Source organism: Panicum virgatum, chromosome 8K (assembly GCF_016808335.1).
Source record: "Panicum virgatum strain AP13 chromosome 8K, P.virgatum_v5, whole genome shotgun sequence".
Lineage (NCBI taxonomy): Eukaryota > Viridiplantae > Streptophyta > Magnoliopsida > Poales > Poaceae > Panicum > Panicum virgatum.
Genome location: NC_053143.1, coordinates 51,962,565 through 52,034,446, shown reverse-complemented (window position 1 = coordinate 52,034,446; position 71,882 = coordinate 51,962,565). Strand labels below are relative to the sequence as shown.

General features: G+C 49.1%; 2 protein-coding genes and 1 long non-coding RNA gene across 3 annotated transcripts in view; 2 read left to right on the top strand and 1 right to left on the bottom strand.

Moving 5' to 3' along the window:
• The first annotated feature begins 35,470 nt into the window (after positions 1-35,470).
• Positions 35,471-39,294, top strand: LOC120645152 (nicotianamine aminotransferase 1-like). The gene is made up of 8 exons (XM_039921915.1): positions 35,471-35,669; positions 35,789-36,090; positions 37,467-37,809; positions 38,017-38,229; positions 38,313-38,372; positions 38,457-38,612; positions 38,683-38,776; positions 38,982-39,294. Exons 1-8 carry the CDS (start codon positions 35,652-35,654, stop codon positions 39,104-39,106), a joined length of 1,311 nt encoding a protein of 436 aa, XP_039777849.1. The 5' UTR covers positions 35,471-35,651; the 3' UTR covers positions 39,107-39,294.
• Positions 39,295-40,195: 901 nt separating this feature from the next.
• LOC120645150 (uncharacterized abhydrolase domain-containing protein DDB_G0269086-like) lies at positions 40,196-42,142 on the bottom strand. Its single transcript, XM_039921914.1, has one exon. The coding sequence runs from the start codon at positions 41,957-41,959 to the stop codon at positions 40,352-40,354; it is 1,608 nt and encodes a 535-aa protein (XP_039777848.1). The 5' UTR covers positions 41,960-42,142; the 3' UTR covers positions 40,196-40,351.
• A 27,962-nt stretch (positions 42,143-70,104) lies between these two features.
• LOC120645149 overlaps positions 70,105-71,882 on the top strand; it is a 2,333-nt gene continuing 555 nt past the window's right edge. Inside the window, exons 1-3 of the long non-coding RNA XR_005664156.1 lie at positions 70,105-70,523; positions 71,021-71,091; positions 71,175-71,882. The exon at positions 71,175-71,882 is cut by the window's right edge and continues 555 nt beyond it. This is a non-coding gene — a long non-coding RNA (uncharacterized LOC120645149). The remainder of the gene's footprint in view (positions 70,524-71,020; positions 71,092-71,174) is intronic.

Below are 71,882 nucleotides of genomic sequence, written 5' to 3'. Positions count from 1 at the left end.
CATCTCGCATAAATGCACAAAGATGGACGCCAGGAGGAGGGAGTGGGGCGTCAGATGCTGAAGCTGGAGGCCGAAGTCTTCCAGCAGCAGCAGCAAGAATGAAGAAATCGGCAGCCCCACGCCGGCGGAGACGTGCGAGGTAAATAGCACGAACTCCCCGGCGCGGAGGTTGCCAAGGGGAACCGAGCCTGCTCGCACCCCCCAGCCGGTCTCCTGAGCGCTCCACCCAAGCAGGCGGCGCACTGTGTTCAGCTCTCCCTCGGTCTGGAAGCGACGGGGATGAACAAGGGATGCCATCTCCTGACGGGCGAGGAAGGAGCCTGTGGAGGGGGGAGAGAAGGTCAAGGAAGGCTCGGAGGCAAAGGGGCGCAAAGGCTGGAGGAAGAAGACGAATGCGGGAAAGCAACCGTAGGATACGGTATGCCCCGTTATAAAGCCTGTCTCAACCGGCGCGCCCCGGAACCGTCGCCGGAACTCAAGCGACGCTCGCACCAGGAGTTAGCCGCCCAGTCCATGACGTGGGGGGCCCAGGCCCACCTGTCAGGAAGGGTGGGTAATCAACGGGGGTGCGAAAAGGCGGGATCCGAACCGTCGCCCGCGCGCGTGAAGCAAGGCGGAAGCCGAGCTGACGTGCGCGCATTAATCATAGGCGTGGCCGAGCTTTTCGGGAGCTGCGCCGGTGGTAAATGATCCGTTTACTCCGGCCGCAACAATGCCGAACGTCGCGCGTGTGACTAAGTGAACCGCTTATCGTGGGGCCCTTAGTCAGTAATCCGTTGCGACGTGATGAGGCAGCAACCAACCCAATGGGTAGTCAAAGCCGGTCAAGACCTGCAGAAAGGAGCTTCAAGCTATATAGTGCCAAATCGCAGAAGTGGCCCCACCTGTGGGCTCGTACCTCCCCCAAGGTGGGCCCGGGGGCCACTGTCGGTACCCTGCAACAGGGATACCCACTCTTACTGCAGCAAAGCAGGACCCGCGTAGTTATCCGTAGCTGCGCGGGAGAGACGGAGTAGCCAGGCCCCACAGGCCAGGCTTTTCCCTCACCAGGCCAACGGCCCCGGACCGTTCCCCGCCTGAGGATGGGTCCGGTGGCGCCACGTGTCTCCATGGAAGGGAAGCTCCAAGCTGACCGCCGAAGCCTCGGACCCCCAGAGGGGTCCGGGACCTCCTACGCCCGTCCGGACTCCCCTCACCGTGTAGGGGTCCGAAGCCGCCACGTGTCCCGGAGGCGTGGGATCGTGCGCGAGCCTTCCGGAGGAAGACTCGCCCACCTACCGCATTTAATGCGATAGACAAGGCGTGCTCTGCCGCCGTGGTACACAAGACAGCCTTTTGTCAGGCCCCGCTGTGCGCCGCGTATTACCAAGGAGCACAGTGCAGCCGCCTGAGCCGCGCCCGCGCAGAGCCCGCCTGTAGCATTAAACGGATACGACAGCACGGCACTTTTCCATCATGCCGCCTACGCCGCAAGCTACACCGCCCGCTTAAGCAATGTGACGGGCGGTGTCACTAGCTGCGACGGGCCCGACCTGACAAGACGACGCTAGGACATGATGGACGAAGGGCTCCGGGAGCAGGCGAGGGAATCCAAGAGAAAGATCTCCTTTGCCTGCGATGCCATAATGCATGAACAGTGCGTTAGGTTATACTACATCGTTGGACCCACCTGTCGGGGATCCAACGACTGTGTACGCGCCCCCTTGAGATATAAAAGGGAGGCGCTCGCTGTGCACAGGACAGATCCATACAGACTCAAGCTCTCGCACCTCCTCACGCTTGTGGGAAGGCAATACAACACACAGTGGATGTAGGGTATTACGCTCCGGCGGCCCGAACCACTCTAAATCCTGCTGTGTTTCTTGTGTTCTGGAGGGAGATCGATCTAAGACTAGCTACCCCCTGAGTACACACCCTCTGGGCTAGGGCGGGTGCCTTCCGCCACCCGGCCGTGGTTTGCAACACCACGACACACCCTATACAAAAGTGATAGCTGAGGGTACTCTACTTTGGTAAACCTACCACACAACGATCAAAATTTATAGGTGCAGCTATTGGTAAAAGGCATAAAAAAAACTCAACCTTTTCTGAGGGAAGCTATTCTATCATGATTAAAGCATCCACCATATGTAAAAGCATGAAAGAATAGTATGACAGGAAAATAAACATCACATGCATATAATCATATTATATTGTGAATAGTATGGCCTCTTGCATCACAATGGGCTCCATTGCCATGGCTCCAAGGTGACCTCCATTGCCATCCGTCCTGTCTTGTGGTGATCATCATCGCCATCATGATTGAAGCCTCCATGAAAAGATACTAAGCTACTACATCTAATAGCTAGTGAAATAATTACATGAGGATTCAAACATCACAAGTCGACACGCAGGTCGTTATACAATAATGGTGCAACCTCAACCCGGTTGTGTTAACTTGCGACACGCAGGCCGCACAAATCATCACATACATCATCACATGACATTGAGGCCATACCATTCACATCACACCCTGCAAAAACAAGTTAGGCGTACGATGTGTTCTACCAAAGTAGCGCTTAGGAAGCCGCTACAGCGAGAAAGCAACGGCGGTCCTCACGGAATTACACAGATCGCATCTATGGAATACCTATAAAAATCTCATCAGAGTGATCGCATCACCTCAAATCCGAGCCATTCATAATGCCTCAATTTTTACTAGGTCAATCACATTGACCGTGCAAACTTTGCACTTGAGAAGACTGCATCTACATATGACCTCGATCTGTTGGTCCAATCTACTGACTTATGCACACAGTTAGTCCCGATGGTGATTCCAGCTGGTAGGGACATGTCGTATGCATAACAGAGAAAGAACACAAACTAATCTTTTGTCACATGCCGTGCAATCAACTCGCTCCAGTTTTAACCCCTTATGACCAATTGATCTAATCAAACCATGCAAAAGTAATAGATCCAATCTACTACAACAACATATCACCTATATGCAAATGATCCAGACCAAAAACTACGCAAGATGGCTCTGATACCACTGTAGGGAAACAGAGTAGGCTACGCTAGCATCACTACCGCATATACCCAAGATACTTGCGAGTAGAAGATCATAGATCGTTACCACTAGACGCGCAGCGCAGCGGAAGAAGTCGCGCATCGATGTAGAGGAAGTAGTCGATCACGTCCCACGAACCGAGCTCCTCGTACTTGATCCCAACAGCCGATCAGCGCAGCAGTCGCAGCAGTGCCTCTACGGAGTCCACACGTACGGGGATGAAACGCCGGGCGTTGGTGTGCTAGCACCGCACGCACGGCAAGGGCGGCGGCCGAGAGGGAGAGGGATGGGCGGCGGCTAGGAGGTGGCGCGGCTCTCAGGGTTGTCGCCTCCCTAGCCCCTCCCTCGTATATATAGGGCATACTAATGGGCTTCTATCTCATAGGCCCATTAGTAATCCTAATCCCTCTTGGATCAATATCCTCTTGGGCCTTTAAACCGTATTGTGATGATGGGCTCTTGGGCATATCACCAACAATAAGCAGTGCAATTACCCTGTGATAAGTAGTAGATATACTTATATTTCTGGTTTAAACTTGATGTTAGCCCTTAACAATTTTAAAACTTCAGACAAACGCAACAAATATTCAATTGATGATACTAAGCCCTTCCTATGTGCAGCTCAAGAAATTTAAAATATTTGTTAGAGAAGCTCAAGCATACTCTAACTCCTATACACCGTGGATAGGGCGGCTTGGGGAGAAACGGTCGTCCTCGTGCCGACACATGGCTGGTTTGGGGGGTGGGGGCCAGCAGCGGCAGCGGAGAGGGACAGTCGACGCGGGGCGTGGATTCCTCGGCCTCACAGCCCGCGTGTGCACCGCCTTGCCTGCGCAGTGGGCCCTGCCGTCTCTGTGAGTCCGCGTGCCGAACCGCCTCAGGAAACGCCTCGCCTGGCCGTGGGCCCTGGCGATTCCCCGCAACCCGGCCGCTCGAGGTCTCGCTTTGTCCCTTTCCGCTTTTGTCTCCCAGTTGTGGAGGCGGGGTAGGGTTTGGGTAGCGTCCGCCGCCGCCGTCTTTGGAGGGTGGCTTCGTTGGTGCAGCCCGCTGGTGGTTGCCCGGCGTCAGTGGAGATCGGCGCCGCCCTCCTCCAGGTACGCTCCCCACGATACGCAGAAGTTTCCCCTGCATTGCCGCTGTCCTGCCCAACCTTACGCGCTGCCCTTGCCGTCCGGCTTTGTTGGTGTAGGTCACTAGCCGCCAGCCCACCGCCGGTGCGCAGGTTGTCCGTCGCGGCCGGCGGCGCCCTCTTCCACCAACGCTACAAACGATACCCGAATCTTCCACTTCAGTGCTGGCTCTGTTCTCCCAAGCCTCATGGTGAGCTCCAGATCTGTGCGATTCGATGAACTCCGAATCGGGAGGTGGTGTACTTCTTCTACCATCGTGTGCTGATTCTTGCATTCCTATTTCATGTGTTCCCTGTGCGCCTGCTCCCGTTTGTGGGCTGTCTTCCCTGCGGTTCACGAAGCGGGTTAACAATGTCGGTCGCGCTGCCCGTGCTGATCTCCGGCTCCAGTTCTTCAGGTCGTGCTCCCATTCGCCTGGTCCTACTGCAGTTCGTCAGGTGTGTGCTTAGTTTTGCCGCGTGTGGCTTACATCTTAGCATTTAGATGGATGCTCCTCCTTCTCGGCGCCGTTGCAGGGAGGCTGCGCCTTCCACTGAAAGGAACGTGCGCCGTAGGTGTACTATACCTAATTTGGTTGCCTCCCGTCGACGGCGTCGTGAGGAGGCTGCTGCGGCCGCTTTGGCTGCTCGTGTAGGCGCTGCTTGTGGTAGAAATGTACGCCCGCGGCTGCCTATGCGGCCTGTTCCTTTCCCTGCGACGGCGGTTGTTGTTTCAACTTCAACCTCTATCCCTGTTGGCCCAAGACGTTGCGATGTTGCCAGTGAGTTCAGCTCAAACCTTTGCCATTTTTTTAAGCTATGTTCCTGCCTACGTATGATTGACCTAGCCTTTTTTGCCTAGGAGACCATTTCTGCCCCTTGTGCCTGCAAACTGTTATGAATGCTGATGGGATCGAGAGGAGAGAGTGCTGAGGGAAGCGGCGGCACTACAGTACCCCGCGTTGCTATAGTACCATAGGTACTGTTCATGGCGCGGCGGCGGCTAGGGCTGCAGGAGCGCTGGGAACGCCGGCCGCGGGGCTTCGCCCACGGTCGGCAAGAGAGAAGAGATTTCCTTCTAATCTCTTGCTTGATTAGATTGATACATCTCCTCTCCTTATATAGAGAGGTTTACTTGACCCCTAAGCAAGCGACTAATTAACCCTAATGGGCTAAGGCCCAATAGGCCCTTGACTCCTCTAACACTACACCCCATCTGGACATGCAGCTCGTCCTCGAGCTGCAATCTAACGTTGACGCTAACAATCACTCCACTAGACGCAAACCGAAAACCTAAGAACAAGCCTTTTACATCTCGGCTTATTTTAAATAAATTGTAATTCTTTATTTTTGACTCTTGAAGATACGGCGGACACCCTCCTTGTGCTGGACCTGCACGTAAGTAGCCGCCTAGATCCCATGGAGACCATCGGAACGAGAGGGAAGGACAGGTATCGCCACCGGAAATTAGTTGCTACAGCGACCAGCGGAGACATCCTCGTGGCAGCCGGTGATGGAACGTGATGGCGCTAGGCGATGTGCCTCCGCCGATGACAAGGAGGAAAGCGCCTCCCTTATCGCTGTTGTAGAATTGGAGTTCGCTACCTAGCGCGCGCTTGAAGACAACGGCGAGTTGGCGCGAGCGCTGGTGGTATTCCGACGGAACAAGGTCGCGCCCCCATTTGCCAAGGTCGCGCCCCCATTTGCCGAGGTTGATTGCTGTCAAAGCCGCCTCTTGCATCTCCAAGCGCATCTTCTGCAGCCGACGCCGCGCTAGGAGGCCGCGTGCTGTGGCTTGCAGCCGCACAGCTGCAAACACATGGCAGGCGTCCTCCCACGCAAACACCTTCATCTTCCCGAGCTGTGGCAAGGCTATTGCTGTAGGGACGACTGGATGCCAGAAGCGCGCTGCAACCGGCAGCGGCGGCGCCGCTGCCTGGGTGCCATCTACACCCCCGTAGAAGATGCCCTCGCCGTGCTGCTGTGGAGGCACGGGGCTAGGGCGGTGAACGATGGGAAGGCGGCCGCGAACCTTGACTCCAACAAGGTCAGGCAGGCCTCCATGTCGCCCATGCTACTCAGCAGCTTGGTCATCAGGGCGGCCAGACCCTCCATGGTTGGCGGCGGTGGTGGTGGCTCAGACTTGTCGTCGCCTGGCATCTCTGATACCAGATTGTTATGAACGCTGATGGGATCGAGAGGAGAGAGTGCTGAGGGAAGCGGTGGCTGCAGGGGCGCTGGGAACGCCGGCCGCGGGGCTTCGCCCACGGCCGGCAAGACAGAAGGGATTTCCTTCTAATCTCTTGCTTGATTAGATTGATACATCTCCTCTCCTTATATAGAGAGGTTTACTTGACCCCTAAGCAAGCGACTAATTAACCCTAATGGGCTAAGGCCCAATAGGCCCTTGACTCCTCTAACACAAACACTGCTCGAAAGAATAGGGCCAGAAGAATGTCTAGGAACAAAAACAGAAACCTGATGAAAAAAGGTTGCCTTTCCTTAGCCTGCATTGTTTAGGGATTTGGCAATGTTTTTTCAGGTTTAGTTTTCATACTATCTGCTCAAATATGCAGCGTCTATCGGTTCTGCTCCTTTGGCTGAGCCTGTAGTTGCCTTCCCAAAAGAATATTCAGCTCTGCTAAAAGGTATAGTTCTGGATTGTTTCCTTCTCTGCTTCCCAGGGAACACCGTTTGTCTTCTATGTCCGCACATCTTAGCCCTTCATCTGTTTCATGCAGAGACGTATTCTGGTCGTTCCTACTATGGGGGCCAGATTACATATGCGAGCATTGTGGCGCTGTTTTCTGGTACCAGGAACGCGTGCTTAGTTTAAGTTCATATGCGCAGAACGTATTGTTTACCATTCATGCTGCCGTGGTGGCCGTATCTCTCTTCCAAAGCATAGGCCATTCTCTCCACCGTTGTGTGATTTAATCAAGTTCAATGGAGGTCCGGCGTCTAAGAATTTCATGAAGCTTATCAGAAAGTATAATTCTATGTTTGCCTTTACCTCTTTAGGAGTAGACATTGACAGATCGCTTATCAGAAAGTATAATTCTATGTTTGCCTTTACCTCTTTAGGAGTAGACATTGACAGATCCATAAATACTGGTAGAGGCCCCTATATATTCCGAATAAATGGAGTGGTTCATCATCGTATTGGTTCGTTAATTCCAGATGAAGGTACCAGACCCCAGTATGTGTAGTTGTACATCTATGACACTGCCAATGAAGTCCAGAATAGGCTTGGTATCCACTCTTCTGGCCCAAGTGACGATTCTGCAATCGATACTCATGTTGTTGACTCTCTGATTTCAATGTTCGATCGATGCAATCCTTTAGTTAAGCAATTCCGCATGGCTCGGGACAGACTGCGTTCTCCTACCACTCCGGATGTTCGAATAAGACTTTTTGGCTCATCTGATACAAGTGCGGACAGATATAGTCTACCGGCAGTGAATGAATTGGCTGCGCTTCTTGTCGGGGATATGTCTTCTTCCACACTTCCTTTTGATATAATTCTTGAGTCACAACAGGGAGGGTTCAAACGTGTGCCTCCTATCCATCCTGCTCTTATGGCATTACAGTATCCAATTATTTTTCCATATGGTGATAAGGGTTACCAGTTAGGCATCAAATTTAAGGATGTCCCTGTAGGATGCCGTGGTAATCGTACTGAAGTGAGCATGATGGAATTCCATTCCTACTATCAGCATTATCGTAGAGGCGAGCCAAACCCAATCCTTTGTTCAGGTCGTCTTTCACAGCAATATGGTGTTAATGCCTATTCATGTGTTGAGGCCAATAGACTTTCTTTCCATTTTTTTAATCAAAAACTCCTTTGGACTGAAACATATCAGGGAATCTCTGATGCACTTGGAAGAGGTGCATCCACTGGTAAGGATGTAGGGGTCAAAACAATCTTGCCTGCTTCCTATCCAGGCAGCAGACGCAATCTGAATCAGAACTATCATGATTGCATGGCCATTTCTAGGACTTATGGTTCTCCCACTTTATTCACAACATTCACCTGCAATGCTAACTAGCCAGAGATAGAAGAGGCACTGAGATCAGAGCCTGGCCAAAAGCCCTCAGATCGTGCTGATATCACCAGCCGTGTATTCCACATGAAACTACAGGAATATATAGAGGATATTAGGAGTGGAGAAGCCTACGGTCCTGTCACAGCCTGTGAGAATTACCCTTTGCTGAGATTTTTTTAGCTGTCCATATATTGAATTGTCTCGACATTACCATTCCTTATTTTGTACATAGTTGCTGATACTATAGAGTTCCAAAAACGAGGCTTTCCTCATGCTCATATTCTTATTTGGCAAACTGGCTGCAATGGTGAACCTTCAACTGCGTTTGTAGATCAGTTTATATCTGCAGAGTTGCCTGATCCAAACAAAGATCCACTGGGTTTTGTGTTAATACAGGAATTCATGATGCATGGTCCTTATGGTGAACTTGATCCAAATTGCCCATGTATGAAAGATGGAAAGTGTTCTAAGAGGTTTCCAAAGAGTTTTCAAGACACAACCACATTCGATGCGGATGGGTTCCCTATTTATCGATGGCGAGATACCGGTGTCAAGGCTCGTAAAAGCGGTGTGGATCTTGACAATAGATGGGTTGTGCCACACAACCTTCAGGTCCTGAAGAAATTCCAAGCACACATAAACGTAGAAGCCTGCAATCAGTCCTACCTTATAAAGTATCTCTTCAAGTATTGCCACAAAGGTCAGGATGCTGCAAGGCTAGGTGTTGCTGTGGACAATTCTGCGAGCATAGATACGTAGCCAGCCAGTGCTGGTGGTGTGGATGAGATAGCTGAGTACATTAAATCAAGATACCTTTCATGGTGTGAAGCTGTGTGGTGCTTGCTTGGTTTTGAGATACATGAGAAATTTCCAGCGGTTGAGAGACTGCATGTGCACCTTCTGGGTATGAATATAGTAGCTGTGTCGGAGCAGGATAATCTGGAGGGGGTTGTAGACGATCCCGATTCAAGCAAGAGCAAATTGACAGAATGGTTTGTTGCTAATCAAAGGTTTTCAGCAACCCGACAGTACACCTACTGTGAGTTCCCAAACTATTACACTTGGAACAACAAGAACAAGGCATAGGAGGGCCGTAGGCGCGGGACCAAAATCGGTAGGCTGCGTTACATTCATCTAGGTGTGGGTGATGCATTCTACCTTAGGATGCTGCTTATGGTCGTTAGAGGTGCACTTCACTACGAAGATGTTAGAACCTATGAGGGTGTTGTATACAATACATTTCGAGAGGCCTGCCAGGCACGTGGGCTCAATGGTGATGATACTGAGTGGGCCTTTCTGTTTGACGAGGCTATACAATGGGCGACTGCATTTCAGCTTAGAAGCATATTTATGACAGTTTTAGTGTACTGCGATATTGGCAATGTGAGAGCACTTTTTGATGCCTACTGGAAATATATGGCCGATGATATCAAATACAAGATGCAGAAAAATATTGGTAATCCTAAATATGCCATTACATATAGTGTTCTGCTGTTAGGACTTTTGAGAGAACTCTCTGCGATGTTCTCGAATAATGGGCTGTCTATATCTTCCTATGATCTGCCTTCCCCCTCAGAACTTGGACATGCTGAAGGTTCTAATAGGCTAATTCTAGAAGAGCTATCATATGATAGGGCTGCACTAGCCGCTGAAGCCACAGCTGCGGCTTTAGCGCTTAACATCGAACAACATATTATTTATGACACCGTGATATGCAGTGTGTGTCAGCGTCAATCGTTTGTATACTTCATTGCTGGTCATGGTGGCACGGGCAAGACGTTTCTATGGAGGGCGATTCTTGCAAAATTGCGATCTCAGGATCATATAGTTTTGGCCATTGCATCTTCAGAAGTTGCTGCTCTGTTGATGCCTGGAGGGTGAACAGCGCATTCGAGGTTTAGAATACCACTGGATATACATGATAGAAGTATGTGTAATATAGGTAGGGGGACTATATTGGCTGCCCTCATACAAAAGACATCGCTTATTATTTGGGACGAAGCACCTATGACACATAGGTTTTGCTTTGAAGCACTTGACCGAACTCTTAGAGATCTGTTATCTGTTGATGAGCCTTCCAATGCAGCGAGACCCTTTGGGGGTATGGCTGTTTTATTGGGAGGTGATTTCAGACAAGTGCTCCCTGTCATTCAGGGGGCAGACCGTTGTCAGATATTGAATGCTTCGCTTATCAGATCGCCTCTCTGGAAACATGTGCGCGTTCTTAAATTAACAGTGAACATGCGTCTTTCCAATCCAGCCTTAAGCCCTTCAGAGCGAGCAGATATGTCTAGATTTGCGCAGTGGGTGCTGGATATAGGTGAGGGTAAGGTTCCAGCACATAGAAAAGATGGAGACAGTGAAGATACATGGATTACCATACCTGATGATATAGTTACGCTCCCGAAGGGTGACAAACCTTCGGCAATTATTGATGCTATCTACAAGGGCTTTGACAAGTCTTTCTCCTCTGTGTCGTACCTAGCGCAAAGATGCATAGTATGTCCTGTAAACATGGTTGTTGATGAGCTAAATGAAATTATGGTGGACAGGGTGCCTGGTGATTCTAAAGAATATCGTAGTTTTGATCAGATTGCAAACTCCATGGAGATGCCTTCTGATTATGAGCTATTATACCCACCCGAAGTGCTCAATTCTATAGTGCTAAACAATTATCCGCAACATTGCCTTTTACTGAAGGTTAGTGTTCCTGTCGTGCTCATGCGCAACATTGACCAGGCTCAGGGGCTTTGTAATGGAACAAGCCTGCTGATTAGGAGGCTGGGTGACCGCATTCTTGAGGCTGAAATCATGACTGGTACCCGCGTTGGTGCGTTGGTAGGAATTCCCAGAATAGTGCTCAACGGCACAAGCCCGCGTTGGCCTTTCACATTGCAGCGTAGACAGTTTCCAGTTAGAGTTTGTTATGCTATGACAATAAATAAGTGCCAAGGACAGACACTCAACCAAGTTGGTGTCTATCTACGGGAACCAGTTTTCACTCATGGGCAGTTGTATGTTGCCATCTCGAGAGTGACATCTCGTGAAGGTCTGTCAATGGTTATTGAGGATGAGGAAGGAGTTGCTACAGCTAGCACAAAAAATATTGTTTATAGGGAAATCCTAGATTCTGTGTAGTTCCTTTGTATATAGTTCGCGTATGCGACCTTGCATATATGATCTGTGGTGTGACAGTAATGCTGTGCCCAAATACTCTGGTTCCTGTTTTAAGATATTTTTTGTGTGCTCTTGCTCTCTCATGTACGCTGTACCTCATCTGTCTACGCCCCTGCGCTTGCATCACAGAATTGTTTGCTGTTCCCACCAGTAACTGTTGTCTGCAAACTATGAATGCAGGATGGCCTGCATCCCATTGAAGAAGGTCTGTCCAGATCATTCCTGCTAGAAAGTGAGGGTCAGAGCTATTCGTTTCTACAAAAAGTTCACTAATGAGCAGCCCCCAAAACTGTCAAGGTTTGAATTCATCATGCTGGATGAAGATGTAATCTTCTATGACCACTGGCTATGCTTCTTACGATCGAATGTGTGTCTTCCATCATATTTATGCTGTCTATATATATTTAGAATGTTGCCATGGAGGCTGTTGTTCCAGCAAAATGGATTGATCAACAAAGGGCAAAGCTTATAGAAGCCGGGGTGTACACTATACAATACTTTGAAGTCTGCAATGCAAGAGCAGTATATCGCGCCGTTGATCACCCGTACATGGCTCGCTTCACCAAGCACACCAAGATAAATCAAGTTGCTGCAGTACCAACAAACTTTCCGCTCTACGCATGCTCCATAGTGCCTTTTCAGGTGCTCCATGAAAGAGTGGGTAACAGAGATCAGATGTCAGGTCTGATGTCCAATTCAGATTTCCATAGTATAATATCCATGTTATATTTTGCCTGCACTGCTACACTTAATCATGTTTTTTTAATTACAGATGCTATTGGGCTGTTTACTAAGTGCTCGCGTATTGCAAAGCAATCAACAAGAAATGGAATACAATCACTGGTCAATGTGCACATTACCGATGGTAGGTATGATTATGTGATCGACACCATGTGCACCTAGACACTAAATAATTAAACTACAGCACCATGTAACTGTCTTGTGGAACTTCCTGTTTTTCAGAGACAATGCTGCGCTTGCCTTGTGGGGATCACACGCAGAGAGGTTCGATGCGCAGGCCCTCATGGAAATGAGCAAGGATACTCTTGTGGTGCTCCTTTTTGTTGGTGTGACTTCAAGCACTTTTGATGGTATGTGCCTTTGCTGTTGTTACGTGAATTACCTGTATCTGACAATTGTCTAACCTCCTGATAAACATTAAGGTCGCCTCACACTTCAGTGCTCCACAACAGCCGCATGGTACGTCAATCCTGCTCTACAAGAAACAGCAATGCTGCAGCAGAGGTATGTTTGATTCATTTACTGCAAATGCAAACAGTTTATACCACAAAAATATGGTACGTGTTTATTGTGTGATGCTGATATGAATTGATGATGCCCACTATGAAAACAGTTTTGGAGCTGCTGTTGGCCAGCCATATTGGATAGGCGAGGAACATGACAAACGTCCCCAAAATGCAACTGTCATTGAGCTTTCAGCAATCAACAACCTGCATGAGGCGGAGGCGTGTTTTCTCCCATAGAGAAGCTTAATTTTCCTTTGCTGATTTTAGTACACTGATTTTCTCGCACTTGGTTTTTTGACAGGGTAACACTTACATGGTCATAGCAAAGATAAAGGAATTGGTCCCAAATGAACAATGGTCCTATTTAGCATGCACCAAATGCAAGAGGACCACAAGGCCCAATGGAGATACCTACAAATGCTATGACGCTGAATGCATTAGCACAGACGCCATTCCAAGGTACAAATGTGCAATATTCATACGCTGAATCGCTTTCTAGATCTGTAGCATTGCGGCTCTATTGACGGCATTAAATCCTCTGAAAACTTAGGTACACGATTGCTTTCCTTGCCACTGATCCAGAGGTTCCTTCGGATGGCGAGGAAAATACAATTAAGATCATTTGTTTTGGGGCAGTCGCAGAAGAAATGGTTGGATTACCAGCTGACAGCCTTGTGAGCCTTTCCTCAAATGTTTAGGGATATGTTCCTGAACAAATTAGAAGGCTATATGGTGCCAAGTTTGATTTCAAGTTCAGCGTGCCCAGAGGTGCTGTTCGAAGAGGAAGAACCAGTTTCAGGGTTGATTCTTTCACAAGAGATATAGAGCTGGAAGAACAGGAGGCTGCCAAACTGCCACCATGTATGTATCTGCTTCTGTTTAGGCAATGCTATATTTTTCCGTACAAAATCCTGAATGCCGAATGAAATCAAGTTTTCCGGCCAGCAGGCACAGTAGCCGCTGCAGAAGAAAACAAACTACTTGAGGCTTCTATAGCTGCCAAACAGTCTGCTCCAGCAAACAAGGATTCCTCTACACCTATTACCGTGTGTTTGGTTGCGGGATGAATGGGTTGGGTTGGATCCAACCCGGATTTTGGGGATGGAGCCGACCCATCCATTGTTTGGTTGTACTTTTGATTTTGGGGACGGAGTGAACCCATTTCATGTTTGGTTGGAGGAATTGGGAATACGGGTTGGATGGCACGATAACACCGTTAATGAGGGCCCCATTTGCCACCAATGGACCCCACCTGTCAACCTCTCACTTTTTTTTTTATTTTTTTTCTCCCTTGTCTTCTCCCTCAGCCCGTGCGCCCGGCCCCCCGCCTTGCCCTGCGGTGCTCGCCGGCCCCGGCCTCCTCTGCGGCGCGAGCCGCCGCGGGCCGCCGCTCCGCCGCGGGCGCGAGCCGCCGCCTGGCCGGCGCCGCCCCCCACCCCCTTCTCCCTCCCCTCCCTGGCCGGGCGCGAGCCGCCGCGGGCCGGCGCTCCGCCGCGGGCCGCCTCTTGGCCAGCGCCGCCCCCACCCCCTTCTCCCTCCCCTCCCTGGCCGGGCGCGAGCCGCCGCGGGCCGGCGCTCCGCCGCGGGCCGCCTCCTGGCCGGCGCCGCCCCCCACCCCCTTCTCCCTCCCCTCCCTGGCCGGGCGCGAGCCGCCGTGGGCCGGCGCTCCGCCGCGGGCCGCCTCCTGGCCGGCGCCGCCCCCCCACCCCCTTCTCCCTCCCCTCCCTGGCCGGGCGCGAGCCGCCGCGGGCCGGCGCTCCGCCGTGGGCCGCCTCCTGGCCGGCGCCGCCCCCCCACCCCCTTCTCCCTCCCCTCCCTGGCCGGGCGCGAGCTGCCGCGGGCCGGCGCTCCGCTGCGGGCCGCCTCCTGGCCGGCGCCGCCCCCCACCCCCTTCTCCCTCCCCTCCCTGGCCGGGCGCGAGCCGCCGTGGGCCGGCGCTCCGCCGCGGGCCGCCTCCTGGCCGGCGCCGCCCCCCCACCCCCTTCTCCCTCCCCTCCCTGGCTGGGCACGAGCCGCCGCGGGCCGGCGCTCCGCCGCGGGCCGCCTCCTGGCCGGCGCCGCCCCCCACCCCCTTCTCCCTCCCCTCCCTAGCCGGGCACGAGCCGCCGCGGGCCGCCTCCTGGCCGGCGCCGCCCCCCACCCCCTTCTCCCTCCCCTCCCTGGCCGGGCGCGAGCAGCCGCGGGCAAGCTTGGCCGCCACGGACGCTCGCCCATGGTCGCGGCCGCTCGAGCAGGGGGCAAGGGAGCGCGGCGCTCGCCCATGAGCGCGGAGGGAGGAGAGAGGTGCGGCGCAGGAGCGCTGTCCCGCCGTCCCGCGGCCGTGAGCTCGGCCCGCTGCTCGCCGCCGCCGTGGCCGCGGAGGGAGGAGAGAGGTGCGACGGAGAAGACGGAGAGGGCGACGGGAGACGCTGACGCGGTTGGAGCGGCTCCGTTCGCCAGATTTTGAGGGAGGAGTGGAACCCGCATCTGAGGAGAATATTCTACTCTGGAGCCAACCCACTCTCCTGATCTCCATCCAAACAGCTATGGGAGCGGGTTCGCTCCATCCCAACCCGCCCCAACCCCCAACCAAACACACGGTTAAGGTACAGGCTAGCCTCAGTTACATATACTTGCGAGTGGTGACTCCTATATGCCTAAACTCATCATGGCCAATGCAGGATGTGCTGGACAGCGAGGCTGCCAAACTGCCACCATGTATGTATCTTCTTCTCCTTAGGCAATGCTATATTTTTTCACGCAAAATCCTGAATGTCAAATGAGATCGAGTTTTGTGACCAGCAGGCACAACAGACGCTGTAGAAGGAAACAAACTACTTCAGGCCTCTATAGCTGCCAAACAGTCTGATCCAGCAGACAAGAATCCCTCTACACCTATTAAGGTACAGGCTAGCCTCAGTTACATACAGCTGTGATTGGTGGCTCTTATATGCCTAAACTCATCATGGCCACTGCAGGATGTGCTGGACAGCGATGCTCCCCAGATGATTATCACACCCTCTCTCACCAAGGTATACCATCCTTGCATACTCTTGGCACTCCTATATCTTTCTATACTCAATATCAAAGCACTATCTCCGCTGAGTAAATTACTACACAATGTAGGAAAAACATCCCATTAGTCACATCAATGCAGAAGGGAATCTCGAAGATAGTGACTGCGAGAATAGGTTACTTTCTTCCCATCCCATTTTTTGTCGTCATTTACATCCTGTGAAGATTCTTATTTCCATTATGTTTTTGTTGCTTAGCGTGCCCTCCAAAAAGAAGCCGCGTGCAGCTAGGAAGCTATCCATGAACGACGACGAAGATGATGAGTAACCAAGCTAGGATGTTAACGTAGATGAAGGCTAGAGCTGCTGTTAATGTGTAGCTTATGACATGGACTGTGCTCAAAACTTCTAGGCCGGTAATGGGTGCCCAGCAACTTGGCGGCTCTGATATGTTGCTGGAACACGTATTTTGTACTTACCTAGTTGTAGCCTTCTATTCCCAGACTACGGTATTTGTAATGTAAACTTACGCTTGTACACTCTTATTACCTGTGCCACTGGTGTGTCATTGATGCGATGGGCCGTCCTGCATCGACAATACAGAGGATACCATCCCATGCAATTAGTTGCTGAAAGAGCTAGACATCTTCTTCTATACGCATCCAAAGTTCTATGGCCCAGCCCAGTTACTTAGCAGCCCATTCATGCAAGCGTTCCCTTGGATTCCTGTTCCTTCATACTGACAATACCAATACCGCCAACAGTAGCATTTTGCTGGTTTTAACCAGTAGGCCTGTCGGTGATCGACACGTACTCCGCTTGCAGAGACATGCCTGCATATATTCTCGGTGCCTTGGAATAGCTTCCCCCACATCAGCCATGGAGCAGCAACACCTACTAAATCCAAAAAAAGGATGCTCAGGGAGCGGTCCACGCGTGGAGCACCTACCATGGACCAGGTAAAGATTTCTTCCCTCTTTGTGCAGCAGTTATACCTAACTAGCTTATCCATTCCACAAATACGGTGCAAATTCAGTCTCCATCCTTTTTTTCTTGGACATGCTGGATCTTCCATTTTTTACCCTCGCATGTTCGCTGACTGCACTGTTCTTCCGTTTTCTTTTCTTAAGCATCTTAGGTGCCTATCATTTTTCTGTATTCACATCTAAACTTAGCGTTCTGCTTTTTTCAGACAACAGTAGCAGTGACGTTGCAAAAAAGGATGCCAAGATCCTCCTATCCGTTCAAGATCCAGATGATGGCAGCCTTCTTGGGATCAAATCAAAGAAAGGCCATGTATGTAGCACCATCTAAAAAAAAGAGAGTTTCTTTCCAAATTTCTCTACATCCTTGCATTAAATAATCTGCTCGGTCCTTTCCTATCTAATTTTTTGGCAGGAAGTGGACAACTCAGACCCGGCCATAGTGAATGTAAAGCCTTTCTTGCATGGTCCTGTTCTGGTCAAGGCGGAGATGGAGCAGACGCTGCCACTTCTCAGCCCGTCATCCAGCCTGGGACCAAATCTGCCTAACAAGCTCTTCGATTTCACCGGTGGACACAACCTGACCCGTCCCTCTTCTGTTCGACCTGCCAAAAAAGAAATGGTAATGAACATGAACATGTTTATGATTCCACAGAGCCTCAAACATCCCAGATTTCTCACTGACACAATGATTGTTCATGTCTGCATTGTTTCGGCAGGATGCTGCTTCTTCCTGGGATGGTAAGCAACCGCTTATCAGTTTCTTTGATGATTCTCTGCTGAGCTCGCCTATCATCATCGAGCCAAAGGTATATAACTGCCTCCTTTATTAGATCCACTCACATTTGATTGCATCTGTAAAATCTCTTTGCTGATAGCCTAGACTGTTGTTTTCTGCACACAACTTTACTATTACCTATGAAATCTTTTGAGCTCAGTTGGTTTTCCACACGAGGCCTTTGTGGGTGTTCAGAAGTAGGAAAAAAAAAGTATGCAGTCCATAGCACTGCTGGTTTATTGTTACTTCATGCATGCCATTAGTAGTACAGTTATTTGCATAAACTGTGTGGACAAATTTAGTTGTTCTAGGCTTATACATTCCAAAAAAAGGAACAGTCACAAGAATTTTTTATATTTCTGATACATGTGCATGATAGCATTCACATCTCTCGACAACTCATCCTCAAACAAGTTATGGATAAACTTAAACTCAAAGTGCATGACTCTGAATATGACTCTGCCCTCCAAGGCCTTGGCATGGAGACAGCGTGGATGGATGTTGATCTGCCATGTGGCAACAAGCCCGGGGCAGATTCATCCACTATCATCTTTGGCAGCCCAAAACCTTCTTACATTGAAGCTGATGAAAGTGCATGCGAGGCAGTGCTGAATTACTATTGCAATGCTAGAGATGTGAGCATAGATGACTTTAGTCACAGTGTTCTCAAGATGAAACAAGAGAAGTTGGATGCAAGCAATTTTTTCTATGCTGCAATGCAAGATAAAGTGGTCCGCCTGGTTCTGGAAAGGGATGCTGCTTTGGCTCTTCTTCAGAAGCACAATGAAACCTGTGATCTGAAGATGCAACCATTGAGTGAGGCATTAATCAAAAAGAAACAAGATCATCTCAACAATGATTGCTTCTATGAGATTCTGCAAGACAAAATCACTAATCTACTTGAAGATCGTAATGTTCAGAAAAAGCGCTACACCAGCCTCATCAATGGACTGATCTCCATTTGTGACAGCTTTGGTGATTTGCTGCCAGTCAAGGCAATTCATGCTGAGCAGAACATCTCTGACCACCCAGAAACTGGATTCATCTTCACTGGCAGCAAGAGCAACCCCTCTCGCGTTGATGAGCTTGCTTTGGCTGTCTTGAAAATCCTTCGTGATGGGATCATTTATGAGATCAAGCACGCTACAACTAAGTACTGTACATTTCTGACCTTATGCAAAAAAATAGTCTCTACACTTGCGCAGTACCTATGAACTAAACTAACCCGTGGTCATATTAAATGTGCTTGTAGAAGGAGGCAAACCTTCCATCCATTGTATATAACCACCCGTTGATGCAGCCTCTATCCTAGAGCCACGGAATCAGCAACTCCCTATCCATCTAGGAATAGATTCTTTTGCGTGCTTCAGCATCTAGTGCGGCTAACTATGGTATGCCAATTTCTTTTGCCAATTGCTTTTGTCAGACAACATCATCACAATAGGTAGACCAATATTCTTTTGGGTGTTCCACCATGAAACACCAACTAAAACGTAGAACCCAATTGCGATTCAGAGGGAAGCTTTTTATCAGCTTTGCACACAAAGTATTAGAAACCATGTTCGGAGTCATGTCAGGATACTGCAACTAGGCCACTCGCTCGCCTGCTCAGCTAAAAATGCCAGTGAACAGAATCCTGGCGAATTCTCCTTGCTGGTTTCATCTTTGTGTGTGTTTAGTTAACAAAATGTGCTGTTGCGACAGCTCTTCGTTACAGCCATAGTTGCTGGATGTGGCTAAGTATTTCTGGTTGAACATCTATTGCTGTACCAAAGATCTGTGATGACTATGATCGTTCAAACTAGCATTCAGTTCTCAAAGCTGTGCTTTCCACTGTTTAAAATCTTTTATGTCTCCTGCAGCCTGCTGCTATTCGTGCGATTAAATAATCAAACACCAATTTACTTGCATCCGTAGACAACTCCACTGGGAACAACAACTAGATCACTACTTCATATAATCGAGCACATGTATACAAATGCATTGAACCTTACATGAGGCTACAACAGACGCAACATACAAAAGCAAACAAGTTCCAGCAGCCATTTTGACGCATACAAAACATTGCCTACCCTTATCTTTTAACGAACGGGCAACTACACAAACTTTATGCCCCACGACCAAACTACAGCCATCTCAGTTCTCATCCATAAACTCGCCAGCCGCCTCTTCCAACGCAGCTGTGCCGGACCAAACATTCTGCTCAGCCCACACAGCAGCTTCATGAGCACGCAGACTAATTGAGTTGCTCAGACAATCGCCAACAGCATCAAGAGTGATCGCTCCTAGCGCATCCTGAAGCACCTTCAAATGATAGAGTGACTGAGCCCAACCAGACCTAAAAAGCAAATTGCTCCGGCGAACAGTTTCGTTTTCTTTTCTGAGACGTTCCACCTCACAGAAACTGAAATCGCTGACAACAATGCCAAAATCACGCTTTGCTGCCACAATCATTGCTTTGGCTGCTGCCTCCTCTGCTCCATCCTTTGTGCGCGATGCTTCGCCCGTTGCCTCAAGAAGAGTAAGATCGTCAATCTCATCTCCTAAGGGAACAACAACAAACCCAGTGGCCACATAAAAACCATCAAAACTGCTGAACGAATAGAAAGGCGTGGACCCCTGTAAAGCCTTAACCATATCCTTCAAAATCGTGCGAGCAGAAACATAGGCAACAACACCTCCTACACAGATGAAAAAACACATCAAGTGTTGAACAAAGACGACCACAAAACACAACCATTTCGCCTTTGGATACACGAACAAGAAGGAGCACTACGTAGCAGCGATGGAGCCGATCGTCTCCACGATGTGGCCCTCCCAGTTAAGGCTCTTGGCCGACATTTCCGTTGCTCCAACGTAGGAACGGAGGCAGCTCTCTTTTCTGCTGTGCCAACAAAGAGCGAACCTCCATTAAATAGCATCACTTGCCTTGGCTCTAACGAAACCCGACATGCAAACCGACCTCTGCCAAACCGCAGCCTCTGCGCCTCATTGCTGCCAACCGACCTACTTCAAACACCAACCCAAAGACAGCAGCCCAGCCCATAAGCAATATGAAAGCCCAACGCAATGATAGAGCCCAAAGCTCGCCGGCCCATATAATCCACGGAACACAATGGACGCAGCTAAGCGCGCTATTTACCTAGTATCTGACATCAGAGCTAGCTTCGGTTGATATAAATGAGAAAGCAGAGCTTATAGTACTAAAGCTACTGCAGATCTATGTCAAGGGTATCCTAGAGGTTTCGGCTTGCTGACTGGACTTGTCATCATCTAACACTGGACCAAGTTGCTGCAGTCCAAGATGCTTCATTGTCTCACAACCAGTTTTAGCCGGTACCTGTTCTTGTCCTATCTGATAACAGCATGTTCCAGAACTGAGAGTTTCTGGGCTATCTGATAACAGCATTGTCGCACAATAAGTTGCCTTGCCTATGTGCAGAAAGTAACAAGATTGGGCATAGTGAGGAATGAAAAGTAATAGCGCTGTCGTTTTGGGGCTGACTATGATTTTTCTCTAAATGTGAAGTTTAGCTAAATTTTGTACGAACTACCAAACTGCTGGCTGTGCGTATGTGCAGACAGTTTTAGATATAATCATATTCATATATAACTGTAACTTTTGATTATATATATAATTCAGTTTCAGGTTACTGGCTTAATTTCTTACAAGCAACTGAACTTAACTGCAGCTGTTATTGAACTTTCTCAATGCATATGCCGTTTTGGTGTGAACGGCGAGCTGAATTGGACGTAATGGAGCATTCATTTCTGAATAGACTCCGGCGAGTCCAAGCAGGAAGAGACGACAGCGGCGGTGGCAGCGGACGGGCGGAGGACGCCGGCGGTGGCAGCACAGCCCGAGCAACGCCGCTCCCGCGCCTGCCTTTGGGGGTGAGCTGAGGAGGACGACCGAGTCGTTGACGAAGTCCACGCTCGATCTGGGACGCTGGTGCTTCATCGGACGGACGGCAGGGCCTCTAGGGGTGGACGGTGTTTCAAATACCGTCCACCCTGGTCGAGCCTGGGAGGCGGCCGCGGCAGGCGTTCGGCAGGGAGAGGAGCTTGGCGTGCGGCCGGCACGGTTGTCCGCGAGCGCATGGGGAGACGCGCGGCGGCGGCGCGGCCTGTTGTGCCGGGATGATGGGCGGCTTGCTGCGGTGCTCCGCCGCCAACTTCCTCCTCGCCGGCCGTCTCCGTTGGCGCTTGCCATGTTCTCCGCTGGACGGCCGTCGACATGCTCCTCTGCAGGAGCCGGAGCCGGACGGCCGGACGTCTCCTTGGTGAAACGTTGGCGCTCTAGCCGGCCATCCACGATCCATCGACCTCTGGTGGCGCGGCGTTCCTGCTCTCCGTCCCCGAGCCTGACGGGGGACAACACCTGTGGTTTCAGATGAAACGCGCGAAACGCTGATGCGCCGCTGGACGGCCGTCGTCGACACGCGCGGCCCGCCGGCCCGTCTTCATGTTCGCCGCGCTCCCGCCTCCGTGAGCTCACCCAGGCCTCGACGCGGAGTGTGATGACCTGCGTGCATTGGAGCCTCGAACAATGGACGTGCATTGGAGCCTCGAAGGGCGGAGGACGCTGGCGGTGGCAGCCCGAGCAACGCCGCTCCGGCGCCTGCCCTTGGGGGTGAGCTGAGCTGAGGAGGACGACCGATCGAGTCGTTGATGTAGTCCACGCTCGATCTGGCGCCGCTCGTGCTTCATCTGACGGACGGCAGGGCCTCCAGGGGTGGACGGTGTTTCGAATACCGTCCACCCCCTGGCAAGTGTTTCGCTCGCCGTCCACCCCTCGGAGCCTGGGCTGGGAGGAGCTCGGCACCGTGCACGGCCGCATGTGGCCGCGGGCGCAACTGTCCGCGAGCGAAGGGCGAGATGCACGGCGGCGGCGCGGCCTGTTGTGCCGGGATGATGGTTGATGGGTGACTTGCTGTCGTACTCCGCCGAGCACGACAGGCGAGGACGGCGACGAGAGCCTCCGGGGCGTGCAGTGGTCGGTGGCCACCAACTACCTCCTCCTTCGACAAATGCTGCCGATCGATCCTCCACTCTGATCGAATTGCCTCCGTGATGGCGGATAACCGCCCTACCCTACCGCAATCGCAATCTCGGCAGCCGCCATGCCCGTCCGGCCGACGGCCGACGCCGATTCCTGGTGTTGTTGCAGGCAACGAGCTCCTGCGAACTGACAAGCATGCATATCTTTCATTTTCAAATCAAAACAGAAAACGCCTCTAGCTATGTTCTTCTTTAGATACAATATCATTCTGTGATTAAATATTTTTCAAATGCCAACCATTGAACTTGCTCCGTACCGAGAAGCTAGCGGTACTGTTTAGTTTGCTGATTAAATATTTTTCATTGTAGCAAAACATGTGGTTTTCGCTTCGAGATTTGCAGGGCATCTGCATCACGATTTGTGGATGGTATGCTGTCAGGCCTTGCAAATTCCCTGAAGCTCACACAAATCACACATCATAATCATGCAACAAGCTAGGATTGCTCTCCTGCTTCATGGATATGTGGTGACTGGCGAAGTGGTGTGTAGCATGCAAATAGCGCAGGCGTGCCAAGCAAACAAAGGTTTAAATATGGGTTCTACGGGTTGTTCTATATACACACAACCGCACATATACTCAAATAGCGCACCTATTAACGAAAACAGTGTCTGGATCAGTCCACAAGAAAGAGAGACGTGATTTTTTTATTGGAACTCCTCATCATTCGTTTGGGATGTTGGAGGAAACCAACCCGAATGTTGCATTGCTCATGTGCTAGTCTAAGGTACAGTCTTTTTCCTCTCTGCTTTAACAGCTAAACCCATCCAATCCCGCAATATGTTTCCTGTGCTCTAACCTGATTTTTTTACTGATCACTCGCTTTTAGATTATCTCAATAATGAAGAAACTGCAGTCTACTACCGCACTAGCTAGTAAATTCGGGTTTCTTTTTTGAATTCCATGCACTCTATGGAGGACAATATGGAGCTAGGGGGTTTCTTGGGGGGTGCAGAAATTGTCCCTTGTTAATACTAGCCACGACTACATAGCTCTACCACCATTGCTTGTATATTATATTGTAAATATAGTGAGAATGCGTAATGCATCACATGTTTTCAACTCACAAGAAGCAAAATTTGCAAATTTGATTTTCAAAGAGTATATAATTGTTGATGACTTTATAGGAAGTATGGCTAATTGTGATGGTTACTCCACTATAGATTTATTGTATTGTCCTCTCTGCAGTGTGACTTGCTTATTCATTTAAGCAAAGAAATCTCACTGGTACTGAAATCTTGCATAGTTTATGGGCTAGTAATGGTAATAATATATAGCTGACCACATATACATAGGCCCTGTTTGGAGAAATAGCCAAGAGTTATTTTGAGGGCTAAAGTTTAGCATAAGAAAATAGCCCTTCAATAAAATAGCCCTTGAGGTGTTTGGATTCGATGGCTATTTGGCTCATAAAGCACTTTTTCCAATCATTTGGCTGCCACTTTTCTAAGAGAGAGAGCGAGAGAATTAGTGGGCTCTACCCAAAATAGCCCCAAATAGCACTCCTTGGGTGGGATAGTTTTTTGGGTGGGCTATTTGCAAATAGCCCAGAAATAGCCCTCATGTTTGGCTCCTCTTGGGCTATTTGAGACTATTTGGGGAGGGTTAAAAAATAACCCATGGACCCAAACATGGCCATAGCCGAGAAGAACATCAATGTGGTGTTTTTTGGCTATTGTAAAACTTATTTCGATCTGATCAATCAAGTTCCATGTTTTTTTTCTACTATCCTATCATTTATTTACTGATAAGCTTGAATGTTGTGGCTTCTGAACAATTTCTGTCCCAACATGACAAGATCCACTACTGTGTTTCTTGTTCCCCCAAAATATCATTTGTGTTATTTTTTTAATCATGTGTTTGATGTTAATAATGTATAGGTTGATGTGAAGAAAGCAGAGAAGAAACAAGAAACCCGGTCCACGTTGATTCAAAGCAGTTCATATAAATAGAATGCGGATCCCAAGAAGATCTTTGTGAGTGGGTTTGGTGACAAGATCAGTAAAGATGACCTGTCAGGTTACTTTGAGAAGTTTGGGACAATAATGATGTTGTTGTATGTTATGATAAACTAACAAGAAAGACAAGGGGCTTCGGATTTATCACCTTCAATTCTGAGGAAGCTACGGACAAGGTTTTGGAGAACTAGTTTCACTACTTGAAGGGAACAAAGGTGGAAACAACCAAGAAGTTCAATGGATAGTGGAGGCTGGGGTCACAGGAGCTCTGCCACATTTATCCCTTGGAGTGGCCCTTATCTAGTTCCATATCCATACCTTTACGCACCACCTGGAATCATGAATTATGGGTACATGATGAACCAAACAGGCACTGATACTGGTAATGGAATTGAAGCTCGAATCAGTGAGGTAGTAGGCTTTAGAGCTGGAGTAGCTCAGTTGGTGAGGTGTAACATCTTTCAATTGGCCTAACGCGTTGATACATGTGAGTATGTGTACATGTAGTTGTAATCGTTTTCATCAATATATACTATGCTCCTAAACAATAAATATGTTGTCATAATTTTGTTCCTAACAGATTTTTTGTCTTTGCTGAACCTCCATGTATCTATTGTCTTAATTATCTCCCTAGCCCGAGTTCAGTTTATGTAGTGCTACCTATGAAAAAAGTCTCTTTTTTATCTTGTTCACTGTTGTAAGGATGTATTTAATTAAAACACAAAATCAGAGGGACTTGGCCACTGCATATAGCCAATATATACTATATCTTTAATATTAACACCCATTTTATTTTAGTAGTTTGGTAGCCAGTATAATCACATACGCACCAATACCATGGTTCCGTTCAATTTCTCAGATGGTGGTATCTCCCAGCAGCAACAGTTGATGTTATGCGGATGTTCACTTCTCCCGTTGACACTGACTCTCAAGCAGATTCCTCGTGCTTCATGCAATGCATGCATGGTACCGTGGAAGTCGAGAAGAAGTCAATGTCCAAGATGGTCATGTGGGGCCACACAAAAATGAGGCCTGCTTGTACACGCACAAAATGTGTGATATTCTCTTTCTCTAATAATCGCAATCTCAATCCAATTTTTTTTTTTTGCATCAGGATTCGTGCTTTGAGATTTGAAAGCAGCTCCAAACAGTTCAACCCACTATAAGTTAATTAACAATTTAACTCTCGTACCCAACCCACTATAAGTTTGTTATGATGCATTGCTTAGCTTACAGCAAAGCAAAGTAGTCAGTGCCAGTGCATATGTATTGCGCTCACAGGTGTAGTGCAGTGCATATGTGTTAGGGAATTAGGAGTTCAGTCAAGTTGTATCGGTTAGGTTGTTACCAGCACCAAGCGTTACAACAACATTGTAAGGTAACAAGACGCATCAAGCTAGCTAATCACAATGATTTGTTGCTAAATAAAAAATGAATCAGTGGTGGCATTTTTTCCCTTTATCGTATATAGTGTTAGCAATCTTCTTGTGGATAAATACATTAACGTTACAATGTTAATAGGTAGGATAGTTGCTTTATTAAAAATTAAGCTTTCCTCCTTATTTTTAATTTATAAGAAAAGAATCTCGGGAGATCGATGAGATGGAGTCTCCAGTCCTGCAAGGACCACATCTGAGGCATGTAGAGCTAGGAGCAGAGACCGAAGACGGCGGCATGTCAGCAAATGGCTATCTACTCATCCCATCTTATTTCTTGTGCTGCTCTGTTCTGAGGAGGAAGAATATCCAGGGCTTTACATCAAGAGTCGTGTGGCTCAATGTCCTGATACGGACATGCAGCTCGATAGAGTCCAACACTTTTTCACGGGACTGAGAGTACATTTGGGATGCATTGTATTCTATTGTTGTTACCATCCCTATCCTCACAGGTTTGTGATGATGATGATAAATTGCCTAATTGCAGCCACAATTCGGTGGTGCTCGCATAGTATGCTGCAGTGGACTGATGTAGAGCCTGAACCTTCAAAAACATTATCTGTCATCTCTTAACCCGCAGTTGAGCTTTTCAGTTCCCGAGTAGGAGCATGTATGTTATTCCAATAATGATTGCATACTGTTTAACCAAAGTTGAGCCTTTTTCCACTAGTTATTATGCAGGTGTGATGGTGCCTTAAGTATCATGTGCCATCCCTATAAAAAAAAGTATCACATGCCATCAAGGATGTGATTTGGACATCACGCCAAGTTTCAGGAAGTTCACACAAATGAAGCAGTGCAACCATGTGCATGTAGCATTCTAGACCTTCATGAACACAAAACTAAGCCACCATGCATAAACTTGATCCTCTCTTTTGGCTACATGTATATATATAAGACCCCATAAGAGGTCTTCCAACACTGCTACTAGTGTTATGTATGCGTTACTTTGTAAATTCTTTGGTTCTCAGTTTTGATAGTTTGAGATATTAGAGTAGATCAGACCAGCTGCTCGACAAGCATTGGTAATGGCTGCGACTTCTGTGCAGCCTTTTCCAGGGTATGTTTTCAATAATGACTTCAAGAAAGTTTCTAATCATTGTATATGTAAAGCTAACATGTTAGGATCTTCCATCCTTCTGCAAGGAAATTGATAGACTCCTACTTTCTTTCAGAACTTGCTTGATATATTAGAAAACTGAAGCGAGTGGACAGACATTCGCATGGAGAAGATGTTGGGTTCTATCAGCAATGTAACTAACGGTTAGTCCGCGGAAGGTGTCAACAATGTCTTGTGGCACAACGTGGCACTATACCTAGAAAGGGCGAAGCATGTGCATTTGGATGGGCTTCAGGATGGACAGTTCAGCTCTGTGACAGTTCAGAGAAAACCCTTCAGAGTGAAAGCCAAAAAGGCCATACTGGTTTGTGGTGCTGCAATTGCTGGCTGCTTTTTTTTATTTTTCTTCTCTACTTATGCCCACCGGTGGGCTACAAACGGTATAAGTGCTGAATTGAAAGCTTATAACTACAGCCATCACTGCCTTCATTGGCTTATCATTCAGTTTCTCACTAAATGGTAGCTAGAAATCTGATACGTAATGCATGACCAGGAGCTTGAGTATTGCTTACTAGAAGTAACTTGAGTTCAATTTTAATTTATAGTAGAACAAATGTGCTTCCAACTATTGCCAAAATCTTGGAGCATAATGGAACTTTTATTATAAAGATTGAACTGGAGGAACAATTTGAAACGATGAGACACTTGAAAAGAACTGAAGTGGTGAAATTTGGAAACCTAAACACCCTAATTATAAGTCTGTTATTCGATCCATAACAGAGCTCTACCCATTCCCAAGTCCAGGACGCAAGCTCCATTAGCATAAAAGTGTTCGCATCTTTTTCTTGTGGATAAACACATTGATGATCTAAAATCATAATATGATACGATATTTACTTTTTTATATTGAAAATGAACTTTTCCTCCATAATTTTGATTTGTAAGAAAAGAATCCTGGAAGTTGAGGAGGTCTTGCAAGGATCATATATGATTCAAGGAGAGTCAGGGGCAGAGATTGAAGACGGGTGGCAGGTCCGCATGCGGCCATCTGATTCATCTGATCTTATTTCCTATGCGCTCTGTTCTGAGGAGGAGAAGATGCAGAGGCGTCCTCCACCATATCCGTGTCTCGTCTCAAATGCAGAGCCCATTTGAGGTTCCTTGTATTCGGCTGTTACCATCACTATCCTGATAGTGTGTACATATGAGCTCAAATGGTATGCTGCAGTGGAGCAGCGGAGCTGGACGGCCGGACGTCTCCTCTCCTGTGGCGACGTACCCTTTTGCCCAGAACGGCCGGCGGGCTGCCGGGCAGTCGCCGGCGAGCCCGAGCAACGCGCCCGCGCCTGCCTGACGAGGACGACCGAGACGCTGACTTGCGCTCCATGCTCGATCTGGGGCGCACGATTCTGATCCGACGGCTGAAAGGGACCCCGGGGCGGACGGTATCTCAAATACCGTCCACCCCCAGGTCGGTGTTCCATCGGCCGTCCCGCGTCCGCTGCGTGCCCGTTTCTGTCCAGGCAAGGATCGCACCTTCTTCCATGGCCACGGCAGCAGGCTAGGAGTAAAGTAACAGAGCTAGGGCCGGAGTTCAGCACGGAGACCCGCGCCGTGCGCGCGGGGATCGGAGAGACGGGCGGCGGCGCGGGCTACCGTGCAGGGATCTCTGACGGCCGACCTGCTGCCGCGCTCCGCGTCATCAGGCGAGGACGGCGACGAGCAGGGAGAGGCGACGGCAGCGGTGGCAGCGGACGGGCGGAGGACGACGGCGGTGGCAGCCCGGCGTGAAGTGAAGCTAGCTCTCCCGCGCCTGCCTTATGAGTTACTAGTGAAGAGGAGGACGACCGAGTCGTAAGTAGTTGAAGTTGCAGCTGAATGTAGGAGCGATAGTGGTTTCAGGACACCATCATCGATCCAGCAGTGTCCTGTCCTGATGAACAGCCAACTCTCTCTCTCTCTCCGTCATCGGCACCCAGCGTGCAGCGGCGGAGACGGCGACCTGGAGCTTGCCGCCGCACGCGGGCATCTCCCCCGAAGCTGGCCGCCTGGCCGTCGTCTCCTTCCCGCGAGCTCCCTCTAGTCTTCTTGAACCCTGGTGCATTACGGCGAGCTTCAATTTCCCGAGTCCTCGACCGGCGACGAGCTCCGGCACCAGCAGCGCCGCGTCGCGCTCCCGTGCGTGCCTGACCTGAAGGACCGCGTCGTTGACCGCAGCCCACGCCCGATTTGGGCCGCAGGTGCTTGATCCGACGGCTCTCGGGGACCTAGGGGTGGACGGTATCTGAAATACCGTCCACCCCCGTCCACTTGGCCCGTGCGCCATGGGGAGTTGATTGCTGCCGTCCCCTTCGTCCAAGCTCCCTCCCCCACAGCCCGCGACGCCACCAGCTTGCATCAACAAGCAAGAAACAGAGCCCAGCCGCCCAGGCCACTAGCAGCGGCGCGCCGACTCACCTCTCGCCGGACGGAACCCCGGGCGGCGAGTCGGCTGCGTCAGGCGCTCGGCACCACGCCCGCCCCAGCCTCGCGCGCAGGGTGATACGAGCGGCGCGACTTGCTGTGCCGGCCTCCCCAGGGGGGGCGGCCGGCGGCATTGGCGAAGACGGCGACACGGCACGCGGCACGCACGCACCTCTCCAAGTCCAAGCAGCTTGCCGGCCGCCGGGCCGTCGTGTTCTCAGGCCAGCAGACGCTTTCGCCCAGAACGGATTGCGAGAGCTCCGTCAAGGTTCCCGGGGTCCTTGACGGCCGGCGGGCGCCTCGCCGACGAGCCCGAGCGACGCCGCGCCGCGCTCCCGCGACGGGGACGACCCAGCCACTGACCGCAGTCAACGCGCGATCTGGGACGCTGGTGCTTGATCTAACGGACTGCAGGGCCTCCAGGGGTGGACGGTGTTTCAAATACCGTCCACACCCGGGTTGTTGCCGTCCGCCCCTCGTCGTCACGCCGGAGCTCCGCAGTGCCCCCAGGACCGCCGCCCCTTCCGTCCAGGTCCCCTCCTCCCGTGACCGCGTGACGACACCGGCTCGGATCGAACCGGCGGCCATGGCCACAGGCATGGTGGGTGACTTGCTATCGTGCTCCGCCGAGCACGACAAGCGAGGACGGCGACGAGAGCCTCCGGGGCGTGCTGTGGTCGGTGGCCACCAACTTCCTCGTCGCTGTCTCCGTTGGCGCTTACCATGTTCTCCATCCCAGAACGGAGCGCGAGAGCTCCGGCAAGGTTCCCGGGGTACTCGACGGGCGGTGCGCACTCGCAGACGAGCCCGAGCGTCGAGCTCCCGCGCTGCCTGACGAGGGACGAGCATAAACCAGTCGCTGACCAAAGTCCACGCCCCATCTGGACCGCTCGTGCTTGATCTGACGCTGGAGTCCGCGGCGGTCCGGGACCGCGCCTTCCGTCCAGGTCCTCTCCTCCACTCACCACGCCAGCTTTCACTGAGCCTGGCCATGGCCACGGACAGCTCGCAAGGCCGATGGATCGGAGCCAGGGAGAAAGGCGGCCGCGGCCAGGCGCTCCGCTCCGCGCGCGGCGGCCGGCGCGCTGTCCGCGAGAGCAGGGGGAGACGCGCGGCGCAGCCTGTTGTGCCGGGATGACAGGCGAGCTCGGCGACGAGAGCCTCCGGGCCCGGTGGCCACCAACTTCCTCCTCCTTCGACAAATGATGCCGATCCCTCCTCTCTGAATCGCCTGAAAAGTACCTCGTCCATGAAGCCTGAATAATCGTTTCGATCATGTATTGCTCGAATTCTCGCTTCTATGTTTCAGAATGAACTGACATGCATGCATATCTTTCATTTTGAAATTAAAACAGAAAATGCCTCTATGTTCTTCTTTAGATACAATATCATTCTGCGATTGTATACGAAACTGTACGGCAAATCAAAAGCCATCCATTGAACTTGCTCCGTACCTACAAGCGGTACTATTTAGTTTGCTGATTAAATATTTTTTATTGTACCAAAACATGTGGTTTTTGCTGCGAGATCTGCAAGGCATCTGCATCGCAATTCATGGATGGTATGCTCTGCCAGGCATTGCAAACTTCCTGAAGCTCACACAAATCACACATCATAATATGCATGCATCAAGGGTTGCTCTCCTGCTTCATGGATATGTGGTGACTGGTGAAGCGGTGTGTAGCATCTGGTATGCATGATCTTCAGACAAACAAAGCTTTAAATATGGGTTCTACCTCTACGGGCTGATCTACATAAACTCAAATAGCGCAGGTATTAACTAGATGAGTCCCCAAGAAAGAGAGACGTGGTATTTTTTATTGGGACTCCTCACCATTTTTAGTTTGGGCTGTTGGAGGAAACCAACCCGAATGTTGCAGTGCTCGTGTCCGAATTTAAGGTATAGTCTTTTGTTCTCTCTTGTTTATCTACTTAACAGCTAAGATCCATCCCGCAGTATGTTTGCTGTGCTCTAACTAACCTGATTTTTTTTTACTGGTCACTTGCATTTAGATCATCTCACCAATGAAGAAACTGCAGTCTGGTGCTGCGCTGGCTAGTAAACTCAGATTTTTTATTCAAACTCTATGCACTATATTGAGGACAATATGGAGCTAGGGGGTTTCTTGGGGGATGCAGAAATTGTCCCATGTTAATACTAGAAACGACGATGGAATTGAAGCTCCAATCGGTGAGGTAGTAGACTTTAGAGCTGGAGTAGCTCAGTTGGTGAGGTGTAACCTTTTTCAATTTGCCTCACGTGTTGATATATGTGAGTATGTGCACATGTAGTTGTGTGCCTATATGTACTCGTCTTCATCTATATTATGCTCCTATAAACACCAAATATGTTGTCACAATTTTGTTCCCAGCAGATTTCTTGTCTTGCTGAGCCTCCATGTATCTATTGTCACAATTACCCCTAGCCCGAGTTCAGTTTCTATGTTTCTACCTATGAAAAAGTCTCTTTTTTATCTTGATGGATTTAAGTAAAACGCAAAATCAGAGGGACTTGGCCACTGCATATAGGCAATATATACTTTATCTTTAATTTTAACACCCATTTTATTTTAGTAGTTTGGTAGCCAGTACAATCACGTACGCAGAGGCACCATGGTTCCGTTCAATTTCTCAGATGGTGGTATCTCCCAGCAGCAACAGTCGATGTTATGCGGCTCAATACACTCGCCTCCCTTGGGGTAGCCGATCCTCTTGCACCACGCGTTGCAGTCGGGCTGGATCTGCAGGCACTGCGTCTGGCACAACCCGTATTTCACGGCCTCCCCTGCAAGCACCATCCATGGCGTCACTGCCAGTCCAAAGAGAGACCCACGCTTTCTTCCTTCTACCAAGAATGGAAGTGATTTTGAAACATACTATCTAGATCCATGGCAGACTTAGGCAGAGAAAGACAACTCACCAGTGGGAAACAAGAGAACAATCATGGTTACCACAACCATGAGGATCTTGCCGACATCTGAAGATAATTTTGCCTCCATCTTGTTGTTCTCTAGATCTGTGGAAATGACTGAAAATGATGAGTGAGGCCTTCTGCTGTGGTTGTATAGAGACACCAACATATATGTATACAGTACACCAGGATGAATTAAGAATGTGTATACAAGATATGGTAGGATATCAATGCAGTTGATTTGCGTGTATCTGATACTACAGCTAGATATGGTAGAATAGATTCAAGTGTATTAATTCCTCCCTCTAATTTTAGCATGCTCAATGCTTACTGTTTGATTACCAAAAATACATCTAGAAATCTTCGTAGTGGTGAAATTGAATGGTAGCAATCAATTTTACCTTTCTTTCATTGAAACTTAGTAGTAGGGTAATTTGTACCGCATCTGAATGAACAAATAGTTTTGGTGGAGATTGAAATAGGCCTTCAAGCAAAAAGGTTTAAGAACTATATTGAAGGTATGCTTATATTGGATCTCATGGAGATTATGGAAATCAAATATAATTATCGCATCCAAACACCTCATTTGAAGATTATAAGAATCTCACTATCTCCCTTGACCCTACTACTTGGAGATTATTTGGAGAGAGAGAGAGATAGAGAGAGAGAGAGAATTTATTAAGGGAAGAATCTAGATCATAAACTCCCTCCCTCTTATAAACAGTGCCAGCCCTCAGCGCTTTGAGGTCAGTCCCAACGCGCCAGGTAAACTGGTTTCCATGGCATTTATTAGGTTGCCAAATCAGCATTTTGGTGAGGTGGCATGTGAGTTAAGGAGGAGAGACGAGAAAAAATATGGAAACCGGGTCACATGCACGACGCGGTGTCGTCCCGATCTCCAATGAGCCAAGACACGGCTAGAAACGCGTTGGGCGGGGAGTCATTTCTTCTCCACAGTTTTTGTGGGACCCACACCGGGAGCATGGGTACGCTCGCCCCCGCTGCACTCGGTGACCGTCGCACTCGATATTACGGCCCACGTGAGGAAACAACGGGTTGGAGAGGATAGTTTCTTTATCCGGTGTCTAGGTGACGAGGCAGCATAGACATTGCACATAGAAACTATGCGTTGGGACTGGCTTGAAGAGTTCATCTACCAGAACAGGTGGTTTATGTTCAATCAGTCATTAACTCATTGACACTTGTTCAGAGCACAAGAATTCTACAAGGTCACGGCGCATGAGACGGAGTCAATTCCGCAAGTGTTTGGAAGAAAAACTCTGTATTTCAAACAGGGCTCAAATTGTCCCACTGGAGCCTTTACTTGCAGTACTATATACTCCCTCCGTTCTAAATTATAGGACATCCCAAGAATCTTGAAGAGTCAAAACAATCGCAAGTTTGACCAAAATTATAAAAAGAAATATAAAAATTTATGATATCAAATTGAGGTACTATGAAAATATAACTAATAAAGAATCTAATGGTACTTAGTTTATATAATAAATATTATTATTCTATTATATAAATTTGGTCAAACATAAAAAACTTTGACTCTCCAAGATTGTTGGAATGTCTTATAATTTGGAACGGAGGGAGTACCATATATTGAGACACGTGAGAGAACCAATATCAATTAATTTAAACTGGGTATCTAGAAAAGTATATATAGGTGTATCAGTCTTTTTTTTCATTTGACATTGATGATATCAATACACCCAACAAAAGGATGCAATTATTGATTTTCAGAAAACAGACGGCCTGGACAACCCATTTTAGTGCTGCAAATTCCTCGCCCAGTTCCCATTTTTTTATTTCTATCAGGAATAGCCAACCCAAAAACACATATTTCGTACACAGGGCATGCATTCATTCATATTCGTGTGAGGAGGGAATTTTCGTCACGCGAAACAGCTGCATTTCTCAGGGTCGTTGCTCTCTGTTCGTCTTCCTTCTGGACCTGACAAAACTTTGCTGCGGCCTGAATAGATGCAGTTGCCTCCTTTGTACTGCAAGTCCCTGCGCACCATGTTGCAGTCCATGTAGACGGAACATTTGCCCATGCATACCCCTTCCCTGCATTCGCATCATGTAATTTTCATTGATTCAGTAACTGGTTACTCTGGACTTGTTTTGGATGCAAAAAAGTTTTCAGGAGAAATGCGTATGAAATAGATCAATGCTAGTTTGCATAATGAACTGAATTAGTGGCTAATTAGGAGTAGGAGATATGGTGGTATGCATGAATCATTCAAGCCATGACAATAGTTCTCATGTTGAAACCCATTTAGTTTTGTTTTCACGCGATGCACAACCTCACATTGCTGGCAATGGTAAATATCTTGGTGTACCACTCTCATGCAACCATTGCTGAGTAAAAAGTAAAAACTAAAACGATGGGGCATATACAGCGATGGAGAAGAGAAGTTTCTTGGCTTGTTATTAATCTGCCAAAGAAATTCACTGCTGCGTTCATAGTGGTTTTCCTTTCTTTTTTTTTTGTTTGGCATGCAAAATGATCCAAAGACTGCAATCAGAAGGGAGTCCTTACCAACAAAAGGCATCCATTTTATTGCTGCAATTTTCTCACTGAATTCTCATTTAATATTTGTTTTCTATCAGACATAGCTAACTCAAAGGTTAATAACTTGTTTTTGATGAGCAACATTTCATCACACAAAGCAGCAGCAGGTCCCAGACAGATCGGGCGGGGCTCCTCCTTGCTCTGGACGTGACAAAATTATGAGACTTTAACCTATATATTTTTATGTAAAGTACTCTTGACCTCCATACTCTTAAAAAATTGACTCGCATCTTAAAGCCGTGCCGCCAAGTTTTGTTTGAAAGATATTTTGTGCACAACTTATTTTGAACTCTTTTTTTTTGAATTACTTATTTTGAACTTTGATTGTGACTGTCTTTCCATGCAACTTGTTTGGAACATCCGGCAAGCCTCTCCCAACAGTTCCACGTAGTGAAAGAAAGGACAAGTGGATGGAGTCGCACACTTCCGCAAGTTTTGTGAGCTCTATCTGCTGACACGACATGCGTGCTCCTGTTCGCCTTCCCATCCATTCCTCGGCACGCCTCCCTCTCTCTCTCTCTCTCTCTCTCTCTCTCTCTCTCTCTCTCTCTCTCTCTCTCCGCGAGACCAGGGCAGCAGAGATCTCATCTCCTGGCTGCTGTGAAAGTCTGACGAAGGTAGCGAACAAAAGGCCCGGTTTGCGGATCACCCGGGGGTTTCTGCGCCACACAACGGCTACAAATACGCAGGCCCCCACACGGCTCAGCTTCAGCCAAGCTTCCCTGACTTGGACGCACCTGTTCTTCAATTCCTTCCAAGATCTCATCTCATCTCCTCTCACTCTTCTCTGTCTCTACCATGGCTCCCACTGCTCAGGTAAGCTATCACAATGTGAATCGAAATTACCAATCAACCATGGGTACTAGCTGGTGAACAGTTCATGGCTGGCTGGCTGAGCTGCTGGTGCATGTTGTCTCTTGTTGGTTCGTCGTCAGGCGGCGGCACGGGCGGAGGAGGACAAGAGCTGCAAGGCCAATGGCGTCGGCGTCGGCAGGGCGGCGGCGAGGTGCCACCCGGCGCTGGCGGAGCACAAGGCGTCGATCAGGGGCGTGGTGGGGGAGCTGCTCGCGGCCGCCGGCAAGGGCAAGAGCCTCATCTCGCTCGGCGTCGGCGACGCGTCGGCGCACGCCTGCTTCCGCCGCGGCGGCGAGTTCGCCGCCGAGGCCGTCGCGGCCGCCGCCAGGTCCGGGGAGTTCGACTGCTACGCGCCGTCCTACGGCTTCCCCGCCGCCCGCCGGTGAGTCCGCGCCCGCCTCCATCTTGCTACGGCGCTGTTCATGCTCCCAGCAGCCGATCCAGCCTTCAATCTGCATGCATTGTTTCAAATTCTTCCTTCTGTTTTTTTTGGTGTGCAACTGGGAATTTGGGATGCTGAAAGTTACTGAATTGGCGATAAGGTTCACTGCTCCCCAAGAAGTATCTGATGACATTTCGATTTTTTTTTTTTTGGTTCAACAGAATTGGTAATGTGGCACAAGTGAACAAACACTGACATGATGAATTGATAGTTTAGTATTGACAAGGTTAAACTAAGACTGCATGATTTAACTGAAACTTCAAAAGATGTCAATTTGTAGCAGTGCCACAGTCGCTAGAGTCCGAACAGACACCACCCTACAAGCTGATAGCTGAAGCTGATAGTGTGGGCAGACACAACCGGGATGATGCCATGCCCTGACGAAACCATTGGCTTAACTGAAACTTTTAACGGACGCACACACGCTCACATCACATACGGCCCCCATCCTTCGTACACCATGATGTTTGCAGGCTCTTCTTTGTCTTAATTAGTTGCTAAGCAGCATGCGTAATCTAGAAAAGCTTGCGTTGCAGAAGTTGTATGATCTGACAAAACGAGCGGTCTACTGTAGCAAGACTGATATGGCTATGGCTCTAAGCCAAGGACATGGCAGCATGGTACACGCTCTGCACATTGTTGCAAGAGCATGGCACGGATTTTTCACAGGATGTTCACTGAAAGCGGTCCTGTCCACGTGGCATTCAGGCTCGACGCCACGTGGACTCTCGGCGTCCTTTTCTCTCACAAGCTAGTATACCCAGATTCTCCATAGATAATAACCAAGCAAATATTTTCGTTTCAGTCTGAAAAATTACAGTTTACCATCTTCCACGTTCTTCAGTCCCCACCCCACATATGTTCACACTAGATTGCAAGGCAGTCGTACAGTGCCTACTTGCAACCACGTTTATAAATATAAGGTATCACGTGCCTGTCAAGTGACCACTCAAAAAGCTAAAGGAAAAACAGAGCATAATTTATTTCAAAAAAAAACAGAGCATAATTCCAAGCGGTAGGCACCACTTGGCTTTCTGAGCACTGTTTCATTTCCTGTAACTCCCTTTCAGATTCAGAGCCATATTCATGCCCATACAGCAACTAGGATGCAAAGTATAATAATGCAGACAACTGAACACCAATTTTTTAGAAGGTGATGTATGTAGGTTATGTAGGATTACCACAAAAAGTACTAATGCTTTCTATGCGTATGCCTGGATTTAAAGATTTATGTTCTTAACAACAGCATCACATTTTTGTGCCATCTGTGATCATGCTTAAAAATGAAAAATGTGTGCCTACTGCATCAACAACAGCGCAGTCGCCGACTACCTCTCTGCCGGGGTGCCCCACCGCATCCGCGACGCCGATGTGTTCCTGACCGTGGGCGGCATGGGCGCCATCACCTCGATCACCACGGTGCTCAGCGGGGCTCAGGGAGCAAACATCCTCCTGCCGCGCCCGGGCTTCGCACCGTACCAGGCGGCCTGCGAGATCACCGGCGCCGAGCCCCGGTTCTACGACCTGCTGCCACGGCGCGGGTGGGAGGTAGACCTTGCCAGTGTGCGCGCCCTGGCTGACAGCTCCACGGCTGCCATTGTCGTCATCAACCCGAACAATCCTTGCGGCGCTGTATACTCTGCACACCACTTTCTCCAGGTGATCATTTTCATTTAACTGCAAAATTCATTGCCAGTTGATGGATAATCCATTTCATTTATCCATTTCGCTAAGAACATATATGGGGAAAAAAAAGAATCTACTTGCTATGAATACCAGAACCAAATGGACCCCTTGCAGGTTCATAAGATCTTCATGTCCATGCTTCAAACTATACATCTGACAGCATATCACTGAATTCTGCAGATTGTTGAAACTGCAAGAGACTTGGGGATCCCAGTCATAGCTGATGAGGTATATGCACATATGGTCTTTGGTGGCAGCAAATTTGTTCCAATGGCCTCCTTCGCGCACATCTCACCTGTTATCACCATTGGAGCTTTGTCAAAGAGATTCATGCTACCAGGATGGCGTCTTGGTTGGTTGGCATTCTGTGACCCTAATGGTACAATAAAGCATGTAAGGCACTTGACTCCTACCATGTTGTCACATTTCTCTATACACGCATTCATATGTAGATTCAAAATTTTGATCTTCAAAAGGTCAGAACAGCGACCGAGATGCTGCTGAATGTGACTTCTGGCCCTAGCTCCATAGTTCAGGTCAGCAAACAATTCCTGAAAATGACTTAACATGTAAATCAGTGAATACACGTGCTAATGCAGGTCAAATTTGTTGACAAACAGGCAGCAGTTCCTGAGATTCTTTCAAATGAACACCATGAGTTCCATTGCAATGTTGTTCACCTGCTTGAGTCTGCAGCTGACGCTCTGTACAGAAGAATGAACCAGATTGAAGCCCTGCAGTGCTACTCAAAGCCTGAGGGCTCAATGTTTATTATGGTTAGTCAGAATTACACTAGATTCAGTATTTGATAGTGTATACAGTGTTGATGTTCACAAAATTCTGCAGGTTGAAATCAACACTTCAATTCTACATGGTGTTGCTGATGACGTCGAATTTGCTCGCGAATTGATCAAAGAAGAAAGTGTCTTGGTTCTACCTGGTATAATTTACTAAATTTTTTTGTAAGATTGTTTATCTAACCTTTGTCAAGTGTGGTGGTCCCAGTACTTAAAATTGCATGTTTGTAATTGGTTAACTTGATATTCTCGTACAAGTTTCTTCATGCTAGCATGCTCAATCTACTTTAAAATTTAAACTGATCTGAATGATAACATAGCTTTCTGTTTTTATTTCTTATATTTCAGGATCTGTCATTGGTTTGAAGAACTGGGTTAGGATATTTTTTGGAGCACCTGTTAGTTTAATACAGGAAGCCTGCGACAGGATCGAGTTGTTTTGCCGGAGGAGGACACTCAAGCCAAACAACTGAGAAAATTGTAAAAAGTTTTGAAGCCAGGAAGTAGGGTTTTTGTTAGCCCAGTAACACGTATATAGCTTGATTTGATTTTCTAAGAAGATTTATTCTTTATTTCATACTCAATCTGAGGTTTGTATATAAAATCTGAGAAATCATCAGATGTTTGTCTATAATAAAAGGTTATACAAAATTTCAAGAAATGCTACACGTGTATGCAATTTTTTACTTGTGTTTTCTGACCCCACAGATGCACTACGGTTAGTCTTTTTCAATGACTAGATGACAAATGAACAACAAAACAAGCTAACTTCAAGTTAAGGTACTAACAATTTTATCTGTGCAATGCATAAGAAATTCACAGTAGCAGATTTACAGGTGCTGATACAGATAAGATGGTATGAAAGTAAGTTGCACTTTTTTTATACTAGGGAGAAGCATAATCCAATCTTTTGTGACCTAATATTAATGGCCAATGTACTACAGCAGCCTGACAAGGACAAAAGCAACAAAACCCTTGAAAAACTGAGTTATTTGCATTGTGCTGAAAATGTTGGTGGGCTGTCAAAATAAAAAAAAAATTACTGGAACTCAAAACTCTATGCAAAGTAGTGAGAAAAATATAAAACGTTCCATTTTTTAAAAATGTAAATGTTCCATAATTACTAATTAGTAGTAGTACTATATTGCTTGTTTTTTTATTGTTACTGCATTGTTTTAATGTGGCTATTGTTAGGATTTTATCTCTAGCCTCCACCTAGCTTGGGACTAAAGGCTTTATTGTTGTTACATGGTTCTAAAAGGGATCTTTTTGGCTCAAGAAAGAAAAGTTTTTTGCCTGTTTAGTGTGGGGTGTGATAGAACAGAAATCTGTTTAACCAAATCAGCAACTCAGTAAGGACCTATGCACCAGCCGGCTGGCATGAAACTAAGCCTGCACTCCATGTTTCAGAATCAGTGTATTTTTCTAACTATACTGACAAATCGTTTAAGAACTATAACTAAAAAAAATATGACATCAGACTCTTGACTCCTACCATAAGTCGAAGTCCTAAATGAGAAATTCATGTATCCATCCAAAGTGCTGTAACCCAAGTACCAAAATTGACCAATGAGCAACAGATGCAAACAAAGTTGCCCCAAAATAGCTTTATTTCATAGTAAGGTGCAGTGTCACCATGTCATGAGTAGGAAGCCTGGTTATTCTGAGTAATTCATACTCGAGGAAGTGAACAAAAAGCAAGTAAAAGAGCTAGCTGTTCACCGACTACGGGCGGCGTAGACAAAGGAAGCAGCTGCTAACACGGAGGTGGTAGCTGGGCCCAGCCATCTCCAGACCTCATTCTTCCCCCTGCGCTGTGCTTCGGCAACTGCAAGCTGCAGCTGCTCAAGATCCCCGTTCAAGTGACTGATTTCGATCCCCTTGCCCTCAACTTCTGCCTTCAGTGTCTGAATCTCACGATCCTTCTCACCATTACAGACATCAAGCTCCCCAAGAGTCAACCTCAGCTCATCTGCCTCAGCTTTCTGCTTTTCGAGTGCTTTCAGAACTGAATCCCTTTCATCTTGCAGGGAGGAAGACTTCCCCTTAAGATCACTGCAGAGAGTATGGAGATCGGCCATCGAACCATGGAGCTTCTTCAATTCATCCCTCAACTCTCCAACCTCAGCATCTTTAGCATGGACCATTCCCAAAGAAGCATCCTTCTCGGCCTGGATCCGGCCAACCTCCCCCTTCAGAACCTCCAATTCAGACTCCAACCTTTTCTTCTCAATATCATGCGCCGCTGCATCAGCCTCATTCGCCTTCACCACCTTGTCAATCTTACTCCGGAGCCTAAATACTTCCGCTACCGCCGAGCTGTGCTTCTCACCCGCCTCTGCAACCTCGGCTTGGAGCTTCTCCACCTCCTTCCTTGCAGCAAGCACCTCCATCTTCATTTCATCCACCTCCGAGTCCAATTCGCTGTTCCTAGCAATGGCCGCCGAGAGCGCCGCCTCCAGAGAACCGACCTTCGCCTCCATTTCCTCCTTCCTTGATTGCAGAGCCTCCAATTCATTCAGTTTCTCCTGGAGCTTCTCCTCCATCCCCTGCTTTGCTTCCTCTGCGTTCCTCTTGAACTCGTTGAAGCTTGATTCCACCTCCACCTTCTGGGCCTGGACAGCCCTCGCCGACGCCCTCGCCGCCTCCAACTGCTCCTCCAACCGGCCCCTCTCCGCGTGCAGGTCGGAGAGCTCCGCCTCCAATCCGGCGACCGCTGCCTCCAATCCGGCGGCTTTCGCGGCCGCGGCCGCCGCCTCGGCGTCCTTGGCGCCCAGCCGCTCCGAGAGTGCGGCCTTCTCCGCGGCCGCCGCCTCCAGCCCCGCCGCGGCCTCGGCCCGCGCCCGCGCCTCGCGCGCCGCCCCCGCCTCGGCGCGCCCGAGCGCCTCCCGCGCCGCCGCGAGGCGCGCCCCCAGCGCCGCGCGCTCCGCCTCCGCGGCCCGGAGCGGCGCCGCGAGCGCCGCGCGCAGTGCCACGCGCTCCCCCTCCGCGAGCGCCGCCGCGTCGGCCTCCACCTCGCCGAGCCGCGCCTCGAGCGCCGCCGCCCGCCCCCGCTCCTCCTTGGCCCTCGCGGCGAGCAGGTCGTTGAGGCGCCTGAGCCTCCCCGCCTCCCCGCCGTCCCGCTCCGGCGACGAGCCCCGCCCCGCCGCCGCCGCCGCCGCCGTCCCGTTGGGCGCGGCCGGAGCCGGTGGTGCCTCGCCCCCGTTGGCCGCGGGCTCCGGCGGCGGAGCCTGCTCCAGCTCCCCCCCGTCGGCCGAAGGCATGATCTCGTCGGCGTCAGCGTCAGCCATGGCGGCGCCGCGCTTGGCCTTCTTGCCCTTGCCCATGGCCGGCGCGGTGACGGGTCCCCCCACTAGGGTTCTGGGTTCGGGATGCCCCCAGGCCCCCGGAGCTAAAATACTCTCCGGCCACCGCCGCCGACGCGTGGGCCCCGGCGGCCGGAGCCCGAGCGGTCAGTGGCCAGCGGGTGGCGCGGGAGGCGGTTCGGCTGGCGCGACCGTTGGGAAGCGTGAATTCGAAACGAACGGCCGCGATGCGCCGGGGCTTGTCGCCTTCCCGTGTGGCGGTGTGGTCCGGCGTGTGGCTCTGCCGAACCACACCATGGGTGGCTCTGGGTTTCCGCCATGGATTCGGTTGATCCAAAGCGAGATGGGGGAGCTTCTACTTCTAGAGCCGAGCGAATGTCTCTTCCCTGATTCTTCTCTTTTTCAAAAAGAAAACTTGTCTTCTCTATGCATCTATATGCAGCATATTGTTTGGTTAAAGATTAGTAGATAGGATTGTTCCGAAATTGCTCTCGGCGAATGGTTCAGCAGCTCATCTATCCCATGAGATGGAGGAGGGTGCGATTTTGCCAAATTAACGCGACAGCACCTGACATATTCAAAGACTGTCGCACACATATGGAAAATGTTTACCAAAGTATATAAATATAGTGCCTGTTTATTCGACGAAAACTTGCAAAAAAAACATTTTCAATGGGATTAAGGACGATACGATTTTGTCAAAGTTTGCTTCTTTATGAAATGAAAGGTAGTGCTTGCTCTTGGTATATGCCCGTCTCTTGTCTTGGCGTCGATTGACGGTCTCTCGTTTTCACTGCTTTTAAACGAACCGCAAAAGGTTTTACACTACTAGTGCTGCTGTTATCAATGTCTTTGATATGGATTTTTTTTTTTATGTGTGTGTTTGGTACCCATTTGTCCTCTCCTTGTCTGTAAAATTCCTAGGTTTTTCTACATGTAAAATAAAATCGGCGTTATTCTAAAGCGAATAGTTAAATATCCCGCACACATGTAGAAAAGGTTTACCAAAGCCTACTGCCACACATATGTAAAATGTTTACCAAAGCTTATTCGTATGCACATACAGGCATCGACCCTACATATTTTGCCAAATTCCACGCACGCTTGCAAAATTAAACAAAAAAAAAATATGCTGGCGCTCTAGCTAGCTATGGATGGACCGTCCGTTGTTGCAGCAGCAGTCGCCGGTGTAGACACGGCCTGTTAGGAAGCCCATTTTGCGGCACCAGGTGGGGCAGTTGGGCTTCACCATCTTGCTCCGAAGCGTTCTGGCAGATGAAGTAGTCCGACTCAAATGGAGGAGTCTTGCTGTCCTCCGGCTCCACTTCCACTGCTCCAGCTGCAAATTCACATGAATACTGTCATACTTACTTCATCTTAAATACTAGTACATATGTATGATATTATCAGTAAATAAGTATAATTAAGAAACAACGGTGATTACCCGCGGAGAAGATGAGAGAAACAAGAGTGGCGGCGATAAGGATCTTGCACAAGATGCTCATTTTCGCCATCGATCTATGCCCGAGGTAGGAAGATCTGTGCTAATCTGGATGTGAGGAATGTTTTTTTTTTGAGGAAACTGGATGTGAGGAATGTTGAACATAGTGCAGGGGTCAGGGCGTATATGTAGTGGTGGGGATCAGAAGCAGTTTTTAATTGCTTCTATCAATTGAATTGAAAACCTTCCTGCCAAAATTTGGCATATCAATCTTTCAAAGAAAAAAAATTGGCATATCTCCTTTCGTCCTAAAATAAATGTACTTCTCACTACGTATCTAGACATATACTTGTCTCGATTCATAGCCAAAAATATGCTTATTTTAAAATATAAAGATTTATTAGTGGTACTGTGATGTGGCCTGCGTTAGTGGTAGCCCTTCACTACTACCTCTATATGAATTGAAATGTAACTAATTTTCCTACTAAAATTTGGCATACTCTAAAGTAGGTCGTGAAGTGGGCCCAGCCTGTACATATCTTTCGGGAAGGAAGCATGATGTCTTCATGGGCCAGGCTTAATTTTGTTGGGCTTTGACTGGACCTAGGCTTTTGACGGGCCTCGTAAATCGTAATGTCCAGGTTGATTGGTCCATTACTTCGCAAAAAAAAGAAGGAAAAAGTCTAAATTACTCCCCTCAGCTATTGCCAAAATGCGCATAACCCCCTAAACTATAACTTAGTTCAATTTATCCCCTAAACTATGCCAGTTAGTTCAAATTACCCCCTAATACAATTTGTCTTTTTCATTTCTCTATACGTAGATGGAGTTTTAAGTTGAAATTTTACAGGATGGCAGTACACATCATAACAAATGTTAGAAAAATATATCATAATTTTTTATCATAATTTTGATAGGTTAGGATATTTAATAATAAATTAATTATTGGAGTTCAATATTATATGAAAAACAATGATGAAAAATTATATAAAAATTGTTCAATATGCACTGTGATGTACACTACTACCCTGCAAAATTGGAAATTAAAATTCAACTTCTGTAGTGAGAAACAAAAAAGACAAATTATATTAAGAGGTGGAATGAACCAACTGGCATAGTTTAGGGGGTAAATTGAATCAAGTTATAGTTTAGGGGGTTATCCAGACTTTGGCTATAGTTGAGGGGAGTAATTTAGACTTTTTCCATCTTTAGTCCCGGTTGATGGCTCCAACCAAGACTAAAGAGCCCAGCTCTTTAGCCCCGTTGGTACCACCAACTCGGACTAAAGGACCCTCCATGGGTTAGTTCAAAAGGAAGGCATCCCATGTAGAATCACATGTATGTATAGGTGGGTGGCAATAAAAATGTGCATAAGGCAAAAGGTATCAGGTTCAATTCCTGAGGGTCGCAAGAGTTTTTTTTCTTTTTTTTTGCGTCACGGACACCGCGACTACATGGGGCTGGGAATCGAGACAAGGAGTTTCTGTAGTAATGTATATAGCAGCACAATTGCTAAGACGATATAATATAACACGCTAAAAAATATAGACAATTAATTTTTATTTTTTCAAAATTAATGTTGAAGACGATCTGGCTACATGCCTTTTAATTTAGCAATTTCATTAGAAACAAAGAGATATCGATCAAAGATCGTTTTCATTTGTCCTGCCAAATAGCCATGTTGATGAAACCTGCTAAAAATAAGCAGAGAGAAACATGCATATGGTGTGGGAGATTTGCCTTTTATTCTGTAATTTATTCCTGTTGCAACACATCTGTAACTTCCATCGAACCCACAACACATATTTTCTATGAAATCTAATAAAAAGTAACATGAATAACCCGTGTTGCCCCAGTCAAATGTCATGCATTTCAACAAATAAATATCATTATTTAAAGTTGGGAGTAGAGTTTGCAAATATTACAATAACATAACCATATTAAAGATATCCTAAATAGATATGTATAATTATAAACAATTTATTATCCAAAAAGAGGCAATTGCTACGTATGGTACACCAGAATAATTGTGGAGCGTCCATTTTTTGTTAGATGATCAAAGAATGTGATATATTACCTCCTAAGAAGTAATTGATTGATGAATAAAATGATTATTATATTTTTTTAAAAGAGAGATAAATAAGGAAAAAACAACCAATTAGATGCATCTGTGCCAACGTGATCTAACTAAGGTAACGTGACCGTCTAACTACCCTAACATGCATGAACTTCCAAACAAATGTATGGAAAACTTTTGTGCGTGATACATTGCAATATACAGATGTAACAGATATTTCTTGACACGTGATAGGTTGATTTTTTAGTGACATAATAATTGCATTACCAGTAACATATTTTTGATGAGACGTGACAGATCCAATTTTTTGGGAATGACAATTGTTTTATCGTGTAACATTCATACATAATTAATCCAATGTCACGGATAAAAAAACAAGTCTTCTATTAGTTGTGCAGTGCTAAACATGGAACCTACACGTACGCCATTCCACGGTCGAGAAAAAGTTGTGGAAGAAATTAAAAAAAATGTTTATGATGGTGTTTGCACGCATGCAGATTTCACGGAGAAAATAACCGCATGCATGCATGCATGCTTGTAACGGATAGTCCGGAGGAAGCTGGTTAATATTGTGTTATCTTCTAATTGGTTTTTTCTCTTTATAATCAACGGTCCAGATTTGATGTAATTTTTACCTCCTTGGAGGTATATTTATTTATCAGTAATTTCACGTTAACGGTGAAATCTGGATGCAATATGCAATGCATGCTTCCATTGCTGTCCATGCATAAAGAGATCATCATCATTAATTAACAAAAAAACGCATGACAGGTCGAGAAAGACAGTCATGCACATGCCATGAGCATATCTCATTCTTTGTGTATATAATAATATCATTTTTCAGACATATCTTGTTTATCCATGATTCGTTTATGTTCTGGTATGATCAAGCCCACTTCAGCTGACCTGTGAGGTTTTGGAGAAAACAAATCCAGTCGCACCTAGGGAATGGAAGCTCACCTGTAATTGGCCCATGAACATGATCTTTCATGAGTCATGTAGATTTGAATTCGCTTTCTTGAGGAAAGAGGAGCGTATGAAGAAGTTGGAACAAGAAGTCAGAACAAGTTCATCACCTGTGGAAGCTTGCTTTGCTGATAGTAAAGAAGTCATAATCTTTCTATCAGATTGAAGCTCACCTATGACTAGCTCACGAACATGATGAGAACCATTAGGTAGTCATATGGATTTGGTGTTGTCCTCTTCCAACTTCTAATCGTCTATGTAGATGCATGTATTATGAGGGCATAGTGGTTGTTTTGATTAGATGGTCCGGTGAAGGTTAGTATTCAATGATTGTTCCATTAGCTTAACTTTATCTTAGAACTGCAGGACTAGACAAACAATATTTATCTTTAGCAAGAAGAAACCAGGAGGCTAAAGTTAAACTTAGCTTTTCTAAGTAACAAAATATTCATCTTATTCTTTTTTCAAATGATTTCTCTTGTTTCTTTCATAAGTTATTAAAGGGTACCGGTGCATACTCCTTGAAATGCTTGCTTTTGTTGTTACTTTCAACATTATATATTTGTTTTCCCTTTGTTGCCATTATATTTTCCATATTCATAATATGAACTAAAAAAATACATTTAGTTAAATACACGTCCCTTTGGCTTTTGCTCCGCCAATATTTCAAACAGAGAGGACTCAATAAACAATAATCATGTACTTATGTTTTATCACATTATAATTTATTAGTATATGGATGGGGTTGGATATATGAATGACCACTATATAATACATATATTTGCATATATAGCTGAGTATTGAAGGGGGTGTGAAATGATTGCATGGGCTAGCTGAGAAGCAGAGCCCAAGTCATGAGTGCATCATGCCCAATCGTTGTTAACATTTTGTATGTCGCAAACGCTATGTGTTCCATTGAATTGATGGAGATTGGATTTTCTTCTGCCGGAAACATATTGCAGAGAAATGAATCTTGGCCACTGCATGGAGACTACTCCATCTAACATGCATCACTGACATTTGGTCTCCATGCCTCTATCCTATTGTGAAATTATATAGCTTGTGACATCTACTCGATAACAGGCGGGCCAAATGTTCGGCCAGTTGATGAGCTTAAGCTTAAAAGAGGGCAATTTTGTCCCAGTCACCGCACATAGTTCATGTCGAAAAAAAGTATGCCCATCGATTTACATGAAGACAGTGATAAGAAGTTTTTGACTTGTTTCTACCAAAGTGCTGAGACTCACAGATAAGTCCAGCGCACACTGCTTGTTAAGTGAACAATTTACATGAAGACACCTACTGGTTTGCATGAAGACTAGCAGCACCTACCTAGCACACATACTCTCAGGTTCGGACTCTAACTTCCAAACCAGTCATGTTGAATCCATTTCTTCCGTGGAAACTCAAGCATATAGTGTGAAGATCTCAAGAAATGTATTCAACATGAACGGTCTTCACATTACATATATATGCACCGAATATATAACTCCAAATGTTACTTTGGTGATCTAGCGCTGCCGAATGATGCACACTCACTTCAATGACGCTCTAATTTGAATGAGCCAGTGTGCTGCAACAACAATGAGAGTTTGGAGGAAACTAAAGATTTGGATCTGCTTCGGTGAAGTGGTTCTGAGTATAGCTAAATATTGGGATTTCAGGGTACTTATATATCGGAGCTCAATAAACTAAATCATTAATGCTCAACAATCTAATTTTGGGCTCGGGACATATCTACAAAATCCAAGGCAGTGGGGCTGCACGCGGATGGGGTGGCGACGACTGTGGGAGTGGCTTTCATTGTCTCATGTTATTGCTGTGTAGGACCATTCTATGCTAACTGGTAGTAACTAAAATCTGAACTGAAAAATATTCTTGCAATAAAAGCAGAGTTGTTCTCCTTTCGAAGAAAATACAAACCAATTCATTTTGCTATTGTTAGCTCCGTCATGGTCTTTTTTTCCCCATGAATCGGTGTTTCCCTTCCATTTTCATTTTGTTTGGGGTTCAGGTTACTTCACTCTATGTTGCAATGAACGGCTAGCATATAGTTGGCAAATTTAATATTGCAGACTAATTTTTTCAGCTCAATGTCAAGTGGGTAATTTCTGTCCCGCTTCTAAGAGAACAAGGCAGAAACACATGAATGAGAATAAAATAGCATGGAGAAAATGAAGATTGAAATATCATCTCATCCTTGATCTGTACTCTGCTTCCACTGATGTTTCCCTCTGTTACGCTTCTTCCTAATTAATAAAGGTTCAATGTGCGCCTCTTTTATTTGGAGCAGCAATGTTTTTAGATGTTTTAGAGGGACAACTAAGGAGTAATAGTTTATCTTGAGTAGAAGTAAACAAATGAATGAAGTGAAGAATCAATACACTCTTCATCTTTAAAGCAAAAGACCAAGCAGGAAAAGATCATGGCTTCATTTTTTCTTCTACTGAAAAGATATTGCAGAGAAATGTAGTACTCCCTCCGTTCTAAATTATAAGTCATTCCAAGAATCTTGGAGAGTCAAACCATCTCAAAGTTTGACCAAAATTATAGAGAGAAATATAAAGATTTATGACATCAAATAGGTGCACTATGAAAATATAACTAACAAAAAATCTAATAATACTTAATTGGTATCATAAATGTTATTATCTTGTCATTTAAATTTGGTTAAATTTGAAAAACTTTGACTCTCCAAGATTCTTGGAATGACTTATAATTTGCCACGGAGGGAGTAATAACCTTGGCCACTGCGTCCATACTAGTACTGCATCTGACGTCACTGATGACACGTGGTGCGTCTCCATACGTCCATGCATGCTACTGTGAAAAGTTAGCTCGTGACATGCATCTAATCGATGACATGCATGACAGGTGAGCTAGCCAAGCGTTCGGCCAGTTGATGAGGAAATTTTTTGTAGCCTAAAACTAAAAGGGGAGCTTTTCCCCGGTCGGCTCCGAGATGAGCCCGTGGAGGCGCCGCCGTGCCGCTGCAGGGGCAGGTAGCAACGGTGGCAGAGTGATCTGAGTTGCAGCGGTGTCTGTGATTTGGTAAGCATGTGGGTAAGGTTAGTTTGATCGATGGAAGCATGCAAGCTAGCTAGGCTGCCTTCCTCTTAATCTACTTCTAGTATGCTGTTCAGCGTGTGTAGGGTGTGCGATCGAGTCTGCAAAATAAGCTGATCACTTGGTCCGTGTGTTCGTCATCATTTTTTATTTTAATTTTGTTCTTTCTTTTTTTTAAAAAAATGGATGTGCGGTACAAACAATATGTAGGCACTCGCTGTTTTTTCTTTTAAAAGAAAGAACAAAATTAAAATAAAACTGGATGTGATTTTGTTCTTTCTTTTTAAAAAACAATATGTGCGGTACAAACTGGATGATGGTCTTAGAGCAAGTCTTATAATTTCGCCCACTAGCCGGAGAGAGCGACGTCCAGCTCAGCATGTTGTTACTTTTTTATTCACCACCACTTGCATCATTTAATACTACTGTACTTTTCACATGGTTAGCAACCAATCGGAGCGTAAGACTGGTGTTGGTGGACCCCAAAACATCGTAGACGCCCGCCTTTCGTCGGCGGTTTGCCAGACGCCGGCTTTCATCTCTCTCCTCCTTCCTCTCTCTTCCAGCTCGGACGTCGCCAGCTCTTCGTCGACCATAATACATGCTCTTAATTTCTCGTCATGAGCAGACCGGCCGGCACCGCAAAGTTGGCTCAAAGTTCAAAGGGGAGCAAGAGCAAGCTAGCTAGGCCAAGGCTAGCAGTGCTCAATCACCAAAGGCTAGTCACGAGATGGGAGAGAGAGGACAGCAGCGACCTGGCTTGTCTAGCTAGATTGGGAAATTTGGAAGTTTTTTTTTGAATTTAGAAACTTGGAAGTGACCGTGCTTCGGCCGATCAAAAGCTCGAGCACGAGCAAGCATGCTTGTCGAGCAGCGGGGTAGGTCCTTGGCGTTTCCAAGAAATGGTACGGTTGAGCAGATAAAGAGAGAGCAGGGTCCTTTTCACTGGATAAATGCCACAGACAATGCAAGACCGACGTGAACTCCGAGTCGATCGATCATGGTCCGGCCGGGCGTGATGCTGCTTTCATTTCATTTCGTCGATCTTCTCACTATATATGCTTAGTTCTATTCATATAGAATCTATGAACAAAAACTGAAAAAAGACTACACGCCGCCAGCATGTCCACGAAAGCTGCTGAGCCAGGTAAAATACATGTCCTTCCCACCATGTTTCTATATATATATATATATATATATATATATATATATATATATAGTCTACCTTCAAACCAGATTGAGCACCAAATGATTTCAAATCAGTGAGATGTTAGAGAGAAACAAAGATTCTCTGAGCACTCTAATTTTTTTAAAGTAACGGCACCAGAGGCACGACCCGACCCTTTAAGGCCAGCAGTGCATCGCTGGCAGACGGGGGTCAGCTAGGTTGGTGCTTGCTGGAAGGCGGGCTAGCCAACCCGGCCTATCTAAGGTCCAACTACAAGCTTTCAGCTGCAATAACTTAAATATGTCAGGCTGTGGAATTGCCGTCTACCCTGTAAGGATGCTAGCGTAGGCGATCCTTGGTGCTTTCTTTTTTTTTATCGGCAATGTAAAACCTCAAAGTATAATTTGGCTAGCTGTAAAAACTCCCTCGTATCACTCAGCCGTTCAGGGGCCAACTGAAATGAAATCCAGGTGGGACCCCACAACCCTAAAAAAACAAAGATTGTGGAGAAAAAACAGCTAGCAGTCGTCAGGTCCTATGTTGGTACACTCCTCTTTCTCATTATGAAGTGATCTTACCAAGACACTAGGAAGCGCTCCAGGTTGAGACCAATGTTGCTGGCTACACAACCTTTTCCATCATTCCGGATGGAGAACATCATCTCCAAGCACACGATATGTTCAAAGAGGAAAAACATCCATTGGGTTTCATTACCAGTTGAGCACGGCATTTTTTCATGTAAAATCAACAAACTTAATGTACGCATTTTAATTTTAAGTCGTATGTAGTGAACCTAGCTAGATTGAAGGTTTTGGATTTAAGTAGAGAAGCGTACTCGACCTTGCTTGCAGCAGCATTGTTACTAACAGGCATATACATCTTTGTCGTGCACAATTGTGTGAAACGTATGTTGGATCGTATGGTGTGGTTGAGAGGAGAGCTCATGGAAAACTGCAATCATTTGCCATGCCAATCGGTTGATCTAAATGAGTTCTTCATGCAAATGTTGCAACTTTTCTGCATGCTTTGAGCAGTTCACCTGCATAACTCACACTGACCTCATGTCCTTCACTTTGTCAAATATTTGTGAACAAAGACATGAACTCATGCACATAGAGTCACTTTGTAATAGGCTCACATTTTGTTACTACCAACAGTATTACTACACTCTTGCACATTATCCGTTCCAAATTGTCATTGATCCTGCATGTGCCTGAGGTGTATCAGTTGTCATACCTTACTCACACTTACCTATTATATTTGTTAAGAAAAAAAATGCATACATGCATATGACGTGAGTATTCCTGTTATATATACACCCGCCATTAATTAAGTCCGTCGTGAAAACTCCTTGGATAAACTCACAAGCACTGATGCGATGCTCATACCAGGGTTTTCCTTACCGGTAAGGGAAAAAAACCGGAGGTCAGCGAGAAACGTGTTTATCGGATTTTTCGGAAAATTATCGGATTTGCCATTTTGATTTCGGATGAAATTTAGAAAAAAAAATTCTCAATTTATGCAGGAAGTAACCTAGATTATTTCCAAACAATCTAATAGTATAAACAAGATACAACAATGCATATAAATATGACTTTCTTGCCACAACAAACAGTGTGTTTAATATGGCCACCGCTATCGCCATGGCTTCCTATGAAGTCGTGGAGGGACCGAGAGAGATGGGGAATGGAATATGAATAAGATTTAGTGTTAGGAGGCAGCGGGGTGGCCTGATATTTGGCTGCACCAATTTGGTTTGGGCGGATATTCAAAAGGGCCGAAAATTTCGGGCGATAAGTAAAAAAACCGGACCCCGCCGAGAAACAGGAATTTCGGTTTTCTCGGAAAATTCTCGCCGAGAAATTTTTCCTTGGCTCATACCAAGTTTTAGTTTCCAGCAACAATCAAACCAGATATTAAATGCCCACCCATCATAAATCAGTGACATATTGGAGAAAACCAAAGGTCTTTACCATCTCTAGCAAAATGCAAGTCATCTGCTTATGCTTGACATGGGGACTATATTTCAGCATCCCAGCAAAAAGTTATGCAACCACAAATTGGGAACGTCCTGCTACCAGTACTGAAGTATTTTAACTTTGTTTTCCCTGCTCAAACTGAACCATATACATATGTAATGTGTTCGTGAGCCCATGAGTACTATTTTCACTAATTTTTCTTTATTTGTCTGTCACTCTATTTCACGATTCTTTGTACTATATTATATTTTAATAGTTTTCTAGTACCTACAAATGTACTATACCAAAATTAGAAGCATCTGGGCCTAGGCGCTTATTAATGCAGAATTGGATCATCATTTTCTTTATATTTTGTTAAAGAATCAATTTGGATCTAAATTTTAAAAAAAAACTATAGTAAGCCCAAGGAAAACTTAATCAGATGAGGAAAAAGAAATTGAGCCAACGAGTGATGAGGGAGGTGCATGTTGCAAAATTGCCAGTTCGTTCCTTCTAATAAGACTACTAAGCCCGCAGATTGGGCTCGAGCCAAATAAATTTGCACTATGAAACTAATGGGAAAGTCAAAGACACTAAGTAGTCTTGCCTGAAACAATACTTTCATCAGAATTTCAACAGCCCGGATCAAACTAGAAAAAAAATCCCCTACATGCAGCTGCAAAACATCCCTTACATATGCACTACCAGAAAACTTCACATTCGTTGCTGGCGTTAGTACTGGCTGCATTTTGAGCCGATACTAATGCATGAATTTAGTACAGGTCATAAAGAAACAATGCTCAGTGAGCTTTTTGTACCGGCTAGTATTTTGGCCCGATACTAAAATGGCGGGGCCATTTAGTACCGGTCAATAATACCACCCGGTACTAAATACTGACATTAGTACCGGCCGGTGTCTTGGCTCGGTACTAAATGGTCGGCCACGGGTTACTTTAAAAGAAAAGCATCTCGTATCTAGTCACATGCAATGCATAGGTGGAATGGTAAGACAAACTTGCACGAGGTTGGAGGTTGTGGGTTTGAATCCTAGGTGTGTGTCGGGTACCGTAATAAGGGGCATCCTAACCTAGGGATTAAAACGCCCCCAAACACGCGAAACGCAATCAGGCACTCGGGCCAAATCCTCCCTTGGAGTAGTGCCATCATCTATGCTTGGATGCCAAAATCCCCTCCAGGTGTAAAAAGCCCAAATACAAGTTCGGCCCACGGCCCGACACCATGGTGCGGCTCTTCCGAGGCCTCACAGGCCGCAGAGCAACCTTCGCCTCGCTCGAGGCCTCTCCGCCGAGGCCCCTGGCAGCGCGCTACATCTCCGCCTCGCCCGAGGGCGAGGGGTCACCCTCGGAGCGCGAACGAACTCCGCCTCGTTCGAGGCCCCCTCAGCCAAGCCCTCCGTGAGGCCTTGGCGCGGGGGAACTCCGCCTCGTTCGAGACCCCCCTCGGCAGACTGGGACGGTATCCCAACCACCCGACGGGACTGGCGCATTTATTGCTAACCACTCCACTGCATGGAGCGGGAGTCAGACGGCGTCAGCAGCCACGTCGCACAGCGAACATGACCGGAGTCCCGTCCGCCTGCTCTTGTCACTGTGCCGCTATTCCTAGCACTGTGCGGATCTGCAGCACGCTGTGAGGACATGTCTGACACTGCAACGCCACTGTACTACCAAATCTTTGTACTTTCTCCTCTGCAGGACCCTCGGCGAGCATGGGCAGCAACCCTCGAACATAGTACGGCCCTTGACTAGGGCAAGGCCACCGTCAGTAGCACCCTCGGCGCCCCGCCTCGTCAAACGCGGAGCATAGCGCGCTGTAGCGAAAATGGCCTCTCATGCCATATTTCAATATAATGTTTTGGTGATTGATATAGACAACACAACACTTGGACTAATGTGATTGTTAAGATGACTATTCTCAGGCTTTTAGGTTCAAGTGATGACAAAGAGAAGAGAGGTGTAGCAAGGCCCGAAGGGCCACCCCTACGGTCCAAGGGACAAGGATTGAGGCATTTTGCTATCATCGGTTAAACCGACGTAGGGCAAAATGAACTCACCGGTGCAATCACAGAGAAGGTCTGCGGGCAAGGGTTTTACACCGGATTAACCGACGTTGAAGAAAATGCATACGTCGGTGCATTGCCAAACGAAGACCGAGGAAAATACCTACACCAGTTGAACCGACGATGCATCGGTCAATTGCATCGGTTCAGTTGTCCAGAGAGGTGGTTTTTGGAGGAACGTGAAGAAGTTACACTCACCGGTTAAACCAACGCTAATATTACATACACCGGTTGATTACATCGGTTAAACCGGCGATACACCGGTTAATTGCTAACGGCTAGTTTTTCAAGTGGCAGTTTACATACACCGGTTGAACCGATGATGGCTTTTGGGGTACGTCGGATTAACCGGCGTTAAGCACATTTCTGGCAGCCTTTCTCCAACGGCTATATTTGCTTGTGCTGCCTATATATACCCCCAAGGCCGGGTCATTTGGAAGTGCTGGAGTTCAAGGAAGTATACAAGAGCTAAAGATCATCTCCAACCACCATAGAGCTTCATTGTACATCATATAGGCTTAAGCACACTTGTGAGAGTGCTTAGTGCTTGTTTAGGCTTAGTTCTTGAGAGAACTAGCTTGAGAGAAAGCCTTGCTGCGGCAAGCACCTTGTGTACTCGTCGTGTGACCCTCCGACTTGGTGTGGAGTGGCAACGACACTTTGTGCGGGGAAGGAGGCCCCTACTTGGTGTTAAAGCTCCAAGATAGTGAAGACGGTGCCATGGTGACGCTTCGAGAGAGACGGTGGCGGTGACCTCGTCTTTGTGACTTGGCGTCACTTAGCCTTTGCTTGTCGGGAGCCTTGGAGGCGTGGCAAGACGGTGATCAAGCGAAGAGACTCGGCATCACACTTGTTCGTGTTGGACAAGTGGCCGTGGACGTAGGGAGGGACTTTTGTGTCCTAACCGAACCACGTTAAATCATGTGTTTTGGTGTCTTCACGAGAGTTTGCATATCCTCTCCCTTACCGCTTTACTTACCGCATTACGTTTCCGCATTTACTCTTTCTTGCTTACCTTTACTTTCCTAGTTAGTTTGATTAGGATTGGCTATAGGTTGCAAGTCTTTTTGGGTAAGTAGAGGGTAGCATAGATAAACCTTAGTCATACCTAGCATGTGTAGGACGTGTTAGATTTATCTTATGCAATTAGATTGAGCCCTAGGTTAAAAAGCGATTAGCGACCCTATTCACCCCCTCCGCCTCTAGGGTCGGACACCCCGGTGATCCTTACACGCGCCCTACAGCCACTGCCACGCCGTCAACTGGCGCCACAGGACAGGGACACGTCCCGGGCACGGTCAAAGGACTCCCAAGGACAATGACCACACCCGGCGCCATGCCCCACAGTGCTCGGAAATAGTAACCATCAACAGTTCTCCCCCGATTCGGGGAGAAAGGGACGACTCCAGAGACCACCCGTGCATGTAACCCGTCCCTCCTTGAGTCTATAAAAGGAGGGGGGAGCACACGAGCAGAACACGCTCACACTCGCACTCACATCTCCCCATATTGGCACTTGCCTCAATCAACTCTAGCATATCTGGAGACTTGGGAGCTTCTCTCCCTCTCTCGCTCAAGCTTGTACCCCCTACTACAAGCACCCCGGTGCAAGACAATACAATGCTTCCCTCTCTGCTGGACATACGGCCTCATTGGCCGGAACCAAGATAAATCCAGTGTCATTGTGTTTCCCCTTGCATCAACCATCTAGGGACTAAGACAAGCAGCATCATCACTGGTTGGTGCTAGACCGCGAGGTCCGAACACTGACAGTTGGCGCGCCAGGTAGGGGTCGCTGCGTGACAATCATCCTTCGTTCCCATTTGATCTCTAGATGGCGGACAGGTCGTGCCCGCTCTCGGCAAGTACGATGATTTGGTTCAGGAGTCTCGATTTCAGGGCGACCGGCAACGGTTACGACCTGGAGCTCCTCCCGCCAAGAACCAATCCCGACGCTCCAGTGCCACAGCCCCAACGCCGGAGGCACTCAGGCCAGCGCACGCAACAAGCACGCATGGAACGCGCAGGGCAGCTCGCCTTAGCTCCCCTACGTGGGTCGAAGCTGGCGTGCCACAACCTGGCGCCACAGCGGAGAACACCACCTCTTCACCGCCAAAGGCAACAGCGACGCTGACGGAGGAGGATACGTCTAGGCTGCCGCTCTACCCTTACGGGATGCGAGCTTCTGCCGCGACCTACACGTCTTTTGTCAGCACCAACATGAGCGCGTACGAGGACTTGCCCGGGCATCATTTGCTCTCGGTTCGTAACCTCATCGCGTCAACACCTGACAGCTCATACCCCAACTCCACGGACGAGGGATTCGTCCCCGTGCACAATCATGTGACCCCACAGTGGGACTACTCCGGGATCTGCGATCTTGGAGCCTTTTTGTCATTTCAGGTTGCGGCAGACTATTGCCTCACCTGTTTTGTCGCCGAGATAGGGGATCCCGACGACACGGCAGATGTGGCACACGCTGCGACAGCCACGCCAGGAGCACCTGCGGCGCCTGGACCATTTGCCCCGGTGAACTCAGGACTACAACAAGCACAGTTGGTGCAACTCCAGGGGCTTGAGGCCAAGCTCGAGGAGGAGCATCGGCAAACGCAGAAGCTGCGCATTACGCTCGAGCAAGGATGTACCGGCCACGATACGGGAGCTCGGGAGGCGGGACGCGTTGCCCGGGAGCGGATCATGGCGGATGGCGGCGAAGAAAGGCCCCCGGCCTTGAACAGGGCCAGCCAAAAGATCACCACTGCAGCCATTCTACTCCGCACTATGCCTGTGCCCTCTACGCCCGAGGGTCGTAATCTGCGCAAGGAAGCACAAGCCCTCCTCGAGGACACTGCGGTACAGCAGGCCGAAAGTTCTGCGTCTCGTATGCGCTCGGCGAGAGCTGGTGGGGCTGCACAGCAAGACCACGAGGCCTCAGTGCACACCCCAGCGGCGGGCGGGGCAAAGGCGCCCACGGTGCACGACCGTGTGAAGTCGCCTCCCGCAAAGGAGCGCCTCTGGGACATGCGCGGCAACACCTACGATGGCGACGCTCGTAACATCCTGAACCTGAAGAAGAAGGATGGTGCCGTTCATGGCTACCGCCCTCGACGTGGCAGTGGCAACGACAGCAAGGAGGATAGGAGCCCATCACCGGAGCCCCCGGGCACCCGTGTGTTCAGCCGGGAAATCCACACTGCTCCGTTTCCCCCACGCTTTCGGCAGCCCACCACCCTCACCAAGTACTCGGGAGAGACGGATCCCGGGCTCTGGCTCAACGACTACCGCCTGGCATGCCAGCTGGGCGGCGTGACTGATGATGCCGTCATCATTTGCAACCTTCCTCTGCACCTTGCGGATTCTGCGCACACACGGCTCGAACATCTTCCCGCCAATCAGATCCACGATTGGTCCGACCTGGTCAGAACCTTCATGGGCAACTTCCAGGGCACGTACGTGCATTCTAGGAACTCTTGGGATCGCCGAGGGTGCCGTCAGCAACCTGACGAGCCCTTGCGAGACTACATTCGACGCTTCTCCAAGCAGTGCACCGAGCTCCCCAGCGTCACCGACTCCAAAATCATTAGTGCCTTTCATTTGGGCACAATGTGCAGGGATCTCGTATGCGAGTTGGGATGGAACCCTCCTTCCAGTATGAATGAGCTGTTTGATGTAGCAACCAACTTCGCCTCTGGCAAGGAGGCGGTCGGTGCTATCTTTGATGATGAAAAGGGCAAACGCAAGGGGGAAGCACCCGCGGAGGACAGCAAGACCAAGAACCTCGCGAAGAAGCCCAAGCGGGGCAAGAAGGGGAAGAAGAAGGGCCCGCCAAACCAGTGTGGTTAGGGGCAAGAGGACTCCGACGAGGCCCTCGCCGTCACCCCCGATCACAAAGGTCCCCGAGGACCCCCTCGAGGTGGCAGCCTATTCGACGGCATGCTAAAGAAGCCGTGCCCTTATCATAGGGGCACGGTAAAACACACCCTCGAGGAGTGCGATATGCTCCACAAATACTTCAACTATCTCGGCCGCAAGGACGAGGCCAAGAAGAAGGACGAAGAGGACAAGGCCGGCGATGGTTTCCCCTCGGTGGAGAACATGTTCTTCATCTTCGGCGGACCAACGATGAACATGACCACTCGACAGTGCAAGCGAGAGCGCCGAGAGGTCTTCTCCATCAACAAAGCTATGCCATCCAATCTCGACTGGTCGGAGGAAACCATCTCCTTCAGCCGCAAAAACCACCCCGACTACATCCCGAATCCGGGTCAGTACCCGCTCGTCGTGGATCTGATCATCGCCAACACCCGGTTCTCCAAGGTGCTCATGGACGGGGGCAGCTGCCTCAACATCCTGTACGTGCACACCTTGGAGCTCATGGGGATCACCTTGGACAGGCTACGCCCCAGCGTGTCGCCGTTTCATGGCATCACGCCGAGAAAGCGAGTCCAACCCCTTAGACAGATCGACCTGCCCGTCTGCTTCGGCACGCCGGCCAACTTCCGCAAGGAGATACTCACCTTCGAGGTAGTAGGGTTTCGTGGAGCGTACCACGCCATACTGGGATAGCCATGTTACGCCAAGTTCATGGCGGTCCCCAACTACACCTACCTCAAGATGAAGATGCCGGGTCCAAAGGGCGTCATCACCATCGGCCCGTCGTTCGAGCACGTCTACAAGTGCGACGTCGAATGTGTCGAGCACGCCGAAGCCCAAGCAGAGGATGAGGCCCTCGCTGCCAGCTTGGACAAGATGGCAAGTGAAGCCATGGACTCCTCACATCGACACACAGCCAGCTTTGAACCTGCCGAGGGTGTCAAGAAGGTGCCCCTCGATCCGAACTGCACCGACGACAAGGCGTTGAAGGTCAGCGCCACCCTCGACAGCAAATAGGAAGTGGTGCTCATCGACTTCCTCTGCGCCAATGCAGACATCTTTGCGTGGAGCCCCTCGGACATGCCTGGCATACCGAGGGAGGTCGCCGAGCACTCCCTTGACATCCGACCCAACTCCAAGCCGGTGACCTGCGATGCTTCGACGAGCTCAAGCGCCGGTCATCGGCGAGGAGGTGCACAAGCTTTTGGCGGCTGGATTCATCAAGGAGGTATTCCATCCCGAGTGGCTAGCTAATCCTGTATTAGTTAAGAAAAAGAATGGAAAATGGAGGATGTGCGTAGATTATACTGGTTTAAATAAAGCATGTCCGAAAGTTCCCTTTCCTTTGCCACGAATTGATCAAATTGTTGATTCGACTGTGGGATGTGAACTTTTATCCTTTCTTGATGCTTACTCCGGTTACCACCAAATAAAGATGAAAGAATCCGACCAGCTCGCGACTTCTTTTATCACACCCTTCGGCATGTACTACTATGTCATGATGCCATTTGGCCTTAGAAACGCCAGAGCCACATACCAGCGGTGTATGCTCCATGTGTTCAGGGACCATATCGGGTGGAACGTAGAAGCATATGTCGATGACGTTGTTGAAAAATCCAGGAAGGCCGATGACCTAGTAGCCGATCTCAAAATCGCGCTCGACTGCCTTAGAGCCAAGGGGGTAAAGGTCAACCCAGAAAAATGCGTGTTCGGGGTACCTCGAGGCATGCTCTTGGGTTTTATCGTCTCCCAGCAAGACATCGAACCCAACCCTGAGAAAGTCTTGGCCATCAAATGGACGGAGCCGATCCGAGACTTAAAGGGGGTACAGAGGGGCATGGGTTGCCTGGCAGCCCTTAGCCATTTCATCTCACGCCTCGGTGAGAAAGGCTTGGCTCTGTAACGACTCCTAAGGAAAACCGAGCGCTTTTCGTGGACCCCCGAGGCTCAGGAAGCCCTCGACAGGCTAAAAGCGTCACTCACTCATGCCCCCATCCTGACACTGCTGATAGGCACCGAGCCCCTCTACCTATACGTAGCAGCGACGACCCAAGTGGTCAGCGCGGTAATCATTGTGGAAAGACAAGAGGAAGGACACGCTCTGCCTGTCCAACGGCCGGTGTACTACATAAGCGAAGTGCTGTCCGAGTACAAGACACGGTATCCATAGATCCAGAAGCTGCTATACGTAGTGGTCATGGCTCGGCGCAAGCTGCGCCACTACTTTGAGGCCCATCCCGTCACCGTGGTCTCGTCCTTCCCCTTGGGAGAGATAGTGCACAATAGAGAAGGCACATGTAGGATTGCCAAGTGGTCAGTGGAACTAATGGGAGAAACTCTCACTTATGTGCCTCCCAAGGCGATTAAATCCCAAATTTTAGTTGACTTCATCGCTGAGTGGACCGACACTCAGCTGCCCCCACCACAAATTCAAGTGGAGTGTTGGACCATGTACTTCAATGGGTCGGTGATGAAAACCGGCGTAGGCACTAGCCTCCTTTTCATCTCACCCCTCGGAGTGCACATGCGTTATGTGATCCGCCTCCACTTCCCAGCATCCAACAATATGGCAGAGTACGAGGCCCTCCTCAGTGGCCTCCGCATCGCCATCGAACTTGGCGTCAAGCGCCTCGACGTGCGGGGTGACTCTCAACTTGTCATCGACCAGGTGATGAAGGAGTCTAGCTGTCACGACTCGAAGATGGAGGCACACTGCAATGCGGTGCACCGCCTCAAAGACAAGTTTGACGGTCTAGAACTCAACCATGTCCCGCGCAAGTACAACGAGGATGCGGACGAGTTGGCTAAGATTGCGTCTGGGCGGACCACCGTTCCCCCGAATATCTTTGCCCGCGACCTCGCCAAACCATCCGTCGATTTCAAGGACCTAGCTGAGTCGGGCACCTCGTCCACCGAGCCGTCGCTCGGGAACCCCCCGGCAGGCGAGTTCGAGGCCATGGAGATGGAGACCGAGACCTCCTCGGCGGACGAGGACAAGGCAATGCAAATCGACGAGGCTCCGCTTCTACGAGACTGGCGCGACCAGTATCTCGACTGGATCAACCAAGGGGTGCTACCGTCGGATCGCGCTTAGGCGCGACGCATCACCCGGCAGGCCAAGTCTTTCACCGTGATCGATAGGGAACTGTACAAACGCAGCCCCTCGGGAGTCCTACAATGTTGCATCCCCATCCCCGAGGGTAGGGAGCTGCTTCGGAACATCCACGCCGGAGCCTGCGGCCATCACGCGGCGCCACGTACCCTCGTGGGCAACGCATTTAGGCAGGGCTTTTACTGGCCCACTGCAGTCACCGATGGCACGAAGATCGTGCAAACTTGCGAGGGCTGCTAGTTCTACGCCCGTCAAACGCACCTCCCGGCTCACGCCCTGCAAACCATCCCCATTACATGGCCTTTCACCGTATGGGGACTGGATCTCGTCGGACTGTTGCAGAAAGCGCTCGGGGGCTTCACCCGCTTGCTGGTGTCAATCGACAAGTTCTCTAAGTGGATCGAGGCTCGACCCATCGCCAGGATCAAATCCGAGCAGGACGTGCAGTTCTTCACCGACATAATCTACAGGTTCGGTGTCCCAAACTCGATCATCATGGATAATGGCACCCAGTTCATAGGGAAGAAGTTCTTAAAGTTCTGCGACGACTATCACATACGTGTGGATTGGTTGGCTGTGGCACATCCACAAACAAATGGCCAAGTAGAACGTGCCAACAGTATGATCTTGCAAGGTCTCAAGCCAAGAATCTTCAACAAGTTGAACAAGTTTGACCGGAGATGGCTCACAGAGCTACCCTCGGTCATCTGGAGCCTAAGAACGACCCCGAGTCGAGCCACGAGCTTCAGCCCATTCTTCCTTGTCTATGGCACCGAGGCTATCCTCCCTACTGACTTGGAGTATGGGTCCCCGAGGCACAAAGCCTACCAAGAGTAGCAGAGCTAGCAAGCCCGCGAGGACTCGCTAGATCAGGTGGACGAGGCTCGAGACGTTGCGCTCCTACACTTAAGCTCGTTACCAGCAGTCTCTGCGGTGATATCAGGCGCGGAAAGTTCGATGTCGGGACCTCAATAAGGGGGACCTGGTGTTGAGGCTTCGGCAAGATAGCCGAGGGCGCCACAAGCTTACCCCACCATAGGAGGGCCCATACATCATTGCGGAAGTCCTCAAGCTCGGCACCTACAAGCTAGCTAACGAGAAGGACGAAGTCTTTACCAACGCTTGGAACATTCAGCAGCTATGTCGATTCTATCCTTGAAATTCCAAGCTATTTGTACATACTTTGTACTCGTATTTTGAATTCCCGAGATAATAAAGAAGTATGCTTTACTTACAAATTCCTCAGGAATCATTCGAACCCTCGGGGGCTCGGATGCACGCAAAGCACTGAGAGAGAGCCTTGGCTTTGCTCTCGGCAAAGCCAAGCCTCCCTCGGGGGCTACAACGGGGGGAACCCCCGAATGTCCCCAAAATGTCATTATTTTTTCGAAAAATTTTCGTATCTAAGCCTCTCGAACACTTAGAGAAACGGACGGAAGGCGTAAGCAACTATGGCACAAGGCCGGCCGAGCTGCGGGACCGCCTGCGCCTCTGGGACACGGCATCCCCACTCACCTCCCTGCGCCTAAGTAGCTTATGAACGCAAAAAATCCTTGCAAAAGTTTATCTAAGCAGCTCACGAGAGCACAAAAAAATAGTAGGAAAAACAATGCACAAATACACAAAGGCCTCGAGCGGCCACACCATTAAGATTACGTCTTTGTTCCTTATATAGGAAACAAAATCAAGACAAAATCCTAACTTATCAACTTGAGCCCCGTGGCTCAGGCTATCTACAGGTCCTCTTCTCCACCACGCGCATCCTCATCCTCGTCATCCACGGCGCCGGGGAGTAGTTCACTTTCAAAAAGCTCGGCCAAGGCGGAGGCGGCGCCCTCGGCAGATGCATCGACTTGCTCCATAGCATCAACCTTGGCATCATCGTCGCCGTCGGGGATGATGTAGCCTGTAGCCGAGCTGCAAGCTGTGCGAGAACGTGGAGGCGCTTGTGGCGAGGGCTTTCTGGACGCCGAGGCGGAGGGCGCCCTTGAGTCGCTCGGCCACTCGGTCGCCCAGGGACCTCAGGCCACTAACTAGCGAGTTGCCCGATGAGCCGCCCTCACCCTCGAGTCCCGGGCACGCGGCCACAGCGGCTCCCTCCAAGTCCTCATAGTCCTTCTGCACCGACAAGTATGCAACTTGGAGGCCTCCTTTGCCGCGGTCTCCTCCACCACCGCTTTCCGCAGCTCTGAGCGGAAACGAAGATAAGTCTTGACAAAACCAAGTTAACTAAAGCCAATTTCGATACTTATCCTCGGTACGCCTCCTCTCCTCATCTAGCTCGGTCCGTGCGGCTTCGACTTGTTGCAGGAACGCCGGCACAGAGGCCCCCCTTTCTTTGAGGGTGGTCTCCGCGCTGCGGAGGGCATCCCCCTGCGCCTCGAGGAGAGCATCCTTCTGCACGAGGGTATCGGTAAGTGCTTCGATGGCCGTCTCTTGGTGCTAGGACCGAGCCGCACTCGCCACAAGCGCCTCCACGTTCTCGCACAGCTTGCAGCTCGGCCTCCTTGGCCTTCTGCTCGTCTGTGGCCCTCTGCACGTTGCGCTCGCTATTGGCACGGGTGAGCTCGAGCTCCAGTCCACGAGCTCGTGCCTCCATTTTGGATGCCTGGGTAGAGGCTTCGTTCAGCTGCAAACTAAGGCTGGCGCTGTACTTTTCATGCCAGTCCACCCTGGAATACAACTGAGCCAGCTTGACGCTCTTGTCCCTCGACAGGATCATCAGCTACTGCGAATAAAGGACATGAGCAGAAAATGTAAAAACATAATCAGACACGAACAAGAGCAGGAAGGGCACCTACCCTGTTGACATTATGCTTCTCCTGCCAGTGAAGCTGCAGGACGCGCTGGATGTCGGTGTCCATCTCGTCGCCGAGATCAAGCTGCGCCTGCCAGATCTCATCTTCTTCGCGCTCAGTGCGAACAAAATCCTCGGGGACCCCGGGCTGGACAATCGCCCAGCTTATCCCCTCGCTGGGCTGCTCAGACAGTCCGGCCCCGAGGTCACCCTCGGAAGCAGCAATGATGCGGCCGCTGGTTTCGGCTTTGGGGCCTGCGGCATTTGAGGCGACCTCTCCTGGGCTCTCGAACTGCTCCGGCGCCGCCGTCTTCGGCGTCTCCTCCGCCGGCACCATCTGCTCTGCCGCCGACGTTGTGGCCGCCTCGCCTCTGGCCTCCGTGGGCTTCGGGGTGGGGCCTTCTTTTTCCAACTGGCCGGCGGACCGCTACGATGCGGCCCTGCCGGTCCTCCCTTTTCCGTCAGCATCCGGCCGGGCGGTATCTTCCGTGCTACCTCGGCCGGCATCTTCCTCGACACTCGGCCGGGCAGTGTCCTCCGTCCCACGCTGACCAGTGTCGCCTGCGTCCATCTGTGCTCGACTCACCTTGGCTCCCCGAGCCATCGCCGCCTGGTACTGCACGGTGATCTCCTCCGCCGTCTGAGGCCTTTTGGTCGGGGGATGCGATGCCGCGCGTGGCGTAGCGGTCCCCCCCGACATGAGGGCCTTGGTAGGCGCCAGCGAGGGGGGAGCCGCGGTAACCCTCAGGCTGAGCCAAGCAAGGGGGGAGGTCAAAATCAGCGAGAACAAAGATGCCGGCTGAAAGCGGAAAGCAGATGAAGAAGTACTTACCTCGAGGCAGCGTCTAGCTTGCATTTCCTCGAGCTGCTCCTTGGGGCTCGTACCGGCCCACCGGCTCCCATCGAGTGACTAACGGGCGGCACACCTAGGCCAACTTGAGGCCTCGGCGGCGTCACCCGTCCGAGGGTCTCCACATCCGGCCACGCTGGTGTCCTCTCGCCCGTCGTCAGCACAGGCGTTCTTTAGCCCACCACCAACGCCGGGGCCATGGCGTCGGCCCACCGCTGGCCTGACGATTGGTCTCCGACCACCTCCGTGTTGGGAGTTTCGGACATTGAGTAATCGACGATGTCCGATCCCGAGGGCGAGAGGTCTGGCTCCGGCGTAGTCTCGGGCATGGCGTGTGGGGAGAGGCCATCCTCCGCTCACTCCCGGTTCACTTTCTCCCTCTTCTCCTTCTCTTTCAGCTTCCTGTCATGGCGTCGCTTCTCCGCGTCCTTCCGTGCCTCCGCGTACCGGCAGTTCGCAACCCAGATCTCGGGGAGTGGAGGATCCAAGGCATATCTATGGCGGCTCAGCCCCTGTGAACGAGACCAGGGTTAGGAAGAGAATGATGACACAAGCGATCAATGCTTAGAAATGGATCTTACCAGTTGGATGTACCCTTCTTCGGGGTGCATCTTGATTTCCCAAAGATCTCCGAGGCCACTCGAAGGGGGCCACTGTATGCCCCGCCTTCTGGGCGGCAATCTCATGGGAGAGCGGCTCCTCCATCATTCGGAAGCCCTCGTATGGGGCCTCCGGCGTCAGCTTGTGGAGAGGAAGCTTCCTCTCCATGAGGGGACGCACCCTCCACCGGTGAAAGATCGCGACGACGGTGGCCGCCTCAGCCCCTTGCCCATCAGGTGACGCAGCGCATCGGTGTACACCTTGAGCTTGGCCTGGCGCTCGGGGGTGACACCCTGTATTGCCAAGACTCTGGCCTCTCCGTCAGAATCTTGCCAGTATACGCCGGAAGCCGCTCGTCGTCCTTGAGGAGGTAGAACCACGCCTTATCCCAGTCATGATTATTCATCGTCATCGTGCAGGGGATATACAGGTCCTTCCTCGACTCTCGCACTCGGAGCGTGAGGCCGCCAGCGCGAACGTGCCTCCTCACCCCCGCCGAGACGGACTCGGTGTAGAGCTCTCCCCGGAACAGATGCCTCCACAGGTCCCAGTGCGCCGACACCCCCAGGTAGCCCTCGTAGATGGCGACGAAGACCGCCGCCTGCAAGATAGTGTTGGGGGTGAAGTTGTGCAGCTCCACCTCGTAATGGCGGCAGAGCATGTGGAGGAACTGGCCGGTGGGGACACCGAAGCCCCGCTCGTGCAGCCACGCCAGGCTGACGATGTAGCCATTCGGGGGCGCCGGATCGGTGTTCGGTGGCAGGATCCTGGCGGCCACCATCGACTCCAGGAACGCCTTGTCGGCGACGGACTTGCCCCAAGGCACAGGATCGACCAGCTGCACCATGGCGATGGCGAAAAGGGGAGAGGGCTCGAATGAAAGCAAGGTGCGCTCACTACTTCCTCTTCCTCTCGCCTATCTGCTCTGGGGTTTCGGTGCAGGGCTGCGGCAGTAGGCAAAGGCAAATGCAAGGTGAGCCAAGCGGACTCCTCCACGCCCTTCTTTTTATCCACAGCAAACGGGCGGATTCATCGCGGCCATCCCAAATCGACCACATTGAATGCAGTAGATATCGCTGTCTCTGCCAGCTGGGCCCCACGATCGTGGGAACCCGCGCGCAAACGCAATAACTACAGCGGGGCAATTACCGAAGCGGTACAGGCGCACTGTAGCAGACGTCCCGTCATTCGGCGGCCGCCCGCGCCGTTCCGTCTGCCCGAGGACATCGCCTAAAAAAGCGCGCCTACTTCGCACGCGTTGGGCCATGTCACGAACGACTCCACGACTCTGCGCGCCATGCCAAAACTGTGATGGAATATTCCCCCGGCGGGGTTCCTTGCTAACGAAGGAACTATGATTCCGAGCCCTACTGATCAGGGGCTCGGGGGCTGGCCCGCCGAGGGTTCAACAGCCACCCCAGATCAACAGAGTCAGGGGCAACATGGACGTGCTCATACAAAGCCTAGCCTCGAATGCAAGTTCGAGATGTCCTACGTTGTGTTCGAGGCCAGGTAGAGGCGGCGAGCACGAGGGATCCCATCGAGGGAGAGCATCGAGCCCTCGGACCCAATCAAATGGGTCCGAGCCTTGCCTAGCGAACCTTTGCGAATGCTTTATGGAATGTGTCTCTGGACCGCAAGTCAACCCTTATCGAACGGGGCACGGACGTTCACTCGAACCACCCACTAACAGCTCACCGAAGCATCCATAGCTCGCCGCCCGGGCAAGGGTAGCATGGCTTGCTTCACCCCTCCTCCTTGAGGAAAGGTAGACTGAGGGTCATGGCAATAAGATGAGGGTTCCCCTAATCACACTCACATGGGCTGGGGCTCGGGGGCTCCTCGCACAACTACGGCTAAGGCCGTACCCTCGAATAAACCGGCCACCGCCCGGTGTTGAAATCCCACGTGTCGAACGAGCCTTCTCGCACGCTCGATGAGCCATTTGAATTGGTCCAAAGGAGGCAAGGGTCGCCTTACCAGCTGAAAGGAATGCCGAAGCCGGTTGAAAGTAATGCCGAGGCCAGCTGAAACGAATGCTGAGTGGCCACGTCACACGATCAACCATACAAACGTGATGCTCACAGCCCTTGGACGAGTGGTCGCACTCCTCCAAGGCCTCGGGGGCTACACCCGTGGGTGCGCTGACGCACCCCCACGGAGAGAATTTCACAAATTTGAGAAACTAAACCCCAAAATATTGGCACCCGAGTCACTACCTCAAGGGCTTAAGCCTCCGTGGGACTGATACACACTCCCACAAAGGCTCGGGGGCTATTGTCGAGTACCGTAATAAGGGGCACCCTAACCTAGGGATTAAAATGCCCCCAAACATGCAAAACACAATCAGGCACTCGGGCCAAATCCTTCCCTGGAGCAGTGCCATCATCTATGCTTGGATGCCCAAATCCTCTCCAGGTGTAAAAAGCCCAAATACAAGTTCGGCCCACGGCCCGACACCATGGTGCGGCTCTTCCGAGGCCTCACAAGCCGCAGAGCAACCTTCGCCTCGCTCGAGGCCTCCTTGCCGAGGCCCCTGGCAGCGCACTACATCTCCGCCTCGCCCGAGGGTGAGGGGTCACCCTCGGAGTGCGAACAAACTCCGCCTCGTTCGAGACCCCCCCACCCTCGGCAGATTGGGGCGGTATCCCAACCACACAATGGGACTGGCACATTTATTGCTAACCACTCCACGGCATGGAGCGGGAGTCAGACGGCATGAGCAGCCATGTCGCACAGCAGACATGACCGGAGTCCCGTCCGCCAGCTCTTGTCACTGTGTCGCTATTTCTAGCACTGTGCGGATCTGCGGCACGTTGTGTGGACATGTCTGACACTACAACGCCACTGTACTACCAAATCTTTGTACTTTTTCCTCTGCAGGACCCTCGGCGAGCATGGGCAACAACCCTCGAACGCAGTACGGCCCTTGACCAGGGCAAGGCCACCGTCAGTAGCACCCTCGGCGCCCCGCCTCGTCAAACGTGGAGCATAGCACACCCTACAACTACTACCACGCCGTCGACTGGCGCCACAGGACAGGGACACGTCCCGGGCACGGTCAAAGGACTCCCAAGGACAACGACCACACCCGGCGCCATGCCCCACAGTGCTCGGCAACAGTAACCATCAACAGTTCTCCCCCGATTCGGGGAGAAAGGGACGACTCCAGAGACCACCCGTGCATGTAACCCGTCCCTCCTTGAGTCTATAAAAGGAGGGGGGAGCACACGAGCAGAACACGCTCACACTCGCACTCACATCTCCCCATATTGGCACTTGCCTCAATCAACTCTAGCATATCTGGAGACTTGGGAGCTTCTCTCCCTCTCTCGCTCAAGCTTGTACCCCATACTACAAGCACCCCGGTGCAAGACAATACAGTACTTCCCTCCTTGCTGGACATACGACCTCATTGGCCGGAACTAGGATAAATCCGGTGTCATTGTGTTTCCCCTTGTATCAACCATCTAGGGACTGGGACACGCAGCATCATTACTGGTTGGTGCTAGACCGCGAGGTCCGGACACCGACAGTATGCCCGTGTAGAATTCCCTTTATTTTTTTATAGAAAGCGAATTATTGCCATTTAGTACCAGAGAGGCGGGTTTCCCAACCGGTACTAAAGCCTCTTTTTCTGGCTGTGAAGCTAACCACCAAGCCCAAGAACGCACATATGTTGTTTCATCCACATGGACACTGAACCCAGGAAATGACGGATTAAGAAAGATTATGATGTTTTCATGTCCCACAAGTTACATGATGAGAGGCCTAGGATTTAAGTACTAATATTACCGAAGTGCTAACTTGCTAAGAAGTGTGATCTTTTGATGGTGTATATCTGCTGTTGGATCTCACCATACCACAACACTAGATTAGCATCAGACGTGAGTCGCTAAAACTCGATCATTAGCGACAAACTGTTGGTTTCTATAAGTTCTCAATGAACCGTCAGTCAGTGATACATATAAGATGTACCGAGGCATGATCGGTCGGTATTTAGTTTCTATGTACCATCTGACAATTGGTCGGCATAAGCTCAGATAGCGTCTAAATGTCAGTCGGCAAATGTGCCCACCCTTTTGCCTTCCAGGCGTGCGTGGCGTGCGCGAAATGAATCTCACATGTGCGCCTAAATAATTTGGTCCTGGCCCACAGGTCAGTTGAACGAACAAAACCCTAGCTATCCAATTTCTCCAAATCTGTCGCCGCTCGCTCCAAAGCGCCAGCGCCCGCGCCTTCATATCCTCTTGGCACTGCGGCCGCGCGCGGGAGCAAACTTTCGTGGCCGCCCCGCAGCCAAAACCTGCAGCCGCCCCATCCAAAGCCCTTCCTCTCCTCAGAATTTCTGTCGTCTCTTAGAAATTTGTGCGCGCCCCAGCCTTGCTGTGCGCCGGCTTTGCCTCCACCAGCCGCCAGTCCTGCCTCCCCCGGTCCGCTGCCGGACCTGCCTCCGCCGGCCACGCCTATCTCGGCCGGCCGCCGGGCCCTACCCATCGATTCGCCGGCCGCCGACCACCGGCCCTACCTCCACCGGGACGCCTACCTTCGCCGACCACTGGGCCCTGCCTCTGTACGCTGGCTGCCCCCAAATCTGGTGAGCTTCCCCCTCGCCCCTCACGTCCGTCTCCCCATCTGTCTCCCCATTAGCTGATTGTTGGGTTCGTCAATTCAGTTATTTAACCTCCGCTACTTGGAGTCCCTTACTCTTTCAGTTTTGCATTCAACCATTCAATGCCAGACGAGGCATCCCTATTATTTGTTTGGTATATTTGGCTAATTTGCTGCGCTGAGTGCTGAATTGTAAATTTTGATGTAAATTGGGATCTAAAATGAGCGTGTTGAAGTCAGCAGACATTCTTGTAGTGCTTGCCCAGGAAGATCAGTAAAATCAAGCTCTGTTAATAGATTTGGATATGCTTGTGCTTTATCCATCTCTATTTTTTTTTGGTTTTAGAAGTTTGACAACTTAAACAAAACTATATGTCATGGGTGTCTTGCTTTTATGTGTCCATGAATCTAGTGTGAGTGTGTGACCCTACCATTCTTCCACTATGCATATTGAAATGGTTGCTTAACTTTTTCTTTGACCAGACACTTCATTATTGCCTCAGCTGCTGATCTTTAGATCTGCAGTACAACAGAAATTTGTATTGCATCTTAAGGTAAATACATCAATTTTCAGTACTCTTTTTGTTTCAAGTTGTATAGATTGTTTTTTTTTTCAAATGTGATTGCCTCTCTTTAGGGAACGGGCTGGTGCTCATCTTGCAAGCATAGCAGCTGGTGAGAACTTGGTGAAGGCCTTGGTGACGGTATGGTTCTGTAGTTGCTATCCTTCCTCTCATATTGCTGTATTCTAATATTCTGATTTGTTGCGTGTACACTATCTGTTTTTTTGTATTTTTTAGTATATAAAGATCTTTTGATGGTACATATCAAAAGATTGGTTCTTTTGATGCTATGAATCTAATTTTCCCAACAATATTTATCTTTAGCAGGAAGAAACCAGGAGGCTAAAGAACTTATCTTTTCTAAGTAACAAAATATTCATCTTGTTCTTTTTCAAATGATTTCTCTTGTTTCTTTCATAAGTTATTAAAGGGTACCGGTGCATACTCCTTAAAATGCTTGCTTTTGTTGTTACTTTCAACATTATATTTTTGTTTTCCCTTTGTTGCCATTATATTTTCCATATTCATAATATGAACTAAAAAAAATACATTTAGTTAAATAAACATCCCTTTGGCTTTTGCTCCACCAATATTTCAAACAGAGAGGAGCCAATAAACAATAATCATGTACTTATGTTTTATCACATTATAATTTAGTAGTATATGGATGGGGTTGGATATATGTATGACCACTATATTAATACATGAGACCTTTTACAATGCTTGGAAATACTTGCGGCTGATCCAACTTGGATAACTTGTTCTGTTTGGTTTCCTAGTGT

Bases quoted from the DNA above. Each gene is read 5' to 3' on its own strand.
- LOC120645152 (XM_039921915.1), top strand. The intron at 36,091-37,466 runs GTGAGTCCGCGC...CATCAACAACAG, and splicing joins GGCTTCCCCGCCGCCCGCCG to CGCAGTCGCCGACTACCTCT. The intron at 38,373-38,456 runs GTCAGCAAACAA...GTTGACAAACAG, and splicing joins GCCCTAGCTCCATAGTTCAG to GCAGCAGTTCCTGAGATTCT.
- LOC120645150 (XM_039921914.1), bottom strand. From the start codon at position 41,959: ATGGGCAAGGGCAAGAAGGCCAAGCGCGGCGCCGCCATGGCTGACGCT.